General features: G+C 38.6%; 3 protein-coding genes and 1 non-coding gene across 7 annotated transcripts; 3 read left to right on the forward strand and 1 right to left on the reverse strand.

Moving 5' to 3' along the window:
* The first annotated feature begins 16,801 nt into the window (after positions 1 to 16,801).
* On the forward strand, positions 16,802 to 22,893 carry LOC121368310. Its single transcript, XM_041492989.1, has 3 exons — positions 16,802 to 17,622; positions 18,480 to 18,613; positions 22,493 to 22,893. Exons 1-3 carry the CDS (start codon positions 16,953 to 16,955, stop codon positions 22,730 to 22,732), a joined length of 1,044 nt encoding a protein of 347 aa, XP_041348923.1. The 5' UTR covers positions 16,802 to 16,952; the 3' UTR covers positions 22,733 to 22,893.
* A 4,522-nt stretch (positions 22,894 to 27,415) lies between these two features.
* On the reverse strand, positions 27,416 to 39,352 carry LOC121375540 (mannose-P-dolichol utilization defect 1 protein-like). The gene is made up of 5 exons (XM_041503045.1): positions 39,200 to 39,352; positions 36,563 to 36,628; positions 35,364 to 35,496; positions 33,075 to 33,279; positions 27,416 to 27,713 (listed from the first exon to the last, which is right to left on the reverse strand). Exons 1-5 carry the CDS (start codon positions 39,300 to 39,302, stop codon positions 27,480 to 27,482), a joined length of 741 nt encoding a protein of 246 aa, XP_041358979.1. The 5' UTR covers positions 39,303 to 39,352; the 3' UTR covers positions 27,416 to 27,479.
* Positions 39,353 to 39,376: 24 nt separating this feature from the next.
* LOC121375516 (D-beta-hydroxybutyrate dehydrogenase-like) lies at positions 39,377 to 59,136 on the forward strand. 4 transcript variants are annotated; one of them, XM_041503026.1, is made up of 9 exons: positions 39,377 to 39,551; positions 41,260 to 41,426; positions 42,512 to 42,636; positions 44,396 to 44,518; positions 46,730 to 46,833; positions 47,722 to 47,794; positions 54,248 to 54,309; positions 55,961 to 56,011; positions 57,966 to 59,136. In XM_041503026.1, the coding sequence occupies exons 2-9, from the start codon at positions 41,278 to 41,280 to the stop codon at positions 58,056 to 58,058; spliced, it is 780 nt and encodes a 259-aa protein (XP_041358960.1). In that variant the 5' UTR covers positions 39,377 to 39,551; positions 41,260 to 41,277; the 3' UTR covers positions 58,059 to 59,136. The 4 variants fall into 4 exon arrangements, with proteins under 4 accessions (XP_041358960.1, XP_041358943.1, XP_041358969.1 ...); XM_041503009.1 differs by having other exon boundaries at positions 41,272 to 41,426; XM_041503035.1 differs by having other exon boundaries at positions 41,272 to 41,426; positions 58,003 to 59,136.
* Positions 59,137 to 62,715: 3,579 nt separating this feature from the next.
* On the forward strand, positions 62,716 to 62,787 carry Trnaq-cug. The gene has a single exon. It is a non-coding gene; the product is annotated as a tRNA-Gln (tRNA).
* The last annotated feature ends 9,302 nt before the right edge of the window (positions 62,788 to 72,089 follow it).

A 72,089-nucleotide genomic window follows, 5' to 3' on the forward strand; every position in this document is an offset into this window, starting at 1 on the left:
CTCATCACAGCCAGTGCACCACGACTGATATATCAAAGGCTGTGGTATGTGCTATCCTGTCTGTGGGATGTTGCATAGAAAAGATCCCTGGCTACTAATGGAAAAATGTAGCGGGTTTTCTCTCTATGACTGTGTCAAAATGACCATATGTTTGACATCCAATAGCCGATGATTAATAAATCAATGTGCTCTAGTGGTGTCGTTAAACAAAACAAACTTCTTCTTTTTTTAGAATCAAAAACAGGACATGGACCAGAGGACACTCGAGCTAGTGTTTAAGGAGTTATCTCCCATACTCTGTTCAAAAGGATAAATCGATTTTGTTGAATGAACCGGTCTCGGTGATGTCGTGGTTAAGCCATCGGAAATAAAGTTGGTAGGTACTGGGTTCGGAGCTCGGTACCGGTGCCCACCTAAAGCGAGTTTTAACGACTCAATGGGTAGATGTAAGGCCACTAAACCCTCTTCTCTATCACTAACCACCAACAACTGACCCACTTTCCAATATAATTAAAATTAGCTCCACTATTACATGTGGATCTAACAGCAGCCAGTTGGAGCTCATGTCCACCAATCAAAACTTTACTTGCAGAATCATGCCAGTGATTTGAAAATAATTTGAAAACATTCCTAATTATCCTGAGGATATACGATATGTTTCATATGAATTACGAATGCCTTATTTAGACCAGTAGAACTAATTTTAATCAGATTGCTAACAACACTGCGTAGTCTCCAATGTCCAGGTAACATTTCGTCTGTAAATAATAATTTAAATATTGACCAATCACACTTCGGCTTTTATAACGTTATTTGGGAGCATACAAATTCTAAAAATATCGGGCGAGTCTATTTTAGTGGCCGCAGTACAGCGAACCATACCAATACGTACGGGATGGGTTATCAGTCTTCATTTTTACATTAAAAATTATTTATTTATTTATATAAAAAAAAAACTAAATCAGTCTTCAGTTTTACATTACAAATTATTTATTTTATAAAATAAAACATGCTTTAAGGCATTCGTAATTCACACGAAACATGTCGTATACCCTCAGGATAATTCGGAATGTTTTCAAATTATTTTTAAATCACTGGCATGATTCTGCAAGTAAGATTTTGCTGAATGAATCATTGAAAATTTGTGTTATGGTGCCAGCAACAATTAAGGAAGGATACAGCCCAGTGTTACAGCGCTCCCCTGATGCACTGTCATTCTAGGATCGATCCCCGTCAGTGGGTCCATTTGGCTATTTCTGGTCTGTGGGATGCTGCTTATAAAAGATCCCTTGCTCGGAAAGAGTAGCCCATTGTGTGGCGGCAGCGGGTTATCTGTGTCGTTTGTAATTCAAAAGTGATGCGTCGTTAAATAAAACATTTCTTCTTCCTTCCTTCCTTCCTTCCTTCTTTCCTTCAAAAGCATAACTGACTCAAAATAAACAACATATCTAAGTGACTTTACTGTGCTAAAACCTTAAGGCTGCATATTTTTTAGTGTGAGACTGGTCTCTAAGACTATATGTCCAAATTACCAAATGTTTGACATCCAATAGCCGATGATTAACAAACCAATGTGCTCTAGTGGTGTCGTTAAACAAAACATACTTTAACATTGTATACAAGTAAAGGGCATTAGAAAAGTTTCTTCATGTTGTGAATTTCATTAATGCACTGAGTGGAACGAGAAATAGCCCAATGGGCCCACCGACGGGTATCGATCCAACCGACCGCGGATCAAGCGAGAGCTTTACCACTGGACTACGTTCCGCCCCTTTACATATATGAAGACTATTCGTTATGGCATTTCTGGAAGCAGAAAAGACTGACGAAATTCGCATATTTGTTACTCCGCTTGCCATTGAAACATCTCACAAACGTTTGTTAGAATTGACAAAGTGGGTTTGGAGAAGAAGTCGCTTTAAATGTATTTCATTATATAACTATAGTAAACTTCACCCACTTAACGGAAACAAACGGACAAATTCACAAATTAGATAAACCATCTGATGACTTTTACATGTATGAAGACTATTCGTTATAGCATTAGAGAAGCTTGAAGTTTGTTTTTGTTTAAAGACACCACTGGAGCACAGTTATTAACTAATCATCGGCAATTGAATATCAAACATTTGGTAATTCTGACACGTAGTCATCAGAGGAAACCCAATTAATTGTTCCTAATGCAGCAAGGGATCTTTTATATGCACTTCTCACAGACAGGAAAGCACATACCACGGCCTCTGACCAGTTGTGGTGCACTGGTTGGAACGAGAAAAAACACAATCAGTTGAATGGATCTACTGAAGTGGTTCGATCTTGCGACGCTATCACCTCAAGCGAGCACTCAACCAACTGAGCTTAAAGTTTAATTGGCTCACTATTTCTGATACACCATTCATTGGCTGACTGCCTGACTGCCTGACTGCCTGATTGATTGATCGATTGATTGATTAATATTTAAATCACGTTAAAAATTTAAATTATTAGTTAGTATATACCCACTACACGGTGACTGGTGATTCATAGACTCCCCACGGTAGTGTGGGAGTATAGTAAATGGTTACCGTTACAGGAGCCTCTTAACAGTTTTTTTACTGTCCCTTTCTAAGTATCAGTTCAAATCAGAACCTCTCCAAGCGGCACACCCTTACACAGTACCGAGGGTGTCCGCTTTCGATAGGTTTCACTCGTTTAATATTTGGGGCGGGACGTAGCCCAGTGGTAAAGAGTTCGTTTGATGCGCGGTCGGTCTGGGATCGATCTTCGTCGGTGGGCCCATTAGACTATTTCTCGTTCCTGCCAGTGCACAACGACTGGTATATCAAAGGCCGTGGTATGCACTACCCTGTATGTGGGATGGTGCATATAAAAGATCCCTTGCTGCTAATCAAAAAGAGTAGCCCATGAAGTGGCGACAGCGGGTTTCCTCTCTCAATATCTGTGTGGTCCTTAACCATATGGCTGACGCCACATAACAGTAAATAAAATGTGCTGAGTGCGTCGTTAAATAAAGCATTTCCTTCCTTCATTTAATATTTGTTCGGTTTTGTTTTCAAAAAAAGTTTGTTTGTTTTGTTAACGACACAACTAGAGCAGATTGATTTATTAATCATCGGCTATTGGATGTCAAACAAATTAAACACTTTCGCATTTATCTTTGATACAGCAGTTAATACCACAAGTCCTGCTATTGGTGATAAATACGAAAGTGTTTGTCATCAAACTATTTAGTTTCATCTGTTTGCAATTTTATTTCATCTAGTGCCATCGTGTCAAGTAGCCTTAAACCTTAAACCTTAAGTCCAGTCATTAGTTATAAATGTGAAAGTGTTTCGTATACAAATATTTAGTTTCATCTGGGCAATAAATTTTGTAAATTTATTTCATCTAGTACGATTGTGTCAAGTAGCATTAAAGCTACTTTTTGTTTTACAACAAACGCTTTCGCATGTATCACCAATGGTACGACTTGTGGAATATACTGCTCTATTAAATATTTGTGCCTGAAACATGTACTAAAAAACAAAGTACTATAATTTTGTACGAAACTAGGGGTGTTGCAAAAACTTTCGGTTATATCGAAAATGATATATATATATATATATCCTGCAATCACCGTATTCATTGGCAAGATATGCTGACTAGATAAATCTCTGTATATATCCCTCTCTGTTTTCACTTTCGTCTTCTTCGTTTGTTCATGATTAACTTTATTGGTGTACCTATATCGGTTCATCATGACCATGCTGATCCTAGCTCTTCCAACTTCTGATACTAAGTGATAACAACTTGACGACGCAATCCTTTTATTGCAAATGTATAGTTTTATTATATAACATTTAGTGAAATATCTTAAAATATCAGTGAAGAAATAAAAGTGTTATCAGTCACTCAGTGACGATAACACATTTTAGAGTGAAACTCACTATTTCACAACCAAAATGTGTTATCGTCACTGTAGAAGGTGTTATCTTCACTGTAAGAAAGCCGGAACTATTTTTCTGCTGGCATTTTAAAAATAAAAGTAAACTGCCAAACGTTATATAATAAATAGAAAGTTTCATGTTTTTTGTTATATATGATTTATATCTCATCCCGTGAAGTTTGCAATCATATCACACTCGTCACGCAAGCGCGACTCGTGAGATATGATTGCAAACTTTACTCGATGAGATAAAAATCATATTTGACAAAAGAACATGAAATATCCTCTATATATTTTGTAGTAGTTTGGTTGGTATATTGTATATAGTATTTTTAACCACATACGTTAACATTGTTGCCTATGGGATTTTATTTGGTATAGTACAACCTTAAGGGAGCAGACCGTTGTCTCAACCCGTAAAATGGACACTAAGTTTGGTTAAAGTTACAGTGTCTGGTTACCATATAATAATATCATGCACAAATATGAAATACAAGTTCAACTGCACTTTTAAAAAATTCGTGTGTGTTCGCTATGAACGGAGAACGTCAAAAGTATACGCTCGATTCGATTGCTCGGCAAAGCACAAACAACAGCCTGTTGTCAATTTCAGTTAACACGTGCGTTTGCGGAATTGAAATTGTAGGGTTCGTCTCAAAAAATGAAATGAGAATTCTTGCGCTGTACAAAGAACGTTCGGTTGAGGATACGTACTATTCTTTAGTTAAAACCGGTTTTAATCTTGACAACGTACTATCGACAATGGTACCTTCCTATTTAAGAATTAATATTTTATAAAATGTTAGTAGAACTTTCAAAGTTTAGTTTGTATAACACATTGATCATGTATATATTTTTAATAAAATATACTATAGTAGAAAGTGACCGTTTTCACTTTTTAATTTTACGTGTGGTAAAATCGACAAATTCAAATAAATATTATTTTGTTTGGAAAGGGTAAAGTTAGTTTCTTTTGTTTAACGACATCAGTGTTAGAGCATATTGATTTAATAATCATCTGCTTTTGGATGTCAAACGTTTGGTAATTTTGACATATAATCTAAGAGAGGAAACGGGCGCATGTGCAGGGGGGAGGGTATTGGGGGTCGAAACCCTTCCCTGACCAAGATAAAAAAAATATATATATATTTTTTCTGGGGGAACATGGCCCCATATAAACTTCGCTCAACGCAGTCTATAACCCCCAACCCCGCTGAAATCCCTGCACACGCGCCTTGGAAACCCGGTACTTTTCAAAATTTCAAGGCAAATCCCCCACCGACCCCTGGAAAGGTATTGTACCATACCTCTATGGATATAAATATATTTTGGAGGTATGAGACGACCCCTCAATCAAGACAGTTAAATTTGTTCAAAATCACGTGAGCTCAGCGCCTGCGCAGATCGCGTACATTCCCATTTCTACTGGCGCCCCGCTAATTGAAAAAAAACAAGCTGCTATTGGGTTTGCAGTTGACCTAGATAATGTAGATAAGCGAGCATTGCGAAACTATAGCGATGTGGTGGGCCTTTTATGTACCAAACAGAACTGGATCATTTATTCTAAATGCTTAAATAATAAAAATATTCGAGACACTGCAGCTTTAAATTACAAACCTGTAACACATTTGGATATCATTACAAGAGAGTCTGAGATGTTGAAACAAAAATATCGTTAAAAATAGATGAAATTCGACTCCATAACTGTTTTTCTCAGACGCACGTGCGTTTTTAAAAATATAAAACAAAATGCATTTTGTGGTATTAAAAACACTAGGATAACCAGAAACACTTCGGTTGTACGGACATGGATTATCTAAACAATAAAATATAAGTAATGTTTTATTTCAGTGATCATAAACGGCTATAATAGTAAAAGAAAAATGCATTAGTGTTTAAAAACTAGGGTCTGTCAGTTTAAGGACAACAGATTCGCCTGAGGGAAATACTATTTAAAAATGAACATTTGAATAATAGTATAAAGCCCAGGGCCCCGTTCCACGAAGTGATCTTAGCACTACCATCGCGACCTTAATTTATTTTTCTACGATCGCCAGCCCGTTCCACGACGCGGCGTAGCTTACAATCGTCGTAAATTACTGTGAAAATTTACGAGGCAGTTGTAAGCCACTGGCGTAGATGTCAAATGGTAGTTAGATGATAATTTGATAATTTTCTAAGAAGGATATTAAAGGGACATTCCTGAGTTTGCTGCATTGTAAGATGTTTCCGACTAATAAAATATTTCTACGATTAAACTTACATAGTAAATATATTTTCTTGTTAAGAATATCAGTGTCTATATATTCAATGTGTTTCTGATCGTCTTAATAGTTGCAAGAAGCCCAAACTAGATTTTGTCTTCAAATATGTTCGTACGTACAAAAAAAAACAATATTTTAGGAAATAAAATGAAATTTAACCTAGTACAAATATTAGAACGATCACAAACACGTTTAATATACAGCCACTAATATTGTATGCAGACAAATATATTTGATATGTAATTACAATCGTTAAAAGGTCTCAGTTTGTCGATAACATCTTTAAAATTGCAGCAAACTCAGGAATGTCCCTTTAACTTATTGTGTAAAAATAGATATAATACATACCAAATACCTTTTATGAAACTCGGCGTTCCAAGAAAAACATTCTAGGCCCATACAACCTTAAAGAAGACCGGACACCAAAAGACATGTAGTGTGTAATGGATTAAGTCGGCGTCAAAGACCGCATTACTCGAACGCACGGCGCGCTGCGAGTCACCGGTCAGCAGCGCATCTTAGGTTTGGGGTAAAAACAGAAGTGGGCGGGATTATCCATAGATCTGAACGAAAGCGAGGCAAAACGTCATCGGTGAAAGTTATCAAGCAATACCGGTACACGTGTTGATTCTTTGGTTGTGCTTTTTAGTCGTCTTTTTTATTTTTTTGTCTCCAGGTTTATCGGAAATTTAATTTACAAGATAATTAGTGTTATTATATACTGTCGACGTAATTATATGATGGTTAACTGCGCAGTGTTTAACTGTACAGTAACAGCAATGTATCCCGAGAAACGGCCAAAATCGTGGTTTTGATTTCCAAAAAAACGAAAGTTGTTTTAAAACATGGACGCATTATTGTCGTCGAACACCAACTAAATACAGCAGGTTATGGTACATTTACTATGTGAAAATTAAAACAAGTATGTACTTAAGATATACATTAAATGAAGTTATTGCAATTTGTTCACATACGAATATTTAAACTTCACATTTATTTACCTATAATTACCAAATTAATTTTCACCGACAGCCCATAACGACTCCATACTAACGTCTCTTGATCTCGTTGGTCTGTTAAGCTCATAACAAAACAGTTTCAAAACGTGAATTATTACGTTAGTTAACAATGTTTATCGTCAGTTCAGTATATTGTCATTAAAATTAAAATGCTAACACTTTGGCAGGAACAACATTGTACTCTGGCCAGAAGGAATGATGGTTAATTAGTTTTAAAGCTAATGTCGATTATTAAAGCATAATAAAATTGTACTTTTCAATGCTTTCTGTATGTCATATTAAAAATACTCTACACCAAATGATTGTTTACCAACCCTGGGTTTCTGCCAGAGGGTGCGGAGGGTAAACTTACATGTATGTACTAAAACATCTCAGAAATTAATGTATATATGGTTTGGTGTCCGGTCTCCTTTAACGCGAAAATACGGGAGTAACTCTCATGTCTTATGCATTCGGCAATTTTCGCTTAATACATAAATTGACAAAGTTACCTCATGGATGTCCAATACCAATGAATACATCCAAGATGTTCCGAAAAGTCGGTAACCAATTTATTATTTAACTAATTCGCACTTCTTTGCAAAGAATATATTAATCATTAAAGGGGCACTTTCGACTACCGTAAGGTTGCTTTGTGGAACGGCTGTAAAGTTTACGGTGCCAGTTGTAAAATTCACCACTACAATTAACCTTAGCTACAATTGACCCCTCCGTACGGCGTGATTGACAACCGCGCTGGACCAATCATGTTTCGCGGTTCAAAAACCGCGGGCCCAAATTTGCTTGGACGCCATTAGGTTAGACAACATACTTTTTTTCGATGTGTAACGTTTTTGTATAGTTAGCATTAAAATTAGTTAAAATAATTGTCTCCTCCAACTGAATTATAATCATAGTAAACATATACTTCTGTTGACAAGTGTTAACAGCGATGACAACTATGCGGAGCCTACGATTGACGTAAAATCAATGTTTTCCTGCGAAACCGTCACATGGTATTGAAAGTGAAGTTTTGCCGAAATCCATCAAAATTCAACTGATATATAAATTCTACGAAGGTAAGATTTTAAGAATCACTTTTCCTCCAATGTAATGGAATTTACTGACTCATTTAATCAGTCTTCGATGTATATATTGTCGTTAAGAATCCGTCATTAAACTGCACACAGTCAGACGAATGGCCAAAATAAAAGTTTTGGCAAGACTTCCGATCGTTGCAGCATTCAGTTAATTTAGGCTTAAGTTAGGTTTAGGGTTAGTGATAGTATTAACAAGCATGCTGGAACGTTTGGAAGTCTTAGCTTTTTTTCCTTTTCATTTTGTTTGCATGTGTGTAGGCGTGAGTGTGTGTATGTGCTTTTGTGTGTGTGGGAGGGGGGAGTGAGGGAGTAACCTATATGGTTGTGAGCTTTAGGGGGATAAGGAAGTATTGTCTGGAAAGTTATAAATTAGGCAGAGTTTATGTAGGGACCCTGAAATGTTTTGAAGCAAAAAAATATATAATAATAATAATTGTGATTTTTTTGCAATCGGTACAGATCTGCCGGTTACGGTTTCTCGGTTTGATTCGATTTAAGCTAGTGCATCACGACTAGTATATCAAAGGCTGTGGTATGTGCTAGTCTGTCTGTTGCGTGGTGTATATATATATAAAAGATACCTGGCTACTAATGTAGCAGGTTTGCACTCTAGACTATACATGTCAAAAGTACAAAATGTTTGACATCCAATAGCTGATGATTAATAATTCTGTATGCTCTAGTGATGTCTTTAAACAAAACAAACTTTAACTTATCCATTAGTCCCCCTTCACCCCACCCCTCAATTAAAACAACCCACTTTTACCATAATATATATTAAAACAATTACTCACCTAACAACAGATCAATTACCAGTCTTGGGTAATTTATAATAAATACTGGTAAGACATTTTATTATTCCTTTATTGTTATTCTTAGAATTTTCAACTTAATGGTTTCTGCCAGAGGCTACTGAGGTTAAACTTATATACCCTAAAATCTTGGAAATTAATAGATATATTTTTTAATGTTTAGATAAATGATAGTAAAAGAACTGCTGTTTATAAATGGTCATGTGCTGGAAATGTAATGTCCTAACCCTAATTTCAAAACATTTCAAACCCATAACCACCTAGATGAGGCACTTACATCTGTTTTGTTTTTATTACCTACCCTAAATATGATTTTCTTTTGGAGACAGTAGTTTTTGTTTTTCATCATTATTTTATACCCCAAATTTTAGCAAAGCATAGGCATTTTTCTTCTTCCACATGTCATCTTAAATGTAGCTTTGTGCAACTTTCTAATAGAAATCAAATAACATCATCAAAGTTAAATACATTGTTCACTACTTTTTAAAATTTATTGCAATACTGTTTAATTTTATACTTTGTTTAGTCACATTGATTTTGTTTCCTGTTAAAAAAATGTTTTCCTAAAATTAAATTAAACTTTAAATTAATACAACGATATATAATTAAGTTGCAGACTAATGTATTTCTTCAAATGGATGTGAAATACTTAATATGTTTGTTTTTATATATTTCAGCAACTGGACCAACTGATGTGGAGTCATTGATTAGATGTTGAAAATGAGATTCTGAAGACAAACTATTAAACAAATGACATTGCATCTTGATATTGAGAACAGAATGATACAAATAATAGAACAGTTTCAACTGATATGTGAAAGAAAAACTGGGGCAGGGGATGAAATTGCTGCTGAAAATTAAACACTTTCAACAATTTCATTTAATACAATATTAAAAAAAAAAAAAAAAAAATTGTGTTTGACATATTGCTGCTAAGGAGTAATTCAGACTTCCAAGACTTGGGATTCAGTTTGACACCACCCATCAAATGGTAATCCTATATTTACCTGTACCAGATTGCATGGGGATTAATATGTAAAGACCCTCTCTTTGAGAAAAAAGAAAATGTTTGGAAGTATTCTCATAATAAATATTAAACAAATTGTGCGAACTGCAATCTGTGGTTTAGTTTCATGTTATATATATGTATATATATAATTTTGCCTCTTTTTTTATATATACATATATAAAAATTTAATTAAATTTTTATTTTGTATTATTATTATTGTTCTGTAGGCATGGGTTGTCTTATAATATTTATTACTATTTTTTTTATCTGCCTATGCCTCTAGAACAGATAAAGCTTTGTGAGTACATTTTGTGTGACAGTAGGATAACTAATGGGTGGGGTGTGTGAGATTTTTTTTTGGGGGGGGGGGGGCAGAAGCTTCAAGTTTGATTCCCAACAGTTGTTGCCACAACACGAGTTTATAATTTATTTAAACACTGTTATACTGGCTTAATTGGCAAATATTTTACAGACTGTCCAGCTATCCTACTTTTTCATACTTTTTGGTCTTTGTCCTATTTTTCCTTCAGAATACTTAGTTTTTCTACTTTTGTTCTACGTTTTCCTACTTTTGTCCTACATTTTCTATATTTTCATTCCTAATTGTGTCCAACTTTTTCAAAAGAGTGTGCTAGACAGCCTGATTTTATAAAGAGATGGGGCACCCAAACGTAAACAGCCCTAATATGTCTCGTCAGAACGGAGACGGCCCAATATGCCAGTATACATAACTGGAGGGCCAGTTGTGATTTTAATGGGTTTTTTTTTTTTTTTTTTTTTCGTGTATGGCTTTGGTTTCATAAATAGGGCAAGTGCCGTATATCGGTTGATTCAAGCAGTGCAGCTATGTAAGAATACACCCCCATAAACATTGCAATCCCACAATCTAAACCACTGCCTGCATACTTTTGGCACAGGCGACTGTATCCTGCTATAGTTTTGTAACCTTTCGTGCATAAAATTATGGTACACTGATGGCATTCCCACACGCTTTGTATTTTAATGTTACTGCTCACGTCCCTCCCTTTTTTTTCTTTTTTTTAAAACAAAACATTTAACGCAACCCGACCAAAAATAAAGACGGTTTTAAACGGGTCGAGGCCGGGTCGTCGCCGCGCATTCTATTCTCTTGTTCCTCGGCATATTGGGATTCCATTAATATAAAAGTCGAACAACAACAACAACAAAAATTAAGATTAAAAAGAAACAAACAAGTCATTTTAATTTATCAGTTCTGACAAGAAAAACTAGCATAGGATTTTTTAAATGTTCTTTTGGTTGCATTCGCGTTCACTTCCGGGTTCTTGTGCTTCGATAAAATTTACTGAAGTAAAAATGGTTTCGTCGATTTAAATCACGTTGTCATCGTAAATGTACCCTGTAGTGAAATACTTGAATGTCTCCTCTTGTCGGCTTTTTAATTAAACAACGATATTTGTAAATAAATTAAGGCAAAAACGTAATCGACAGATCGGTTGATTTTGCTATCGACCTATGCGAATTGGCAGCCATTATTACTGAATGTTTGTCTAACCTTGCATCACGTGTCACGGTGGGCGTGGTTAACTCGTCATACGGAGGGGTCAATTCTTTCGTGGAACGGGGCCCTGGGCCGTAGTTCTTATCACCTGTATACATTAACATTTGCTACAATTCTTTCGTGGAACGGGGCCCTGGGCCGTAGTTCTTATCACCTGTATACATTAACCTTTGCTACAATTCTTTCGTGGAACGGAGCCCTGGGTCGTAGTTCTTATCACCTGTGTAGTGTACATCATGTAGTCGTGTTCGTGTGGCGTGTTACCTTATCAGTTACAAACGGCTACCAACCATAAAACGTAGCCTAGATAATGTTAACCTTTAGGCCGTTTTTTTTTACACAACAATGGCGTGGTTTGAAATATTGATTTAGTGATTTAAAAAATGTTAAAGTTTGTTTGGTTTGTTTGTGGATTTTTTTAGAGGTCTGTGTGGGTGTGTGTGTGTGGGGGGGGGGGGGGGGGGTGTTCCCAGGACAGCGTGCTTGAACCTAATTGGATATAAGCACGAAAGTAACTATAAATCAAAACATTTGATAATTATTACATAATATATATACTAGTAGTCTTAGTGGAAACCCGTTACATTTTCCCATTGTCACAATGAGAACTTCAAGCACGCCTGTCGTGGGCACAAAGTCTGACTTCGCCAGAGAGGTCTGTCCATGTAACAGTGATATTTTTTTCCATTGACAGACATGGGCCGTTTATATACACTTTCCCACAGACAGGATAGCACATATCACTGTAGGAAGTATGACCCTATAACCCAAACACTCCTGACCTAGATCCCATGCGTTTCAAAGTTTGTTTGTTTGTTGTTTAACGACACCACTAGAGCACATTGATTAATTGGCCATCTGCCATTGGATGTTAAACATTTGGTAAGTTTGACATATAGTCTTCGAGAGAAAACCCGCTACATATTTACCATTAGTAGCAAGGGATCTTTTATATGCACCATCCCACAGACAGGAAAGCACATACCACGGTCTTTAATATACCAGTTGTGGTGCACTGGCTGGAACGAGAAATTGCCCAATGGGCCCACCAACGGGGATCGATCCCAAACCGACCGCGCATCAAGCGAGCGCTTTACCACTTGGTTACCCAATGCGTTTCAAACAAAAGTGTGTGTTCTTTAACAATACCACAGTACTACAGTAGAGTATAAATCAGCCTTCTCCACTCTACATGTATGTATTCACTGAGAATGCTTTGAGAATGCACATAAAGAGAACAAATTGCCAAGTAATCATTTGGTATCAGTCATGCCATGCATACCAGGCTATTCCCCAACCAAATGGTCATATGGCTGAGAAATTTTAGAAGGCACACTAGAGATGAAATAGTGATATGATACCATGAGAGCTGATGAACATACTGATGGGGAGCCAGAGCAGAGCCTGGAGAAGGAGAATACCAGAAATTGTGAACATGACAGACATACTTTAATTGCATGAAAATGCAAAGGAATATGAAAGGAAGTCAAAACTTTCCTAGACAATATTTGATGTATACACTTGAGCATAAGTTAAGCACAATGTAAATATAAAGGCAAATCTAAAAATATTACAAACACAGACTAGTATAAGATGAACTTCTGTGAGATAGATGACTTGTACATGTAATGCAAAAGAAATTATGGTAGGTACACAAAACTGATGTTTAAAATTTTTAACACTGGTGTTTAGTAAAGAGGGACATATTCATAATATTGATGCACATACATGTATACTCAACAAAATTAATTAAGGGCTAGTAAACTTTCTTATAATATAATTCTTTGTTACTGTCATATTATTTTAGCATGTTTTGGTCATATATATGGCTTATACATTGTTTCAGTAAACATTTACTGGTTATACACGCAAAAAACACTGGGATTTCACATACTTATGAAAAATATTGAAATGAGCATTAGGCAAGTATTTGTTACACATTTGTTCAGAATGTGTTTTGTCATTGTGTTCCCTCAAAATTGTTATTTAAGTCATTAAGTTTAAGAACATGCCACAATGCTGACAACTTTCAATGGAAGAAGTTGTATTTTCCCCCATATTTAAAGGAAAATGCTAAAATATCTATTGGACCTTAATTAATTTTGTTGAGTATAGTATAGGCAGATATACTGAACCATATTTGAATAATGCTGCCTCAATATATTAAATACAGTGCAATGTTTAATAGTAAAAGGTTCAAGCAGCCCACAATATGTGTAAATATAGAAAATAATGCATTTCAGGCATTGCTTAACTTTTGCCGATGAGTATATCATTATTCATACCACATATTGCATTGTTATTTAGTTTGTTACTATTAACATCTAGTATAGAATGAATATCATTAAATTTGGCCTTATATCTGTTAAAAATTTATATGGATGACAACTTTATCACTATATTTAATTTTTCAATAGTGTTTTGGGGACACAAAATGTGCAACGGTACCCCCATTCAAATGGCGATATTTTTTTAATCCACCAACTTTTTTGCTGCAGACAAGCAGATATTAAATTCATATATAATGAGGTATCTAAAAATACTTGTCTCCAAAAATCCCGGGGGGGGGGGGGGGGAAGGTTTCGGAATCTGGCCCATGGACTATTATGATGTATGTGAAGATGACAGTGAGATGAAGCCGACAGTGTACCAGATGATAACCAGTATGAAGACGGTAGTATGCATAGCACTGTGTACGCAATTTATATATTACACTCAGTGGTGTTCGTGTTATGGATTTGTCAACAATTCATTCATTCATTATTCATTTATTCATTCATTCATGTATTCATTTATTCATTATTAATTATTAATTCGTTCATAGTTTGGTATTGAAGAGGTGGTGACTTGTGAGTGTTAATAGCTCTATAATGACAACAATGCTTACTCGATGAACAATGCATTGATCAGTGGTATAGCACATACCTCATCTTGATTTATCATTTTAGACTAACAGTTACAATTTTAGGTTAACTTTTGTTTTAGTATTCTTCAAAATATGTCAACTAAACTTATCAACCATTAATATTTAATATTTAACATAAAAGGTGTCTTACCAACACAAATTATTTGATTTTCATGCCATTTTCGTCAGCCACTTTAACTGTTTGACAACCAATTATCTGACAGTATAGTCAAACCGTTTAGATGAACTTATTGATTTCATAAAAATTAGTTTTGATACCAATATCACCTTTCTAAGTGTCGTAATTCAAAAGATATAAAATTTTACTGATGGACTGCGGCCATTTTTTAAAATGGCCGCCATCTTGTTCGCACCAACTTTAGAAAATGTTATCTTATATTTTCATGAACTCTGCACCCCAAAGATTAATTTCCTCCATAGTGACACATATTATACTTCCGGTTCCGGTACACTTCACTTTTGGGGGCTTTTGCTGCAGGACTATATGAGTAATACATCGGTCTTCAGGCTGGTAGGTACTGGGTTCGGATCCCAGTCGAGGCATGGGATTTTTAATCCAGATACCGACTCCAAACCCTGAGAGAGTGATCCGCAAGGCTCAATGGGTAGGTGTAAACCACTTGCACCGACCAGTGATCCATAACTGGTTCAACAAAGGCCATGGTTTGTGCTATCCTGTCTGTGGGAAGCGCAAATAAAAGATCCCTTGCTGCTAATCGGAAAGAGTAGCCCATGTAGTGGCGACAGCGGGTTTCCTCTCAAAATCTGTGTGGTCCTTAACCATATGTCTGACGCCATATAACCGTAAATAAAATGTGTTGAGTCGTTAAATAAAATATTTCTTTCTTTTTTATATGAGTAATAATAAAGATATCTTGTAGGTAACATAATATATACCTGGACAAAATTTAAGCTCCCCATAAAAAGTTAATCGCTGTTGTAATTTTGCAATTATTTTTCAAACTGTCACAGGGGCGGATGTAAAATGTTACCCGGAAAGGGCAGCGACGCTCAAAAAGGGAACCGATAATATTCAAAAGTATTCCAAACGTGCAGGTCCTATTGTCTACATTATAATTATGGTTATATTTCACAGAACCAATTAAAGAAAAAGAAATGTTTTATTTAACTATGCACTCAACACATCTTATGTACGGTTATATGGCGTCAGACATATGGTTAAGGACCAAACAGATATTGAGAGGGGAAATACGCTGTCGCCAATTCATGGGCTACTCTTTTCGATTAGCAGCAAAGTTTCTTTTATATGCACCATCCCACAGACAGGGTAGTACATACATTTGATGTACCAGTCGTGGTGATCTGTATGGAGCGAGAACTAGCCCAATGGGCCCACTGACGGGGATCGATCCCAAACCGACCGCGTATCAAGCTTTAGATTAGCCAGTGGTTTTGAGGAGAAATATTTAGAGGTCAGCATGTTTGTAATTAATTTGAGTTTGATTATATTGGGCATATGTATTTTGGGCACGCCCTTTATCGCCTCATCGTTGATGCAATCTAAAGCCGTGGATATATACATCTGGAAAATGTTTTTAGGTGTCATCAGCTAAATAGCAGGGAACGCTCAACTTTTTTCCAGGTCATGTGGTTAGAAAGCCTGTGCCACGGCCCCAAGTCCAAGACATAGGGATATAGATAGGCGACAAGGCATACGACACGTGTGGACCTTGTACGATAAAATTGAAAATTAAAACGGTTCATTCCATTATTTGTTTTTATCTATTGTGTAGTATCGCTTTGACATTAATAATCGTATTGAAACGTTAAAACATTATTGACGTCACGTTAAAGAAATGATGTTTCTATGGTAACGTTCCCGGCATAAGTGTGTGTGTGTGTGTGTGGCTCCCCCCCCCCCCCCCCCCCCCCCCCCACACACACTTTTTGGCACCTTCCTACGCCTGTGCCATATATATGGGTATATGCGTAGAATAAGACGAGAGGAAACCCGCTGCTGCCACTTTATGGGCTACACTTTTCGATTAGCAGCAATGGGTATTTTATATGCGCCATCCCACAGACAGGATAGTAGCATTGGATGTGCCCCTTTTTTCTTGGTCCCCTCCCTAAATATATGTCCCGGATCCGCCCATGCGAGACATTGCCGAGCGGCATTTGCCATTCGACCTGAGCAAGATAAAAGCAATGTCTTAAAACTAATATATATCTAATGCCTAAAGGCTTTTATTACGTATTGCTTCGTTTTATGACAATGTCCGTTAATGAACAATGCAGCTGTATGCTAACACGTAGTCTACACCAGTACACTCGTATATAGTTAAAAACAAATCACTGATACGTCCACCATTTAAATAAGACTTTTAAAACATCGATGATTATTGGAATCTGTGGACATGAGGAATAGTTACCAGTTAATAATTACAGCGTTCACCTCCCTGTGGCTTCTCTCTATCACGCTGTACCTTTCAAATAACAAAAAATACGAAACGCGCGTGGTTCGGGTAGTGGAGAGGATTTCGCGGTTCTCTGATGAAGCTCTGCACCAAGAGAACAAACGTCTGGCACCAGTCGGCAAATCAGCAGCCATCTCAGTGGATCCGAAAATCAGACACAAGTCGACTATCGCTATCTTCAGAGACCAGACTTCGTGGAAAGTGGACACTGAAATCTGCTCGTCTAAAGAGAAGTTTCAAGGTGCGACTCTGAAAAGCGCAGCCGGTAACACCCTCCTGTACGTCAATGTCTTTGGTGATGTCATCTCCAGACGAGTGGCAAGCAAGCAGGGTTTCTTCGAAAAGGATTTAGAGGGGCCACTCTTTCAGTGCTTGAATGAGGACAAAGATCTGGTTTTCTTGGACATAGGAGCCAACATCGGCGTGTTCAGTATGGCGGCAGCCAAGAAGGGCCACAAAGTCATAGCCATAGAGGTGTTGCCAGGCAACGCAGCTAGACTCTGCCGAAGTGCCAAGGACGGGGGGTTCACTGGCAATGTCACCTTAATACACAACGGAGTTTCAAATCACAGAGCTTGGAATGATATCGCCTATAAAAAAGGAAGGGAAGGTAAGGTCTGCTGAATAATTTGCAAGCTTGACCGATTTTTAAAATATCTGTCTTGTTCTATCATTTTATAAATACATCCAGTCGAGCGTACGTTTTCTCTGATCCTGCCCCTTTCAGTAATGCTCCGGTTAAATGCATAGGTGCTGTCGGGTTTCTTCCTGTAGCATGTGTATTAGTGAATTAATTTGCCAAATATTTGTTATCAACGAACTCGAAAATGATCAATGTAATGGGATTTTGTTTTCTTCCCGGGTGTAAGGCAGCCGTGTTTTTGCTATAGAGTTACCTCTGGCTGAGAGAGCGACCATAACCGTCCAAATATCCTTCTAGCTCTCGAACGGCGGAGTAGGCCTACTCGGGCTACAAATGGCCGATGATTAAAGGAACAGGCCCTAGTTTTGAAACACTAAGGTATATAATGTTTTCCTAGACCCTAGTTTCAAACCGTAAAAATGGACATTAAGTTTAGTTAATTTACAAACCTGTAACAAATTTGGATACAACAGAGTGAAACAAAAGTCTGTGACGTTAAAATATTCTTTAAAAATAACGCGACTGCATAAGCGTTAGTTCTCATTAAAAATGTGAAAAATGTGGTATTTTGTGGTATTAGGAACACCAAGATGACCAGAAACACTTCGGTTGTACGGAAATGAATAATTTAAACAATAAAATATATGTAATGTTTGATTTCAGTGATCTTAAACGGCTCTAATAGAGAAAAATATGCCTTAGTGTTTAAAAACTAGGGTCTGTCCCTTTAATAAATCAATATGGTCTAGTGGTATCTTTAAACAAAACCAACTTTTATTTTCGTTATTCTCGTATGACTTTGACTACTAGCATTTAATTTCCAGGGAACGTCTACATCCGGGAGACTCGAACGCCAACTCGAAACAGCACGTATTCCATTTTACTGGACGACCTTCTGGAAGTACTAGACATGAAGCGTGTTGTCATGAAAATAGACGTCGAGAGACACGAGGCCAAGGTTGGTATCCTCAACAGGGGCGGGTCCACGACATATTTTACAAATGTAAAAATAAAATTGTTAGTGAAAATGATGTCGTCTCAATATATATGGTTTAACAGGGGCGTAGGCTGGAGAGGTTCGGGGGGATCGGACGACGAACCCCCCCCCCCCCCCCCCCCCCCATTGAAGCAAATGGTCCGTTTTCAGAAACTAAAACATACAGGTTTATACACATGGAGTTTCTGGTGGTGCAAAAACAAAATAGAAAAAAGGTCCACTTGTTCATATTCGACCCCCCCCCCCCCGATCCAGATCACGCTACGCCCCTGTTTAATGATGACATTAAAGTAAATAACAAATCATTTTTTTTTATGTCAGTTGGTACAAGGTGAGTATTATATTTATAAATTATTTAACAGATGATAATGGTTTATTTATTACACACCAACAATTTAAAAAAAATTTATAATAATTATGTCAACTTGCAAAATCCTATTCTTCCCTATAATTTGAATCTTAAGATGAATTGTAAAGGCAATTAACACCTTTATAATATTTTATTGGATTCGAGATTTTTGAAATACAAAGAAGAATTAAACTTCAAATACCGTGATGATGACTGGAAAATGATAAATACAATACCTTTTCGCTGCACAGATAGTACAGAATTAAAGGGACATACCCTAGTTTTTAAACACTAAGACATATTTTTTTACTATTATAGCCGTTTTTGATAACTGAATTCATACTCACTTAGATTTTATGGTTTAGATTATCAGTGTCTGTACATTCGAAGTGTTTTTGATCATCCTGGTGTTTTTAATATCACAAAATGCATTTATCATATGTTTGCGTCTGAGATGTAACAGTTATGGAGTCTAGTTTTAGTCTAGTTTTAGAGGGTATTTCACCATTTCAAAGTCACAGACTCATGTTTCACTCTATTGTAACTTTATCCAAATGTGTTTCAGGTTTGTAGATAGCAAAACTTAGTGTTGATTTTCACGGGTTGAAACTAGGGTCTGTCCCTTTAAGAGGGTTCAATACAAGATTATTCATAGAATATTGCCTACAAATAAGTATTTTACACAACATAGGATATATTGATTCACCTCTTTACTCGTTCTGTAAACATGAAATATTGACATTGGTACACCTATTTTGGGAATGTAACAACGTCAGACAAATTTGGGAAAAGTTAAAGCTTTGGATTCAACAAAAATGGTATAATAATGAACTTTACACAAGAAAATATAATTTTGGGTTGTTTTAAGACGAGTAACAATGATCCTATTAATGCTATTACATTAATAACTAAATAGTTCATACTTAAAAGTAATTTGAAGGGTTTTATCCCAGATATTACATGGATACAAAAGGAGCCGAGTCTATATTATAATATAGCAAGTTTGTGAAATTCGGGTCTTTATGTCACACTTTATTTAAAGCCGCACACCCTAGTTCCATCCAGCGAAAATAAATTATAATTTGGTTAATCTACAAACCTGTAACACACTTAGATCACGTTTTTATCAAATGGAGTGAAAAAGCAGGTTTTATATCGATAAATACCATGGGAATCCCCATGTCCCAATTGCTTGAAATAATTTTGAAAGTTAGTATTCTGATGTCACCGGTAGATGTCGCTCGAAGCACAACAATGCCTACGTCACGACAAATTTCACAGACTTGGGGTGCGTTCGTTTCACCTCTCCTGGACATGTTCCAACTGTTCTGTCCTGGTTGTATTCCCTCTCCAGATATCGTAAGACTTAGCAAAATTATTGGTTCCAGATATCGTAAGACTTAGCAAAATTATTGGTTTTAAGGGTTTGTAACGTTTTGTATTGAGACACTTACTTGTCTGAACTTTATTGTTACTGAAAATGTTCACGAACTGTGAAGAAAAATCTCACAAATGAACAACAACAAATCGGATGTCGATTGCGCGAACCGTGCACGAGAAAACAAACCGAACCAAAATGATAACGGTCACGTGTCTGTGACATTGAAATGGAAATATCCCCTCTAAAAATAGATTGGACCTCGCTTGCTTAACGGTTTTTTCTCGACAACACGTCTTGTGAAAAAATGCAAAAAATGCATTTCGTGGTTTTACAAACATCAGGATTACCAAAAAGCACTTCAGGTGAATGGAAATGTGTATTCTAAATAATAAAATGTAAGTAAAGTGCAATTTTATTTGTGAAAAATGGGGTTTAATAGCGAAAAACAACGCCGTAATGGTTAACAAATAAACGTAACTACGATGTGTCCCTTTAAGGATTAATTATATATGCAGCCAAACGTCGTTATCTCGATGTTGAAGTAACCGAACCAAATGGCTCGAGATAATGGTGGGTTGAGTTCTTTTTATAAAAATGATGTCATAAATGATAAAATCATTTCCCGACCTCCAGATTTCCTGGTCTGATGAGTTAACAGAGGTGGAGATAACGAAGTTCGACTGCATATATTATAATGTCCATATATTGTGGGGGTGGACTTTCTGTATTTTGAACACTGCTTTTAGGATTTTGTTTAAAGCCAGGACTAGTATTGATATTGTTATTATTATTTTTGGTATACATTTCACATTTATATTATGTATTTATAAACAATGGATCTGTTATGTAAATTTATTGTATTAACTGTATGATTATGAATTAAAAAAATAAATAATAATAATAATAATAAATAAAAATAAACATTTGGCGGAGGTGGTGGTGGTGGTGGGGACTAAAGGGAAAAGGACACATGGAACTCGTCAAAAGGGCCTCCCAATGGAAAAAAGACAGAAAAGTGGCACATCAATATTTTTAAAACGGGGGGTGGGGTGGATTCTGCTCAGACCAAAGGCCGTATAAATACGGTACCCATAGGAGTCTGACGACGGGTGGTGGATGCAAGGTGACCATGGCCTCGTCAGCTGATTATCCCACCCCCCCCCCACCCCGTGGAAAGACAAATTAACACCCAGCATGGCTCGAAATTCGTTTTGTCGCAAAGTTGGACGCAAAAATTGCTTGTCAGTTTTTAATACAAAAGCTATCATGTGAAAAACATTTCTATTAATATAAGTTAAAAGTTTGTTTTGTTTAACGACACAACTAGAGCACAATGATTTACTAATCATCGGCTATTGGAAGTCAAACATTTGGTAATTTTGGACATAATCAGAGAAAACTCGCTACATTTTCCCCATTAGTAGCAAGGTATCTTTTATATGCACCATCCCTTAGACAGGATAGCACATACCACGGCCTTTGGTATACCAGTCGTAGTGCACTGGCAGTAGCGAGAAATAGCCCAATGTGCCTATCGACGGGTTCGATCCCAGACCGACCGCGCATTTACCGGGCTACGTCCTGCCTTTCTATATTGATATAAATTCGCTAGCTGTATAATACAATAAAACGGAAAGCAAAAGTAAGTCGGGAACCTGGGGTAAGTTCAGTCAACCGCTTGTCCCTAACGTCCGCTAGACTGGTTTATGCGCTTCACAGTAACCCATATGGCCACGTCGGGGACCAGTCAAATAGTTCGCGAACGTTAGCGAAACGTTTGCTGGTTGAACTTAGGGATGATTACAAGAACGGCATCTTGCGTATTTTGAGCGTCCCCTGCCAGTTTCAAACCTTGGCCTGGGATTGAAATCTCAAGTGCCTATCAGGACAAATCAATATAATGTTCTCTCCGGATAGACAAAAAGAGCCAATTTTAACCTACAAAAACAGTTTTGTTTTTCTGACAGATCCCTGCATCTCCAGTTTGTTGCTCCCTCTTCCCCCTCCCCCTCCCCCCGGTATCTTCCGACGCCTATGAATTACCACACAATGTTGCAGGATATCCAAGTGTCTTTAATATTTAAAAAAATAGTTTTGTTGTTATTTTCAGGTACTCGAGGGTGCCAAGAAATTTTTCGAAAAAGTTGACGTCACGTGCATTATGATGGAATGGGAACGTCATCCCAGAAGCCCGGATGCATTTCAAATGATGGTGTTTATGGCCAAACACGGAATGCTGGGATATGACCCCCAAAACTTGGGCAGGTCGTTAGATGCGTCACGCTATACACAATGGCCGCGCAATGTTCTCTGGAGGAAGGTTAGGGACTATGGACCTTTCACTCCCTGAGACTGCCACAAACAAATCATTATGCCTTAATTGTTTGTCATGCTGCACATTATTGAATAATTTTTTCACCATTAGGCCACACTTTGTTTTTCTTCTTGAGGATTAGGGCCTACGGATTTATTTATTTTTTTAAAAGGCAATGTCGGAGGATGGAATTAAAATTAAAATAAAATTCACCCAATTCCCGTTGTTACTTCTTTTTTTAAAATTATTATTATTTTTTTTATTTTTTTTGTATTACGGATGTTTTCAGTAAGAAGTTCGGGATGGAGGAAAAAAAAAAAAAAAAAAAGATCCAAAAAGGTTCCCAGTCTTGATATACTGAAGCCAGGTATTGCATGCTGTGTGTGAGAGGAAACTACTAGTAGGCCTACATTGTTTTGTGACGTAGATTGGCCACACTGAATGCGTTTGGTCTGCATTCCGACCGAACTTGTCGACAGATGAAATGAAATATCAGCAAACTAGGGGTAGGGTATAAATTAAAATATTAACACCATTCAAAGCATACTTTGCACTATTTTTTTTAATGACAATTCATCAAGATTTAAATATACATATGAAATGTTAGGGGAGAGAACGATTCTTCGGCACTCCCGTTTCAGATGGGATTGAATTCCACTTTTCTATACACCACTCCACTTCAGGTTGCACCGCACCAAATAAAATACTTCTGGGTCGAAGCTGAAAGTGCATCGACAAAATCTTATGGAGTTGGAATTGAATGGGGCTTGTAAACGCTGATCTAGCTATTTTAAGGCTTGTATTATAGGACACACAAAATATCCCTCGTTACTTATCAGATAGAGGGTATTTCCCGTTCCAGCCAGTGCTCCACAACTGGTGTAACAAAGGCCGTGGTAAATAGCCTACTATCCTGTGTGGGATGGTGCATATAAAAGATCCATTGCTGCTAATCGAAAAAGAGTAGCCCATGAAGTGGCGACAGCGGGTTTCCTCTCTCAATATCTGTGTGGTCCTTAACCATATAACCGTAAATAAAATATGTTGAGTGCGTTGTTAAATAAACCATTTCCTTCCTTCTTCCTTTTCGGAGAGATAACCGATTTTGAGACATCAGCTGGAAAGCGTCTAAATGTTGATAAATATGAATGTGCTGTAGACTAAACCATGGTTCGAATCACCTCCAGCCCTCACCTTATTGATATTGATATGTAGGGGAAGGCTAGAGGAAACTATGTAATGCTTTGGCAATCGCCGACAATACACATTTGTTCCTAATTCTGATGCCACAGAGATTTAGTTTGATTATTCTCAGTCCAGGTATGAAATTAAAACTTACATGTTGTTAACCAGTACGAATAAGGGGAGCGCTGGAGGCGACTCGAGCTCCCATCTCCCACTTCAGATATGGTTCCCTGTATTTGACATTGTGGGGTGGGGTAGGGTGGACAGGCACGGCGGAAGCAAGTAGACCTTGGGGGGGGGGGGGGGGGGGGCCTAACTAAGATCGAGGACGTGAAGTAAAGTTGCTAGGGGGTTCGAGGATATGCTTCCCCGTAAAATGTTGAAAACTAGATGTCCTGAAAAGCAATTTCTGCTCTATGAAATGCAATTTCTGCCCTATGATTTAATATCAATATTTTTTATTCAGAATTATTGGTTGGTCTAGAGGACCCCTCCCCCGTTCCGCCGTGCATGGTGGGGAAAGTTCGATGGTCTGGTTGACGAAAATAAAATAAAATTTTGAATCCCAGCCTTCTGAATAGGGAAAAGTGTTAAAGGAGCGGGACCCTTAACCTCCCCACCCCCCCCCCCCCACCCTGCCCCGAGGCCCATAGTTCCGGTACACATACAACCGAAGGTGTTTGCTTGAACTTAATATAATTACGATGCATTAAACAAAACGTCAATTAAATTACAGTATATTATTTATTAATACAATTCATTATATCAAAACAATATGTGCACTAAAAAAACAACTTAATAATAATAAAATAATACCTGATTATGAGCTTAACTGGTAACAAACTCTGTAAAGTCGATCCGTAATAACGTTATGCTAAAAAACACACCTGGAATTACCCTTCTGTATACAACTGCAGATATTTTTACCTCAGTATTAATGTCACATATCTACATAAACCACAGACAGGGACAGGCTAATTTCGTCCTGGACAGAGGAGCCCGCCATGACAGGCGTGCCCTACAACAGCTTGCTCTGAATGTGCACGTAAAACTCTCTGACCTGACCATGCTAAGCGATGAGGGGGGGGGGGGGGGGGGGGGGGGGGTGGAGAGAGATATCGACCAGCCTTCCAAAAATGTGAGTTGGAGGGTGGGGGGGGGGGGGGATGCATTTTAGACATGAAAATATGCCACATCACTTTTATAGTAAACATTTTTCCCCTCTCCCATTTATCTCAAGGTAGGTCTCTAAGAGGATATATATTTTTTATTTTTTTTTTATTATTATTTTTTTTTTTTTGCGGGGGGGGGGGGGGTTAGAGAGGAGGGGAGCTCATAGTTTTAACTCCGTTTTTAATCCAGCAAAGCACATTGAAAAACAAAAGCAATGGAAAGAAATATTTTTTAACTTCATCTCAGCACATTTTAAACAAAGGCCTTTTGGCATCTATTGTGTAAAATATTTGTATTTTAACATGTGGTGAGAGAGGAAACCTGCTGTTGTCATTTAGGTTACTACCAATACTACAAAAACAGAAAGGGATTGTTTATGTCACCGTTCTATAGACAGGACAGGCCACTCCGATTACTCCTACCAAAAAGGAGCACAAGATCTTTAACCAACAGACTGGAGCACTGTTTGGAATGCAGACAAAACAAGGATCAATCATCACACCTCAGAGGAATGTGCTAGAAAATTATTAAGAATCTCAATCTCTCTCTCTCTCTCTCTCTCTCTCTCTCTCTCTCTCTCTCTCTCTCTCTCTCTCTCTCTCTCTCTCTCTCTCTCTCTCTCTCTGAGATGGGTCTAGGTCTCTAGGAATAGTCAATCATATTCCAGAGAAAGGCTGCAAATTATGGTCCAAGATATTAAGAAAACCTAAGCATAAATGATCATAAGAGAGTTAAAAACTATTAAGGTCTACACGAGTACTTGAGTACTTGGGCACGGGTCGAGTCTAGCAAGACTTGAGTCCGTCCACAGGACCCGAGTACCCGTGCAAGGAAGCACACTCATTTATTTATATATTTAACGTCATTTTGCCACATGCTTCCCACCTGTTACATTATAGGGCTATGAGACATGGAGGGGGGTGGGGGGGGGGGGGGGGAGTTGAATGTATGGAATGCAAGACAATGGCATGATTTGGCATCCATGTTCAGTGCTGGAATGAAGATGCATAATGCTATTTTACTTTATTCCTTAATCTCATCATCATCTAGTGTAAGTGTCGGGTACTCAGGTCCAGGTCGAGTTTGACCCGTGAGTACTCGATTCCAATATTTTGGACTCGTGCAAGCCCTAGTAACCATACTAAAATAAATGTAATTTTTCAACATTTTAGCCATAACTCTGTTAAATATAGATACACTCCATCTTTGACAGAGTTATGGACCTTGAATAAATTCCCATGAAAGTTAAACATGATTTGGCTATAGCTCTGAAAGTCATATTCGATTTGCAAACGTATATCATATTATGATAAAACTATAAAATAAAAAAATCAACTCGATATCTCAAAGCATTACAAAAAAAAAGAGTCTGAAAAACTATCTGTGGGACAGACAGCCAGACAGACATGACACCTAAATCCCCTCTGGTTGTATCAGTAACAGGCCTCGGTGGTGCAGTGGTTAATCCATCGGACTACAGGCTGGTAGGTACAGAGTTCGCAGCTCAGTACCGGCTTCAACCCAGAGCAAGTTCTTAAGGGCTCAATGGATAGGTGTAAGGCACCTACACCCTCTTCTAACTCACTAACCACTAACCAACTAATAACTAACCCATTGTCCTGGACAGATAGCCCAGAAAGCTGAGGTGTGTGCCCAGGACAGTGTGCTTGAACCATAACTGAATATAATCACGAAAATAAGTTGAAAAGAAATGAAAATGGGGACTAAAAAAACCCAACTAAATAACTGACAAATCACAAGCTTGACAAATGGAGCAACTGCTTAATGGTTTGTAGCCGATATCCAAGCATCAGGATTTCAAATTTTATAGGGAACACTTTTTGGGGGGTTCCGTAACCTGTGATCAGAGGAAGCCATGGGAAACTGTTTTTCAGTAACCATGGTTAATTGGTTAATTGTTGATTATATTACTTGATAATTAATGGGCAACACATTTTTTCCCTTCATAATACCGAAAACAGAAAGTGGGGGTGTGGGTGCGAAGATGTATGTTTTTTTGTCCTAAGCTTATATTTATAAATAAAGAAAAAATCTGACTGTGCCCACCCTACTACAGACTGTACCCCACTCCCCACTAAAGACTGTATCCCCTTGCATAGACAGTGTGCACCCCCACACACTCCAGATGCTGTTTTTACAGGTCTGGAAAATAATTTTTCTGTGAAATCCTGTGTCTTGAGAAATCACACGGCAGTGATGGATCTAGGCGCGACCCCCCTAAATTTTGCGATAGATTTTGTTTACTTAGACTACATTTTTTAGGTCACTGGGGCCCAACCCCATAATGGACTTTCTGGATCTGCCACCCGGCAGTACACACAAAACTCTGAATATCAAACGTCTGACACACATATAATTTCTGAAAAATACTCATTCCTTCCAAGACATTTTCTTATGTTTTAAGTTATGAAGTTTTTGATTTTGACTTTGGTTGTGCATTCCAGTAGTACGCCATCTGAGCTGCGATAAGTCCATTACAGCTCGAGGCCACGACATACGTAAAGATGACAAGACTGTCCCCCGTTTCCTGGATGGACGTGAACACCCTAGCAACGGCGCCTAGAAACAGCAGAAACACAGTAACAGCTGACAGCTGGCCCGTGCTGCCTTGGCTGTAATTCTGGTATGCCTGGATCAACTGCAAATAGAACAAGTGAAGAATATACACCAGAGCTGTCAACCTGTGGAAACTCTTAGGTGTGAGAAAATTAGAAGTTAAAGTCCATGGACTGCAGGCTTTTGGCCGGGTCCATGGCGAAGTTTTTTGTTGTTTAAGTCCAAAATGGAAATCTCTAAAAAAAACAATATCGAGCAAGTGCAAGCTTTAGTAATTAATATGGTTAATGTTAAACCATATAAGTTGGTCATTGGTAGCACCCACGAGTGATTGTTGGTATTGAACCGAGGGTAGGTTCAATATGCTGTATTATCATTAATAGGTAACAAATTCAGAGACCTGCATAATCAGCATATAATTCCATTCAGCTCTAAAATATAAACCACGATTATAAAATATTTTTATTTTTAGAAAAAAGTGTGAGATTATAATAACGTTGCGTGAGAGCATGATGTTTGTTACAAATGAGTGAGACTCACACCAAATGCGTGAGACTCGCACCAAATGCGTGAGAGCTGACAGGTATGTATACACAACTCCAAACTATTACTCATCAGCCTGTTTCACATCAAGGCCCAGAGTTAGAGCGCTCGCTTGATGCACAGCCGGTCTAGGATCAATCCCCGTCGGTGGGCCCATTGGGTCATTTCTCGTTCTAGCCAGAGCACCAAGACCGGTATATCAAAGGCTGTGGTATGTGCTAGCTATCCTGTCTGTGGGATGGTGCATATAAAAGATCCCTTGCTACTAATTGAAAAAATGTAGTGGGTTTCCTCTCTAAGACTATAGTGATGTCATTAAGAATAAGAATAGCAGGTGAAAATTAAATTATAGGCCACCATAGGTCATTTTTATGTTGGTCGAGTGACAAGAATACTGGTTAGGGTCCTTCCCAGATCATTTCAATACCATTTCTGTGCTATGAGATGCATCTTCAATCATGTTTCACGACTTAAAAAGAGTCATGAATAAATTTCCATTACAGTCTTAATAATTAAATGTTGATTTATTATCTTTGATTTGTTATACCAACAAGAGGCCCATGGGCCTAAACAATCACCTATCACACTAATGGAATGCACCGTAAGCCATTTTTCAGTGGGAAGGGTGACAGAATTACTAAATTCATGATTTTGTTGTAAATGGCCTAGCAGTGTTTTTGGGTATGGCACTATGGAATTGAATGCAACCACAGTCAACAAGGGAGTATGATGGGGGGGGGGGGGGGGGGGGGGGGGGCCTCCCCCAGAAAGAAAATGGGTTAAGTTTAGGGTTAGGGTTGAGAAAATCATACAGTAATGATAAGAGTCATTAATTTTGTCAAAATGTTAACTTAAAAAAAAAAAAAAATTACCCTCTGGCAGAAACCCTGCCTAGTAGTTGTGAAGACATTACAGTATAAATGCATGTTTTAAATACAACCAGTAAACTTCACGCCTCCTCAGGCACAAACAGACAGGACTTTAGATTGCACCAAAACTGAGGCAGTAAACGATATGCCAGTGTCCTTTTATTTATGCCATAATAAAAGTTACATGTACATGTATACTATATTTGAACAATTAAAACATCTATATTACTGATTTTTAATCATATTCACAATCTTTGAATAAAAAATAAGTTTGTTTTGTTTAACAATGCGACTAGAGCACATTGATTTATTAATCATCGACTATTGGATGTCAAACATATGGTCATTTAAACAGTCATAGAGAGGAAACCCACAACATTTCTCCATTTGTAGCAAGGGATCTTTTATATTCACCATCCCACAGACAGGACAGCACATACCACAGCCTTTGATATATCGGTCGTGGTGTACTGACTGGAACGAGAAATAGCCCAATAGGTTCACCGACGGGGATCGATTCTCTCTGAATGAAGCCACCCATTTGGCACTATAGTAATTTGTTATATCGGTCATGATGCGCTGGCTGGAACGAGAAATAGTCCAATGGGTTTACTGACGGGGATCGATTCTCTCTGAATTAAGCCACCCATTTGGCACTATAGTAATTTGTTATATCGGTCATAGATGCACTGGCTGGAACGAGAAATAGCCCAATGGGTTCACCGACAGGGATCGATTCTCTCTGAATGAAGCCACCCATTTGGCACTATAGTAATTTGTTATATCGGTCATCGATGCACTGGCTGGAACGAGAAATAGCCCAATGGGTTCATCGACGGGGATCGATTCTCTCTGAATGAAACCACCCATTTGGCACTATAGTAATTTGTTATATCGGTCATAGATACACTGACTGGAACGAGAAATAGCCCAATGGGTTCATCGACGGGGATCAATTCTCTCTGAATGAAACCACCCATTTGGCACTATAGTAATTTGTTATATCGGCCATCGATGCACTGGCTGGAACGAGAAATAGCCCAATGGGTTCACCGACAGGGATCGATTCTCTCTGAATGAAGCCACCCATTTGGCACTATAGTAATTTGTTATATCGGTCATCGATGCACTGGCTGGAACGAGAAATAGCCCAATGGGTTCATCGACGGGGATCGATTCTCTCTGAATGAAACCACCCATTTGGCACTATAGTAATTTGTTATATCGGTCATAGATACACTGACTGGAACGAGAAATAGCCCAATGGGTTCATCGACGGGGATCAATTCTCTCTGAATGAAACCACCCATTTGGCACTATAGTAATTTGTTATATCGGTCGAGATGCACTGGCTGGAACGAGAAATAGTCCAATGGGTTCATCGACGGGGATCGATTCTCTCTGAATGAAACCACCCATTTGGCACTATAGTAATTTGTTATATCGGTCGAGATGCACTGGCTGGAACGAGAAATAGTCCAATGGGTTCATCGACGGGGATCGATTCTCTCTGAATGAAACCACCCATTTGGCACTATAGTAATTTGTTATATCGGTCGAGATGCACTGGCTGGAACGAGAAATAGTCCAATGGGTTCATCGACGGGGATCGATTCTCTCTGAATGAAACCACCCATTTGGCACTATAGTAATTTGTTATATCGGTCGAGATGCACTGGCTGGAACGAGAAATAGTCCAATGGGTTCACCGACGGGGATCGATTCTCTCTGAATGAAGCCACCCATTTGGCACTATAGTAATTTGTTATACGATGGCTTTTTGTTGTAATAGCTGACCTTGGTCTTAATTCACAAAAGGGGCTTGACATAGCCCAGTGGTAAAGCACTCGCTCGATGTGCAGTCGGTCTAGGATCGATCCCCATCGGTGGGCCCAGTGGGCTATTTCTCATTCTAGCCAGTGCACCACGACTGGTATATCAAAGGCTGTGGTATGTACTACCCTGTCTGTGGGATGGTGCATATAAAAGATCCCTTGCTGCTAATCGATAAGAATAGGCCGTGAAGTGGCAACAGCAGGTTTCCTCTCTCAATATCTGTGTGGTCCGTAACCATATGTCTGACGCCATACAACCGTAAATAAAATGTGTTGAGTGCGTCGTTAAATAAAACATTTCCTTCCTTCTCTCTTTCTTTCATTCATTCACAAATTTAATTAGTGATGACTGATGATTTTTTTATTTTATCAGTGAGCCGTACATTTGCCTATCATAACCAATAAGGTTACATAGGTAAAGATCTGTTTTTATTTAACCTGTTCATACATGTAGGTTATGGTCAATTTTCTAAAGTTTAGATATGTTATTTTCCAGGGTCTCCACGAGTACTCAAGTACGGGTCGAGTCTAGCCAGACTCGAGTCCGTTCACAGGACTTGAGTACCCGTACAAGGTGGAATACAATGATCAGCTATAATACAATGGACAATGTAGGACAATAATTTCAGCAGTAGATAATCAACAATGTAAGTTACACAACAATTATATGATCGTGCGCTAGTTTCTCTTTTTAATCTGGCCGTTCATCCATCACAACACTGAACATAACAACCGGTTTCTAAATGCAATGCAATGGCATTATTTGGAATCCATGTTCAGTGCTGGAATTAAGATGCATAATGCAGTTTTACTTTACTCCTTAATCTAATCATCATCTATAGTGTTAGTGTCAGGTACTCGGGTCCAGGTCGAGTTTGACCCTCGAGTACTCGAGTCCAATATTTTGGACTCCTGGAGGTCCTATTACTTTCTTTGCTTTACCGGTATATTCTGATGTGTGAAAACAAAAAATGCAGAAAACTAAAATCAACAGCTTAGTTTTAAACAACCGAATATTAATATTACAACAAATAAAAATAATAATAACATTATTGTGTTTCAAATAGTAGAATAGAGAAAAGTAAAAGTATCAACTTGTAGCAGAATATAGAATGGTGAAATTAAAATAATGTGCACATAAAAACAACCTGTTTGTTTTGTTTAACAACACCACTAGAGCACATTGATTTATTAATCATTGGCTAATGGATGTCAAACATTTGGTAATTTTGACATATAGTCTTAGAGAGGAAACCAACTACATTATTTTCTTTAGTAGCAAGGGATCTTTTATATGCACCATCCCACACACAGGATAACACATACCATGGCCTTTGATATACCACTTAAGAAAATGTCCACGGTAAAAAAATATGCCATATAAAAAAAAACCTGAATATAAAGAAAGAAAGAAAGAAATGTTCTATTTAACGACTCACTCAACACATTTTATTTACAGTTATATGGCGTCAGACAGATTTTGAGAGGAAACCCACTGTCAGCACTACATGGGCTACTCTTTCCAATTAGCAGCAAGGGATCTTTTATTTGCACTTCCTACAGGCAGGATAGCACAAACCATGGCCTTTGTTGAACCTGTTATGGATCACTGGTCGGTGCAAGTGGTTTACACCTACCCATTGAGCCTTGCGGAGCACTCACTCAGGGTTTGGAGTCGGTATCTGGATTAAAAATCCCATGCCTCGACTGGTATTCAAACCCAGTACCTATCAGCCTGTAGACCGATGGCCTAACCACAACGCCACCGAGGCCGAAAACCCTGAATATAGTCCAAGACAAAACAGTGCCGTGGAGAACTAAAAACTCCACGGCATTGCTGATTGTCGTGGGCAACTGCAGGGGTTGTCGAAACGGCCACCAACAGGGGTTGTTCTCGGACTAACCATGCATCAAGCGAATGCTTTACCACTTTACCTGTACAACAATGCACAAGTACCAGACCTCGACAGAAAACAATCGAGGGAGTTATTATTGACTTCTCCCATAACTTAGACCATTGATACCATAAACATGTATAGGCTATGGGGAACTAATAATCACTCTCCTTCTTCAACTAGTCTCAGGGGAGTGAAAGTGATAGCTCCCCTGTGAGATTTGAGTATTTTGCTAAACTTTAATATTATGATTTTTAAAAAAACCCAAATTCAGTTATTTTGGAATTTTTAAACAACTTACTTTGCTGACAGCAACGACACCAACATTCAAGCCTTGCAACACTGCTAGCAGGGATAATGACGCCAGTGGTGACAGAAGGAACACCATGGTGATGACGTAACCAACCAGGTAAAGTAGACCTTGAGTCGTCTTTCCGTTATAATAAAAGATAAGGAACGCTATGGATGATGTCTGGAGACCAAGAAACATTGCTTCTCCATATGAACTAAAAAAAAAGAGAGAAAAAAAAAAGCACAAATTGAGTTAAATGCAGGTTCGCACATGAGTTGACCAAATGACAGTCCCAACAGGTTAAAGGTGAACCTTATAAGAAATATATTTTACTAAGGTCTCACTACACAGTTCACTTATGGCTGTATTTTGTCCATGTTATTTTGTAATATTGTGCATTGACGATTTGGGACATGGGTGATAGCGGAAGAGACAGCCGGAGTGAACTGGTTAATGAACCACCTGTTAAGACTGGTACTACAGCCAGATGCGGTCATATAGCAAAAAACTGAGAAGGAAATGTTCTCAATTTTGGAGTGAAAATAAATGCTTATATAATGTATGTTCCCAATGTTGTATGTTGTTAGTGCCAACGAGAATCCATTCTGTCGGCAATCTTCGTTTGAAGTTGGGCAATTTGACATGGACTTCAATGGCAGATGACATCCGTGTAGTGAGACCTAAAGACTTTATATTCCCAATACAGTGTAATTTAGTGTGTATAGGATGTATACCACTAAATCAAATCACACAGACGGCAATAGTAATATATGTGGCTTAAAAAATCTCAGGGTTTGTACACCTTTTTCCAAGTTGATTTTCCATGACATTTCCATGACCAAAATAACACAATTCCATGACCAAAATAACACAATTCCATGACCATATGATTATTGTTTAAATTTTAGTGATGAACTTGTACACCATGTACATGTGGAATTTTTTTATTAAAACAGTCATATCAGTGCTAAAATCAGTTTAGGACCAAAACACACCAACACCGAGTCTTGGTCTGGCAAAGAAACCATGTATTTTGACATCTGGATCTGTAAGTCTTATGTGTTTTTAATATATATTAACTGTGCTCATATCTTTAGATACAGTTTCTTCTGTAAACACCAACAATAATTATAAGCATCCTACTTTGATTGATATATATATATCTTTCCTGTTGTTTATTAAGAAAAATAAATTAAAATACGGCTAGCACAGGCTGCAGCTGCCAGTCTGGCATGTGAAAATATAGTGCATGTTCTATGTCATCTGTTACCAGATCTGTAGTTCGCGCTAGCACAGATGTATTGTGCTTTGTCATTTTCGATACAGTGCACATTTCATTTTCAACTGGTACTATACTCGCCATCCCAGACCCAGCTTCAGTGTGTTTTGGGCCTTACGTGGCAAAGAACAGTTAACTGTTTCTCAGTTCTATGCATTATGATTGCAATGTAATGTGTAAAAGCATTACAATACCAGTCGTACGACTAATTAACTGTATGCAGTACACGTGCTACGTAATGCTGTAATAGTAGGGAGACAAATACCAGTCAATTGACTAATTCTAACCGGAACCAGTTCAGAACTTGTGCTTCTAGACAGGAAAGGAAATGTTTTATTTAATGACGCACTCAACACATTTTATTTACGGTTATATGATGTCGGACATATGGTTAAGGACCACACAGATACTGAGGGTGGAAACCTGCTGTTGCCACTTCATGGGCTACTCTTTTCGATTAGCAGCAAGGGATATTTTATATGCACCATCCCATAGACAGGATAGCACATACCACGGCCTTTGATGTACCAGTCGTGGTGCACTGGATTTACTGATTTAAGAATGATACATTTTATTCAAATTTTATCTCTCTTTTTTTGAGGATAATGTGGATAATAACCCTGAAAACTCCTACCTGCAGCATATCAATCAACATATACACCACAAATATGAATACTACTAACCCTCACCCGTAGAGTGAATCCATCAAAAATGGGGGTTATGCTGCTCATTTCACAGATAACGGGTGGTGTCTATGACTACCCTAATGCAGCAAAAAAATGTTAGTACTTTTCTTTACAGGTACATGTTTCAAGCACAAGGCTACTTGACACAGTGGTACTAGATGATATAAAATTGTATACATTTTTTGCCTAGATAAAACCAAGACACTCATATTTATCACCAATTACAGTGCCCTATCAAAAGTTTGGTGCACCTCGAACTTTGACCCAGCCGGAAGTTATTTGGTTTAGTACTACCTGAAAAAACACTCAAAACCAGTCTACAACTGGATTCACCTGAATGGGAACTGTTTGGCAAACCCGTAAGACCATGAAGCTGAAATTGCTAGCAGTTCGCAGGTCACAGAGAGTAGACTGATACCCACAGCACTCTGTGATCTCAAGATCTTCACTATCTGAGGAATTTTCACTGAAACACAAACAGACAGTTGATTAATAAACTGATTCAATTCGCAGCGCTGGTTACCGACAGTAGACTGAACTACTGATAGTGTGAGAGGAAAAACCTGCTATAACAGGTTCGAAACTGACACGGAGCAATTGCCACTCATAATACACAATATACATGTACTTTCTGTTAATCAAGTTCACAAACAGCTTTTACTTTTCCATCTTATATAGTATTATACAACTGTAGAATTTATATCATGCAACACAATCCCTGCAATTGCAAACAGCATGCTGTGGAGTTTTTCATTCATTCTCCATGGCACCTTTTTTTGCTGTGGACTATATTAGAATTTTTCTAGCCTTGCTATTGCCAAGAGCCCACATAATTCTGAAATAAGGGATCTCTCATTTGACACAGACAAGTCAGCACATGCCACATACTACCAGCGCTAGTTTTGTCACTTGCCAAATTCACCAATTGCGCATTTTAAACACAACTGACAAATTTTATATTAATTTGGCGAAATAATTTCATGTTAAATTTGATATATTGTTGAAAACTAATGTTGGGTTTCTGCAATGTTTGAAGGTTAATACCCCGGAGTATAATTTGGTGAAATCTTCTGTATACCCATAGCTAGACCTGACTACATACCAGTCGAGGACCACTGGCTTATAGAAAGAGAAATAATTAACAGAATGTACCTTGTCGTTGGCAGTCTATGATCGTGCCCATAACAGGCATGTTTGAGATGTTTTCTGAAGGAAGGGAGCACGCACACATTTTCCATACCCATACAGAATGTACAGAAAGGGCTTGACCCCGGGTGGCCTATTGTGAATGCTCTTATGTACACCACAGATTCATTCATTCTATCAAGTTATTTTTGTGCTTATATCCAATTAAGGTTCAAGTACACTGTCCTGGGCACACATTGGTACCGGGCTGTGAACCCAGTACCTACCAGCCTTACAATGTCCAATGACTTACCACAACACCACCGAGGATGGTATAGCACGTACAGATGTAAATTGCCTTTAATATATTTAAGTTTTCTTACCCATATATACATAAATGTACATACCTATACATGCTCCAAGAATTATGGCATATCCTAGACACTTGCTTATTACTACCTTCAGACAGGGAACTGAAAGATATAAAATAAACATTATTATTAATTAAAAGAACACAATAAACAATAAAGTCACACAGCAGGCCATGGTTGGTTGTTCCAAGTTGATTAAATAATTAATTACCCCCTAGTTGAACACACCATGCAGCAGTTAAAACCTGAATTATTCATCAGTTCCTGAAAGCCTGGAATGTTCGTTTGGACTGCTAACTACTTTTGTACTAGGGATCAATGACTTAAAGGGACATACCCTAGTTTTTAAACACTAAGGCATTTGTTTTACTATTAGAGCTGTTTCTTGATAACTGAAATCATACTTTACTTAGATTTTATTGTTTAGAATATCCATTGCCATACATTTGAAGTGTTTTTGGTCATCCTGGTGTTTTTAATGTCACAAAATGCATTTCTCATATTTTTAAAAATGCATGTGTGTCTGAGAAGTAACAATTATGGTGTTAACGTTTAGTCTATTTTTAGAGGATATTTCACCATTTCAAAGTCACAGACTCATATTTCACTCAGTTGTAACTTTATCCACATGTGTTACAGGTTTGTAGATTAACGAAACTTAGTTACTTATGTTAATTTTCACGGGTTGAAACTAGGGTCTGTCCCTTTAAGAATGTGTTACCTACGACAATTTTTCACAATTTGCCATCAGTAAAATGCTCACCATCAGTAATTTTCAGTCTGCCAGCAGCAATTTTAAACTGGTGACTTTTGCAATGAATATTAAAATAAAAAATAGTCCCTTCAACCGACAATAATTTTTATCCGTCGACAAAAAACTGCCATGGGTGAAGCCCGGACTGACGGCAAATCATATTGCAACTATGGCAATTGCTGTCGGTGCCATCGTTATGTTCAAGCCCTGTTGTACATTATTCCAGTGTATAATTGTCCACACAGGCAGTCAATAAAATAGTCTGATGCATCAGCTGTCAATTGAATCAGCCAGTTTGAAAGAAAAGTTAATTGGGTGTTTTTTTTCACGACACCACTATAACTAGAGCACATTGATTTGTTAATTGATTTTTATTGGATGTCAAACATTTGGTAAATTTGACACATAACCTAAGAGAGGAAACCCACTACAGTTTTTACCTTTAGAATGCAACTCTGTCCCAGGTCAGACCACTGGCTATTCAGAGACCGGAACTGCAACAGACATGCTCGAAACTCTAGTGGTATATGAGCATGTAAATAAATATAGGTTTAGGTTTAGAATGAATCTTTTAGTTTTATATGCACTTTCCCACAGACAGGATAGCACATACCACAGTCTTTGATATACAAGTTTTGGTGTGCTGGTTGGAACTAGAAATAGCCCAATGGGCCCACCGCCAGCAATCGATCCCAGACTGATCGCGCATCAGGTGAGCACTTTACTTACCATAGAGCACAGTTTGAAAGAGGCTGGCAGTCTGATTGGTCAACAGATTGACAGCAATATTGAGTCACTTGGCAAATAGCGAGTCCATAGAAAAATTAAATGGACCAATACTCAAGAATGTGGAACAACTTGGACATTTTGTAATCAGCGGCTAGTGAAATACTATAAGTGTCTTAGGCAGGCGATAAAAAAAAAGTGAGTTTACCTGTCAGATATCGCGCAAATGTTATGTGGCAAATATGGTTACAAGCACTGGCCCATTTTATACATAGTTCTAAGTGAATCTGAATCAAACTCGGTTGACAACAGATGTATCAGACTATAAGTGAAATTACAGCTTAACAAAGGGTTAAGAAAAGGTGAAAACAAATTGGCTCAATTTACGAGGCTTTTTTTTTTTTTTTTAAATCTTGGGTGATTAACCATTTTTAACATATTAAACTACATCAATCGAACACACTGTTAACGTTAGCATTGTTCGCTGTCAATGAACATGGGGGGGGGGGTGGGTGTAGCCCTATAGTAAAGTGATCGCCTGCTACACAATCAGTCTGGAATCGATCCCTGTCGGTAGGTCCATTGGGCTATTTTCCATTCCAGCCAGTGCAACACGACTGGTATAATAAAGGCTGTGGTTAGTACCATCTGCCTATCAGGTGGTGCATATAAAAGATCCCTTGCTATTAATGGAAAAATATAGCGGTTTCCTCTCCAAGACTATATATGTCGAAATTACCAAATGTTTGACAGCCACTAACCGTTGGTTAATAAATCAATGTGCTCTAGAGGTGTCGTTAAACAAAACACTTCTTGTTTTACCCTTCAGGTGGCCTCAGACCACAATTAATTTCGCTATATGTTTCTATATAGCCTGGGCCGGAATTACCACAAACAAGTCTTCAATGTCAACAAGTTACACATGTTTACAAACTACATGCTATCCCCTGTCACTTCAGTCAAACAGTTGCCACTTCATAGCTGTCTGCCATGAAATAATCACAGTCAAACAGCAGACTACTTGCGCGGTCAAATTTCCGGATTTTGGACAACCAAATGGGAAGATAACTGTAACCTGAGGCCAAGTCCTTTTAACTTTTAAGTTGTATGTAACAAATGACTTGAGCACGTTAAATGTACGAAAAGACTAAAATTCAAACAAAACAGCCAATGCAATGACTTGCAAACATTACCGTGTAGTAAATTAAATTTAAGAAAGAATTCGTCAAAGCACGGTTGGGGAACAATCAACTGAATCCATCCAGCCAACACCGCTGGTACAAAACTCTTCTCCATTTTGATGAACCGGAAGTTGACATACAGTAGCCACGTGAATGGCACGTGACTTATGTACGTCGTTTGGTGGTCAGGCCAAGTTCAGTCAGCTAACGTTTCGCTAACGTTCGCGAACTATTTGATTGGTTCTCGATGTGAAGCGCATACAACTGTCAAGCGGACGGTTTTCTGTTCGGCCTTGCCAAACGCAGTCCTAATTTACTGTTAGGATATGTTCGTTTAGTCATCGAAAACATTCGATAAAATTCGGTATGCATAAGAAAAAAAAGTGTCTTTTGTTTAACGGCACCACTAGAGCACGTTCGCGACATTGCTTAATTAATCATCATGCCACACATTTGGTAATTCTGACTCGTAGGCTAGTCATCAGAGGAAACCCACTACATTTTTCCTAATTCAACAAGGGATCTTTTATATGCACTTTCCCACATGCAGGAAAGTACATACCACAGCCTTTGACCAGTTGTGGACCGGCGTCGTGGTTAGGCCATCGGTCTACAGGCTGGTAGGTACTGGGTTCGGATCCCAGTCGAGGCATGGGGTTTTTAATCTAGATACCGACTCCAAACCTTGAGTGAGTGCTCCGCAAGACTCAATGGGTAGGTGTAAACCACTTGCACCGACCAGTGATCCATAACTGGTTCAACAAAGGCCATGGTTTGTGCTATCCTGTGCAAATAAAAGATCCCTTGCTGCTAATCGGAAGAGTAACCCATGAAGTGGCGACAGCGGGTTTCCTCATAAAATCTGTGTGGTCCTTAACCATATGTCTGACGCCATATAACCGTAAATAAAATGTGTTTAGTGCGTCATTAAATAAAACTTTTTTTTTTCTTTTTTTTTCTTTGACCAGTTGTGGTGTGCTGGTTGGAATGAGAAAAAACAATCGGTTGAAACGATTAATCAAGGTGGTTCAATCCTGCGATGCAAGCACCTCAAGCGAGAACTCAACCGACTGAGCTAAATCCAACCCACTACAAATACATTTATTCCTCTTTTTATTTTCTTAACTGCAGGGACATATAGAGAATACTACATGAGTGGCCATTGGATATACTATTTATATTATAACGAGTTGTTTAAAAATGTATCCAACGAGTTATAAGATAAATGATATCTAACAGACAGAAATGTAGTATTCTATTTCTTACATATCTTCCGAAAAGAGTTTTAAAATAAATTAAATGCCTTTTCCGACTGAAACCTATGTATGGCCCTAGCACTTATAGTTAACTTACATGTGCATCTCGGACAAATTGATTTCAGGTTAACTTGTACATCACAGAGAGATCGATTCGACCGTACATATTTTTTCATTCAAGGATATGCATTGGTGACCTGGTCATAACCTAGAAGCAGCCAATCGTATATTTTTAAAATGTTATCGCATGTATGTGTGTTAACACAGTGTTATCAAAAATAACGAATGGTGTTCTTACCAACGAGTGTAAGAAACAGGCTTTCTGCCAGAAAATAATTGGAGGGTATGTAATAAACTCTGTCTCTTTCTCTTTCTCTCTCTCTCTCTCTCTCTCTCTCTCTCTCTCTCTCTCTCTCTCTCTCTCTCTCTCTCTGTGTGTCTCTCTCTCTCTCTCTGTGTGTCTCTCTCTCTCTGTGTGTGTGTGTGTGTCTCTCTCTCTCTCTCTCTCTCTCTCTCTCTCTCTCTCTCTCTCTCTCTCTCTCTCTCTCTCTCTCTCAATCTCTCTCTCTCTCTAGCACATATGGTGCTATTTTCTCTCATTCTTCCAATCATCAATTGTGAGCATACAAACAAAATGTTAATCTAGCAATTCCCATGTCATAAATTCTGATGGGTCTAGGTCCCTAGGAATAGTCAATCATATTCCAGAGAAAGGATGCAACATAATTTCTTTCTGCACTTTTTCAGATTAAAATGCAAGACCGCTAGGAATAACCATTCATATTGCAGTGAAAGGCTGCAACATCATTTCTTTAGGTTATTTTTTAGGATATAATGGAAGGGAAGACTGCCTTGGTGACAGGATCGACATCTGGTATTGGTCTAGGAATAGCCAATCATCTTGCAGAGAAAGGCTGCAACCTCATCCTGACTGGTCTTGGTGAACAGCACCTTATTGATTCAATCATAGCAGACTTCAAAAAGTGAGTTTTAAAATTTAAAAGAGTAATGCTATACATATACTTGTAATTTATTCAAAGTTAAAATATATCGATTTGGAGTTATGAAATGTTATGGGTGAGGAAAGGGATGTTTGTCAAGTGTTCTGTTTTATTTTTAAAATATATCTTTGTATAGTAATAAAAAAGGAATTAGTTACATTTGGACTGGGAGTTTTTTAGTCCAAAATTGGGAATAAAAAATGACAACCTTTTGTGAATGGTGGGGAATGATGCCAGTTATCGGAGTCTATAAACATAGGTAATAAAACCCTGTGATGTCAAACATTTGCTAATTCCAACACATACATAAACATGTATTTATATGAGGAAACCTCGGTGGATCCATTCAACTGATTGGTTTTTTTCTCATTCCAACCAGTGCACCACAACTGGTCATAGGCCATGGTATGTGTTTTCTTGTCTGTGGGAAAGCGGATATAAAAATCCCTTGCTGCATTAGGAAAAATGTAGCGGGTTTCCTGTTATGACTATGTGTCAGAATGACCAAATGTTTGACATCCATTAGCCAATGATTAATGTGCTCCAGTTGTGTTGTATCTGAGGAAACCTGCTATATTTTTCCATTATTAAAAAGGGATCTTTTACATATGCACTTCCCCAGTCAGAACAACATGTATTTATACAACGTCCCTTGATATACCAGTTGTGGAATACTAGTTGTGATGGAAAACATTCAGTCAGATAATATAAAGTGCATTAGAGACCCACCTATGGTTGTTGTTGGGGCTTTTGGGTTGGGGGTGGGGTTCTGGCTCCTTTTCTTTATCTCCTTTGACTTCCATCTCATTTTTCCCCTCCGATCTGGCAGCTCCTCTTATGTTTTAACTTCTTTTGCTGTCCACCTTGACATCCCAGTCCTTGTCTCTCCAACCAATCGTGACGAATGTATATATATATACATGTATATATATATATATATATATATATATATATATATATATATATATGTATGTATGTATGTACCGTATGTATGTATGTATGTATGTGGAGACGACCACTTTAGATCCGCCACTGATATGTTTCATTATTGTTTTCCTAATTTTCAGAAAATACAAAGGTCGTGTGGATTTTGTTCCAGCCAACCTCAGTGACACCAACTCGATAGCAGAATTGTGTACCCAAGTTTCAGCCATTTATCCCGAGGGAGTGGACATTCTAGTGAACAATGCAGGTAGATCCACATTCATTTTATTGCATTTAACTGAGGGGTGGGATGTAGCTCAGTGGTAAAGTGCTCGCTTAATGCGCGGTCTGCCTGGGATCCCCCATTCAACTATTTCTCATTCCAACCAGTGCACCACAATCAGTGTTCTCTAGTAGTGTCGTTAAACAAAACAAATGTTTAACTTTTCATTTAACTGAATGCTGCAATCTCACCTCCTCATGTTTTATGTGTGGGTTTTTTTTTTTAATGACACCACTAGAGCACATTGATTTATTAATCATCGGCTATTGGATGTCAAAAATTTGGTAATTCTGACCTATATAGTCTAAGAGAGGAAAGCTAACACATTTTTTTCCATTAGTAGCAAAGGATCTTTTATATGCACCATCCTATAAACAGGATAGCACATACCACGGCCTTTGATATACCAGTCATGATGCACTGTCTGTAAAATCGGCATCAATTGTAAACCGACTTCGCTTCAGGCGAGCGCTTTACCACTGGGCTACATCCCGCCCCTCTCCTCATATGAGATATTTACTAAACGCGGCAGGGTCCATCATTATTATGTTTTATATTTGTTTTACTACCTGGATTGTTAGATTATTATGTCTAGACTAACTCGCTGTCTACTTTAATAGCTATACACTCAAGATAGTACATATGTATCTTTAAATTTTGGGGGCAGGATTTAGCTCAGTCAGTAGAGTGCTCAACTAAGGTGCTTGGTCACAGGATCAAACCCCCTCGCTGGACCCATTCTCTAATTGGGGCTTTTCCCATTCCAACCAGTGCCTCCACCACTGGTTTATCAAAATCAAAATAAAATCGAAGAAAAACAACAGAAATTGAAATGAAATATTAATACATGTACTAATAATGAGTAGAACTGCAGAAAAGAGTGGTGATAAATTGCTCGCTTGATGTGCAGTCACTCTAGGATCGATCCCCATCGGTGGGTGTCATTGGGCCCATTGGGCTATTTCTCGTTCCAGCCAGTGCTCCACAACTGGTGTAACAAAGGCTGTGGTATATTTTATCCTGTCTGTGGGATGGTGCATATAAAAGATCCCTTGCTGCTAATAGAAAAGAATAGCCCATGAGGTGGCGACAGCGGGTTTCCTACCTCAATATCAGTGTGGTCTTTAACCATATGCCCAACGCCATATAACCTTAAATAAAATGTGTTGAGTGCGTCATTAAATAAAACATTTCCTTCCTTCCTTTGTGTACACTGAATACTTTTTTGGTTCGGGGGGTGGGGGGGGGGTGGGGGGGTAGCAGGTGAATTTTTACATCACCTACTAGGTCTAAAATAAACTCTTTACAGGCTGCGAATGTTGTTGTATGTATAAATGTGCAAGCCCAGTGTGTGATTTTGAGGTGAGTCCTGGAGCCCGAGGCTTGCAAAAATCATATAGGACTCTCCAGCTTGGCTAGCATCGAGCCCACATGGCTTGTAAAAATGATTTGTACAAATTACATTGATTCTTCGAAATGACAGTCAACATATATCTCAAAATCCTGGGAAACCAGTCTTGAATAGCGATCTTTTCCATGGTTTCATTCAAAACATTTATTGTATCTTCTGTTCTATTGTAGGCACATGGCAGGGCTCGCTGGGTTGGTGGCGGGGTCTCAAGATTTGCAAACAGGGAGTCCTTATGACACTTAACTTTTTAAAACCAAAATCGCACACTGAAGCCCAAATATGTTTTAATATTAATTGTAATGCCATTGTCATTGTTTTCTCCACTATTTTCAGGTATCCAGTATGTGTGTCCGATTGATAAATACCCACTGGACATGTGGAATGATATGATGACCATCACAGTGACGGCATCATTTATGCTTATTAAGCATTTTCTACCTAAAATGAAAGAGAGAGGTAAAAACAGTCACTTAGGGAGTCAAAGGTTTAAATAGTTAATGGTAAATGTTGTACTCTGTATAATTAGCAACTCAGTGCAGGTGCATGAAAATTGAAATTAGGTGGGAGGGGGGGGTGTCTAGATTGGCGATAAAAGTTTCTAGGTGGGTGCAAGTCATGATCCTCCAATCTTTTTAAATTAAAAAAAAATTTGCTTCAAGCAGGAGGGGTTTCAACCCCAAAAAACCTTCCCCTGCTCCCCCACCTGCAACTGTAAGACAGTTAATCACCAACGAAACCAAATCTCTATTTACTGGTCTAAGACACGTCATCCCGACTGCCACCTCCGACAAATGACGGCTGTATCGATCAGGACAGAAAATATTTAAGCTTTTAAGCCACATGGGGAGGGGGTATGTAGCCCAGTGTTAAAGCATCCGCCTTATATGCAGTCGGTTTGGGATCGATCTCCATTGGTGGGCCCACAACTGGTATATCAAAGGCCATGGCTTGTGCTATCCTGTCTGCATAATAAAGATCCCTTGTTACTAATGGAAAAATGTAGCAGGTTTCCTCTGTAAGACTATAATGTCAAAATTACCAAATGTTAGACATCCAATAGCCAATGATTAATAAGTCAATGTGCTCTAGTGGTGTCGTTAAACAAACTTTAACTTTTAAGCCACATTTTCTACCTAAAAGGAAAGAGAAGTAAAGCAGTCATTAAATAATTAATAATAAATGGTTAGTGACACCCCAGCACATTGTTTTAACTGGAGGCTATAAGACCATTAACCCTTTAAGCCTTAGGTCAACATGTTATGCATTCTGTTGCAATTGTTTGGTGAAAAGTGTTTCACATTGTTAAAAGTGTTTCTATAGTAATTGTGACACCTGGTCTATAGAATGAGAAGAAACGTATGCACAAACTCACTTGGCTTTTCTTATTGTCAGTTAGCACCAGTCGGTTGAGTGTTCACCTCAGGTGCTTGCGTCACAGAATCGTACCACCTTGGTGGATCCATTCAACTTATCGGGTTTTTTTCTCTCCGTCCAACCAGTTCACCACAACTGGTCAAAAGCCATGGAATGTGCTTTCCTGTCTGTAGTAAAGTGCATATAAAAAATTCCTTGCTACATTAGGAAAAATGTGAAACCCCATTAGGTAAAATGTAACGGGTTTCCTCTGGTGACTACATGTCAGAATTACCAAATGTTTGACATCCAATAGCCGATGATTAATTTATCAATATGCTCTATAGAGGTGTCATTAAATAAAACAAACCAAACCTTTTTTATTATCAAGTGGTCTTCTGGGTTTTTTTGCTATATAAGTTAAAAATGTTTAGCAATTTGGAAATCAGATACTGGATCATATGTCAGTACACATGTATAAGTAACAGGAGATTTTGATTAGAAAATAAAATGTGTAACCATCAGTGTCATGTCATTGACTGCAGTTTATTTTTAAAGTACTTGAGTAGTTTCAAATTGGTCAACGTTCTTGTTTTAGTATATAGTATGTACTTTATCATACTTGTACATAATAGTGGTGGATCTAAAGGGGCTCTAGTGGTGTTGGTGGATCTAAGGGGGCTCTAGTGGTGTCGTTAAACAAAACAAACTATATACTACAGTAGTATGCATTTTACTGCACATGTATAGGATAGCACCATTGTGGAACAGCTCAAGCTCAATTACTGAAAAAGACTTGTTTAATCTCAAGGCAGCATGGCGCTGATTAAGACAAGATGACGCTAGACTATTGAGGCATATGGTGCCGCACCCTGCTAAGATAACGCTAGACTATTGAGGCGTATGGTGCCGCACCCTGGTAAGATAATGCCAGACTATTGAGGCATATGGTGCCACACATTGGCAAGATGACACTAAACTATTGAGGCATATGGTGCCACACCCTGGCATGGTGACGCTAGACTGTTGAGGCATATGGTGCCACACCCTGGCAAGATGACACTAGACTATTGAGGCATATGGTGCCGCACCCTGGCAAGATGACACTAGACTATTGAGGCATATGGGGTTGCACCCTGACGAGATGACACTAGACTATTGAGGCATATGGTGCCACACCCTGACGAGATGATGCTAGACTGTTGAGGCATATGGTGCCGCACCCTGGTAAAACAAGCTAGGGAAAACACTAATTAATAAATCAATGTGTTCTAGTGGTGTTGCTAAACAAAACACACTTGAACTATGTTTCAGGCTGGGGTCGGATTGTGAACATGTCGTCTCAGATGGCCCATGTTAGTGCAGTGGGCAAGGCTCCCTACTCTACGGCTAAAGCTGCTCTCATCGGATTAACCAAGGTTAGTAAGGAGAGGAAAGGAATGTTTAATAACAACGTACCACTTTTTTAAACTCACTTATGTCATAGGCATTGGAAGAAATGGGGGGATGTGTGGAATTAACTAGTGGTGTCGTTAAACAAAACAAACTTTAAATTAGACAATTATTCTAATTCAGACATATTTGTAAGAATGAATCTAATATATATCTTCAATTTGGAAAACACAGCAAGGTTATCCTCATATCTGGCAAAGGTGGTTAGAAAATATGTAGCTAAACTCAAATTGCAGTTTGCTTGTTTAACGACACCACTAGAGCACATTGATTTTTTAATCATCGGCTGTTGAATGTCACTTGCAAACTTAAAAACACTTGGCAAATTTTATTTTACTTTAGTTACATAATTTCATGTAACAGTAATATTTTATTAAAAAATAACTGATTATGCACTTTGTTAAGTCTAAAAGATAATTTAGCAAGATGTTTTGGTCACCCAAAGCTAGTACCCACCTATCTCTCCCAAATATAAAGTTGGGTTTTTTTTAATGACACCACTGGAGCACATCAATTAATTAATCATCGGCTACTGGATGTCAAACATTTAGTAATTTTGACTTGTAGTCATCAGAGGAAACTCACTACATTTTTCCATTAGCAGCAAGGGATCTTTTATATGTATTTTCCCACAGACAGGAAAGCACATACCACGGCTTTTGACCAGTTGTCGTGCACTGGTTGGAACGACAAAATCCCAAAAAGCATAAATTAGTTGAATGGTTCCACCATGTGGTTCGATCCTGCAATGCACGCACCTCAGGCAAGCACTCAACCGACTGAGCTAAAACCCGCCCCTAATTGACCGTGACCCATTTAAACGTTGATCATCTCTGTACTGATCATATTTTCAGGGTGTGGCTGTAGAATGTGGTGAATATGGAGTCACAGTGAATGCCATCTGTCCAGGCTTTGTAGATGCACCCAGTAAGTACAGTTTCATTTTAATTAATTTTTTTTATCCCACTGCCCCTTGTCTTTCTTCCTGATAATGTGGATCAGGTTGGGGGTTTGGTTTTTTTTTATCCCACTACCCCCTTTTCTTTTCTTTTTCTTTCCTTTGAATTCCCTCTCATTTCTTCCAGATCTGGCAACTCATTCTATATTCAACTTCTTTCGCTGTCCTCCGTCTACATCCCAGTCCTTGTTTCTCCAACTATGACAGGTGCTTGTCTCTTGTGGCTAGCTGTGCCACACACCTGTCCTTTCCCATCAGCTGTTAGCTGTGGACTAGTAGTTACTTATGGCATTGTTAAATTGTTTTTTATTAAAGTCCAAACTTAAATCTCTAATGATATCACATGTGACCTGCATGCAGTTTGTATGGAGTTGCCATGACGTCTGTTAGTTTGTTTCATTTTGTTTTGTTTAATGACACCACTAGAGCACATTGATTTACTAATCATTGGCTATTGGATGTCAAACATTTATGAATATTGATATATAGTCTTAGAGAGGAAACCCACAACATTTTTCCATTAGTAGCAAGGGATCTTTTATATTCACCATCCCACAGACAGTGACGTTTATTAGAGGCTTGACTTTAGACTCTAAAATATTAAATTTTGTAATCACAGGCCATGGACAGTTTGGTTTTACAATGTATTAAAAATGGCTGCATCACTTGTACGCTGGTTTGAGAGCTTTGTAATGGGAAATGATGAATTTTGATGTGACTAATGATGAAATGTATGGTGTGGGTGTGTGTGTCTAATCATTGAACTGTTTTATTAAAAATAGAAATAACTGACTTTTATTTAATTAGCGAAATATTTCTTGCATGTGTGTTTAGAACATAGTACATGTATGCTTTGCCCAGGCCTGGTGCTTATAAAACATTTAGAGTCTACACTCGAGACTAATAGAGTCTGAGACACTGTAATGTCCTAACAACACCATACAAATTGTATGCATGTGACAACATTAGAGATTGAGTCTGGACTCTAAAAGTTTTATACCAGTGCACCACGACTGGTACATCAAAGGCCGTGGTATGTGCTATCCTGTCTGTGGGATGGTGCATATAAAAGATCCTTTGCTGCTAATCAAAAAGAGTAGCCCATGAAGTGGCGACAGTGGGTTTCCTCTCTCAATATCTGTGTGGTCCTTAACCATATGTCCGACGTCATATAACCTTAAATAAAATGTGTTGAGAATGTCGTTAAATAAAACATTTCCTTCCTTCCTTCCTAAAAGTTTTATAAGCACGGGTTGAGGTATGATTTTTCTGCAAAAGAATCAGGTATCTCATCCTATAGAAATGTACCAAGCAGTTCATTTTAATGTTTACATGTAACAGGGTTTGTGTCTGAACCACACACAACCTAGATGCAAGTCGGTCAGAGACGTTCATTTTACTATGCTTTAGTCATTCTAAACCTGAAAAAAAACAAGTGAATCTTTGTTTTGTTTAATGACATCCACTAGAGCACATTGATTTTTTAATCATCGGCTATTGGAAAGAAAGAAGTGTTTTATTTAACGACGCACTCAACACATTTTATTTACGGTTATATGGCGTCAGACATATGGTTCAGGACTACACAGATTTTTGAGAGGAAACCCGCTGTCGCCACTACATGGGCTACTCTTCCGATTGGCAGCAAGGGATCTTTTATTTGCGCTTCCCACAGGCAGGATAGCACAAACCATGGCCTTTGTTGAACCAGTTATGGATCACTGGTCGGTGCAAGTGGTTTACACCTACCCATTGAGCCTTGCGGAGCACTCACTCAGGGTTTGGAGTCGGTATCTGGATTAAAAATCCCATGCCTCGACTGGGATCCGAACCCAGTACCTACCAGCCTGTAGACCGATGGCCTGCCACGACGCCACCGAGGCCGGTCATCGGCTATTGGATGTCAGACATTTGATAATTTTGACATACAGTCTTAGAGATAAAACCCGCTAATTTTTTCCATTAGTAGCAAGGGATCTTTTTATATGCACCATCCCAGACCGGATAGCACATACCACAGCTGTTAATATACTAGTCATGATGCACTGGCTGGAATGAGAAAACCCACTAATTTTTTCCATTAGTAGCAAGGGATCTTTTATATGCACTATCCCAGACCGGATAGCACATACCACAGCTGTTGGTATACAAGTCATGGTGAACTGGCTGGATTGAGAAACAGCCCAATTTGTGATAAAGAAAAACATCACAACACTTGAATGTAAGTCAATATCATTCTAATTAAAATTAGCTCCACTATTACATGTGGATCTAACAGCAGCCAGTTGGAGCTCATTTCCACCAATCAAAACCTTACTTGCAGAATCATGCCAGTGATTTGAAAATAATTTGAAAACAATCCGAATTATCCTGAGGGTGTACGACATGTTTCATGTGAATTACGAATGCCTTATTTAGACCAGTAGAACTAATTTTAATCAGATTGCTAACAACACTGCGTAGACTCCAATGTCCAGGTAACATTTCGTCTGTAAATAATAATTTAAATATTGACCAATCACACTTCGCCTTTCATAACGTTATTTGGGAGCATACAAATTCTAAAAATATCGGGCAAGTCTATTTTAGTGGCCGCAGTACAGCGAACCATACCAATACATATGGGATAGGTTATCAGTCTTCAATTTTACATTACAAATTATTTATTTATTAAAAAAACAAACTAAATCAGTCTTCAGTTTTACATTACAAATTATTTATTTTATAAAATAAAAGATGTTTTAAGGCATTCGTAATTCACACGAAACTTGTCGTATACCCTCAGGATAATTCGGAATGTTTTCAAATTATTTTTAAATCACTGGCATGATTCTGCAAGTAAGGTTTTGATTGGTGGACATGAGCTCCAACTGGCTGTCTTTAGATCCACATGTAATAGTGGAGCTAATTTTAATTAGATTGAGTCAGTATTTAATTCTGATATACATCTAGTATAATTTTAATAGTTAACCATTTACTGACTTAGAAGTTGCTCCACCACTGAAGTGGGATGTAGTCCAGTGGTAAAGTGCTCATCTGATGTGCGGTCAGAATGGGATCAATCCCTTTCGGTGGATGTTGTTGGACCCATTGGGCCATTTCTTTTTCCAGCCAGTGCTCCACAACTGGTGTAACAAAGGCCGTGATATATACTGGTAGTATCCTGTCTGTGGGATGGTGCTGCTAATCGGAAATAGTAGCCCACTGCGACGTGGCCGCATGTTTTCATTTTCATTATCTGTGTGATCCGTAAACACATGTCTGATGCCATATAACTGAAACAAAAAGTGTGTTGTTAAATAAAACACTGGCCTCGGTGTCATGGTTAAGCCATCAGACATATAAGACTGATAGGTACTGGGTTCCCTGAGCGAGTTTTAACGACTCAGTGGGTAGGTGTAAGACCACTACACCCTCTTCTCTCTCACTAACCACTGACACTGACAGCCCAGTACCGGCTTCCACCCAGAGCGAGTTTGATGACTCAGTAGGTGTAAGACCAATACACCCTCTTCTTTCTCACTAACCACTGACACTGACAGCCCGGTACCGGCTTCCACCCAGAGCGAGTTTGATGACTCAGTAGGTGTAAGACCACTACACTCTCTTCTCTCTCACTAACCACTGACACTGACAGCCCGGTACCGGCTTCCACCCAGAGTGAGTTTGATGACTCAGTAGGTGTAAGACCACTACACCCTCTTCTCTCTCACTAACCACTGACACTGACAGCCCGGTACCGGCTTCCACCCAGAACGAGTTTGATGACTCAGTAGGTGTAAGACCACTACACCCTCTTCTCTCTCACTAACCACTGACACTGACAGCCCGGTACCGGCTTCCACGCAGAGCGAGTTTGATGACTCAGTAGGTGTAAGACCACTACACCCTCTTCTCTCTCACTAACCACTGACACTGACAGCCCCGTACCGGCTTCCACCCAGAGCGAGTTTTAACGACTCAATGGGTAGGTGTAAGACCACTACACCCTCTTCTCTCTCACTAACCACTGACACTGACAGCCCAGTACCGGCTTCCACCTAGAGTGAGTTTGATGACTCAGCAGGTGTAAGACCACTACACCCTCTTCTCTCTCACTAACCACTGACATTGACAGCCCAGTACCGGCTTCCACCCAGAGTGAGTTTTAACAACTCAGTAGGTGTAAGACCACTACACCCTCTTCTCTCTCACTAACCACTGACACTGACAGCCCAGTACCGGCTTCCACCCAGAGCGAGTTTTAACGACTCAATGGGTAGGTGTAAGACCACTACACCCTCTTCTCTCTCACTAACCACTGACACTGAGAGCCTGGTACCGGCTTCCACCCAGAGCGAGTTTGATGACTCAGTGGGTAGGTGTAAGACCACTACACTCTCTTCTCTCTCACTAACCACTGACACTGACAGTCCAGTACCGGCTTCCACCCAGAGCGAGTTTTAACGACTCAATGGGTAGGTGTAAGACCACTACACCCTCTTCTCTCTCACTAACCACTGACACTGACAGCCCAGTACTGGCTTCCACTCAGAGCGAGTTTGATGACTCAGTAGGTGTAAGACCACTACACCCTCTTCTCTCTCACTAACCACTGACACTGACAGCCTGGTACCGGCTTCCACCCAGAGCGAGTTTGATGACTCAGTAGGTGTAAGACCACTACACCCTCTTCTCTCTCACTAACCACTGACACTGACAGCCCAGTACCGGCTTCCACCCAGAGCGAGTTTTAACGACTCAATGGGTAGGTGTAAGACCACTACACCCTCTTCTCTCTCACTAACCACTGACACTGACAGCCTGGTACCGGCTTCCACCCAGAGTGAGTTTGATGACTCAGTAGGTGTAAGACCACTACACCCTCTTCTCTCTCACTAACCACTGACACTGACAGCCCAGTACTGGCTTCCACCCAGAGCGAGTTTGATGACTCAGTAGGTGTAAGACTACACCCTCTTCTCTCTCACTAACCACTGACACTGACAGCCCAGTACTGGCTTCCACCCAGAGCGAGTTTGATGACTCAGTAGGTGTAAGACCACTACACCCTCTTCTCTCTCACTAACCACTGACACTGACAGCCCGGTACCGGCTTCCACCCAGAGCGAGTTTGATGACTCAGTAGGTGTAAGACCACTACACCCTCTTCTCTCTCACTAACCACTGGCACTGACAGCCCAGTACCGGCTTCCACCAAGAGTGAGTTTTAACGACTCAGTGGGTAGGTGTAAGACCACTACACCCTCTTCTCTCTCACTAACCACTGGCACTGACAGCCCAGTACCGGCTTCCACCCAGAGTGAGTTTTAACGACTCAGTGGGTAGGTGTAAGACCACTACACCCTCTTCTCTCTCTCACTAACCACTGACACTGACAGCCCGGTACCGGCTTCCACCCAGAGTGAGTTTGATGACTCAGTAAGTGTAAGACCACTACACCCTCTTCTCTCTCACTAACCACTGACACTGACAGCCCGGTACCGGCTTCCACCCAGAGTGAGTTTTAACGACTCAGTGGGTAGGTGTAAGACCACTACACCCTCTTCTCTCTCTCACTAACCACTGACACTGACAGCCCGGTACCAGATTCCACCCAGAGCGAGTTTTAACGACTCAGTGGGTAGGTGTAAGACCACTACACCCTCTTCTCTCTCACTAACCACTGACACTGACAGCCCGGTACTGGCTTCCACCCAGAGTGAGTTTGATGACTCAGTGGGTAGGTGTAAGACCACTACACCCTCTTCTCTCTCACTAACCACTAACGATTAACCCACTGTACAGGACAGACAGTCCAGATAGCCGAGGTGTGTGCCTAGGGCAGCATGCTTGAACTGTAATTGGATATAAGCACAAAAATAAGTTCAAATGAAAATAAATAAATAAAACCTTCCTTTCTTCCTTCCTTCCTTCCTTCCTACCTTCCTTCCTTCCTACCTTCCTTCCTTCTTCAATTCAAGTTGACTGCGATCTGCATTGTATGAGTAAGTGATGTTGTTTTAGTACTCATATAATGATAACAGCAGCCGAGGGTTTGATTCTTTATTCCGGAGTCTATAGATGATTAAAACGATGAATGGGGGAAAACTTGCTAATAATTTAGCAGTAATAGATGTACTGTAAAGTGTTCAAATCTTGTATTTTCAGTTTGAGGTGCCATGCAACAAATGATAAAATAACATCAAGAACTTTAAGTTTACAAGTGCACCACGACTGGTATATCAAAGGCCGTGGTACGTGCTGTCATGTCTGTGGGATGGTGCATATAAAAGATTCCTAGCTATTAATGGAAAAATGTATCGAGTTTCCTTGCTAAGACTGTCAAAATGACCAAATGTTTGATATCCAATAGCTGATGGTTAAGAAATCAATGTGCTCTAGTGGTGTCGTTAAACAAAACTTTAACTTCTTTACCACAGTGGCAAGAAGACAGATTGATGCCATGGCTGCAGAGAAAGGCATCACCACAGATGAGGCAAAGGTAAGTCCGACGAGAGCTTTGTACCAAGAATTCTCACATTTAAAGGGGCTATCTGGAGTTTTCAGCCCTAGCATGACGTCCGTTTGTTCCACATCCCTCCCTCCAACTTAACAAAGACACATCCTGTTTTTTCCTCGTTTTATAAACACTGTGTTACCAAAATAAAAATAGTTTTATGGATAAATACATTTGTAATGACCTTTGGTTCAATTATTTTAAATTTCGTTTGGCCATTGGAAGAAATAATAAATTTGTACATACGTAATTATTTTAGATAAAAATCGATGTTGAGACAATATAAAACATGTCCAGAAATGCATTGGCTATAAAGATATTCATGTGCTAAGCAAGAAAATGTAATTAAGTTATAATTTTAATATTTTATTTGTGAAAATCGTTTAAAATGGCTACATATTTATGATAATCTGTCTGAGCCCATCCATTTTTTTTTTGGGGGGGAGGGGGGAGGGAACCCTTTACAAACATCCCTTTGAGCCCATCCAAATGTATGGGGCCCCTTTACAAACACCTTGATAGTTTATTATTTATTCATATGACTGGTCTCATTGTACTGATACTTGCATGTGTTTCTTATTTTTGAATAGCACACAACTGATCAAAATGTAGGTGGTGTAGGTTTTGTTTAAATAAGATTTTGTGCAGAATGAAGTACCATTCTGGACTTTCTTGACATGTTGTAATCGGGCAACCTGAAGTACCGGTCTTGACTTTCTTGATATGTTGTAACCTCCTGGCAACCTCAAGTACTGGTCTTGACTTTCTTGATATGTTGTAACCTCCTGGCAACCTCAAGTACTGGTCTTGACTTTCTTGATATGTTGTAACCTCCTGGCAACCTCAAGTACTGGTCTTGACTTTCTTGACATGTTGTAACCTCCTGGCAACCTGAAGTATTGGTCATAACTTTCTTGACATGTTGTAACCTCCTGGCAACCTGAAGTATCGGTCTTGACTTTCTTGACATGTTGTAAACTCCTGGCAACCTGAAGTCCTGGTCTTGACTTTCTTGACATGTTGTAAACTCCTGGCAACCTGAAGTCCTGGTCTTGACTTTCTTGACGTTGTAAACTCCTGGCAACCTGAAGTCCTGGTCTTGACTTTCTTGACATGTTGTAAACTCCTGGCAACCTGAAGTCCTGGTCTTGACTTTCTTGACATGTTGTAATCTGGTAACCTGAAGTCCTGGTCTTGACTTTCTTGACATGTTGTAACCTGGTAACCTGAAGTATCGGTCTCGGCTTTCTTGACATGCTGTAACCTCCTGGTAACCTGAACGGCCGGGTTGGAGTTTCTGGACATGACCAGGGTTTCTACTAGAGGGTAATACGGGTATGGCGCCATACCCAAATTGTTTTGCAGATTTGTTTTTTTTAACCTTTTGACGAAATTAATGACTCTTATTATTACTGTATGATTCTCTTAACACTAACCCATTTTCTTTCTGGGGGAGCCCCCCCCCCCCCCCTCCCATACACCCTGTGGACATTGTAAATATTCAATTCCATAGCAACATACCCAAAAATGTCTTTCTGGCAGACACCCTGATGAGGTAAACACCTGGTAACCTGAATGATCATTGTCCACTTATTTTGAAGCCTGGTCATTAAACATTGTCGTCATTGCCTTTCAGGGAATGTTTGAGGGTATGCACCTTACAAAGAAAGCGGTAAAAATATCGGAGGTAAGAAACTTGTCATATTGTCACTGTCGATTAGTTTATTCAGAGAGTGCTCCTTGAACTAGTAATGTACCGATTAATCAAGTTAATCCATTGGCATATCTAGGATGTTATATTGGGAATATACCAATACTGTCTATGAGTCTGTTGTTTCCCACTGGTACACGTGCTATAGGGCAATAGGCAAATATAAACGGTTGTGAGTTAAATACTCATATGGGAGACCAACCACGAGGAATCAACCACGACAGCCCCCAATAGGTAAGGAACCAGTATGAGCTACAATTCGGCAAACTATGTCAAAGTTACTCAAATAGCTCCTTCTTTTTTTCTTTTTTTGTGCCAAATTACCTCATGAAAACTGTGCAATCTTTATACCGGCCTCGGTGGTGCAGTCGTTAAGCCATCGGACTACAGCCTGGTAGGTACATGGTTCGCAGCCCGGTACCGACTCCAACCCAGAGCAAGTTCATAAGGGCTCAATGGGTAGGTGTAAGGCCACTATACCTGCTTCTCTCTCACTAACCAGTAACCAATTAACAACTAACCCACTGTCCTGGACAGACAGCCCAGATAGCTGAGGTGTGTGCCCAGGACAGCATGCTTGAACCTTAATTGGATATAAGCATGAACATAAGTTGAAATGAAATGCAATCTTTATAATTTGGTCTTAAAGGACATTCCGAATTCAATAGCACCACAAGTGCCCCTGCCCGCTACCTACCCTGGTCACATTGCTGGTGATCTCTGGCACTTGCCAGCACGGGCGGTCCCTCCTCCCACCCACCCCAAACCCTTTCCTGTCATGGACGGAGGAGCCGCATGGGTCAACACCTGCACCCATGACAGGCGTGTGCTACAACAGCTTGCTGTGAATGTGCACTTTAAACCCTATGACCTGACCTGATTACTGGTATCGTAAACGTACGAGATGGGGGCAGGGTACACAACTGCTGCCAGTCCTCGAGATATTCGGCAAAATTAGCTGGCCTGATTACTGGTATCGTAAACGTATGAGATGGGGGCAGGGTACACAACTGCTGCCAGTCCTTGAGATATTCGGGCAAAATGAGCTGGCCTCATTACTGGTATCGTAAACGTATGAGATGGGGGCAGGGTACACAACTGCTGCCAGTCCTTGAGATATTCGGGCAAAATTAGCTGGCCTGATTACTGGTATCGTAAACGTATGAGATGGGGGCAGGGTACACAACTGCTGCCAGTCCTTGAGATATTCGGGCAAAATGAGCTGGCCTGAAACCTTTTTACCATGTATTTCCATCATATTAGTTGTAATCCATGTAAAAATGCGTAGTCATTCATTTCCAATGCTGTATTGCTGTTTGGCAGTAATGCTAAGTTAAATATGAATAAATGTTGTTATCCAGCCTGCCCCACCCCCCTACAAAAATGGGATCCCGTACACCTATGAGCATGAATATTCTCCCTGTGTATTACGATTTACTACACGGGGCAGGACATAGTCTAGTGGTAAAGTGCTCGCTTGACGTGCGGTCGGTTTGGGATCAATACCCATCAGTGGGCCCATTGGGCTATTTCTTGTCCCAGCCAGTGCACCACGACTGGTGTATCAAAGGCTGTGGTATGTGCTATCCTGTCTATAGCATGGTGCATATAACAGATCTCTTGCCAGGGGTGTCCAAAGCAGTACGGTCATACCACTTTTTGGGCCAGGAACATTTTTATCTCTTCCTATGGTGCTCGCATAGTATAGATCTCATCATATACATTGCTTTCATGGCCGTGCCAACTTTTAATTACTCCTGCTTGCTACTAATGGAAAAATGTAGTGGGTTTCCTCTCTATACCGTATGTCAAAATTTACCACATGGTTGCCATCCAATGATTAATAATTATAAATCAATGTGCTCTAGTGGTGTTATTAAACAAACCAAACTTTCTTTTATTTTTTATTTACTACATGTTTGATGTTAAGATTGCCGAGCTGGTACTCTTCCTGTGTTCTCCTGCAGCCATCAGCATGACTGGTTCCGCTGTTGTTATGGATGGCGGCTACACCGCAAAATAGTGGCAGACACACCACCAGAATGTTCGGGTCTCCTCACTCTAAGCCAGGGGCTTGTGGTCCGTTGCAGAGCTAGCTGTGGGTGATTTTAGAAAATTTTGCCAAATCATCTTAATAATAAAAAAATCTATAGCTATTTTCCAACAAAATGTTAATTTTTACACCCATTTTTTCCCCCGCCAGATTCAAATAAAATTTGCCAATTGTTCCCAATTTGTGAAGTTTGTGAGTGCCAAAGCTAGCCCTGCATTGTCTGAGGTACAGCATCAAAATATTTATGGCAGAAACTCGGATCAAGAGCTTGTTGATTGGTACTAATATGCAACAGTTGATTTGTGTGCTAGTGAAGGTCTTTATCATTATTTATGCTCAATAAATGCATATAGCCAAATTAATGTTTCAATTGGCCAAAATGTACTTAAGCAGCTCGATTTTTAAATCAAGGTTTTTGGTGAATTAATAGTAAAATATTTTGTCAAATTCAACATTAATTTGCATTCCATTGAATTTCTTGTCAACCTAATGTTTCTCGAATGCATTTTTGTTTTTCAAAACAATGTAGTATGTAATCATTTCTTTTCAACTTATCCTGACCTCTAAGCAATGGCATTTCCCCTATTACAACAGACTGCTGAAACATGCCAACAGCTAATGAAATGGCGTAAACCCTTCCAGTGAGTATGGTATGGGAACTCTTTTTATGTGCCCATATCCAGAAATAGGTTCAGGCACACCCATCTCGGATCCGCCCTCCGACATCGCCAGGGACCGGTTCTGGGATGGGAGGTCTTCCAGTGAGTACTTTCTGTCCTGTTCCAGTCACGTGACAGCAACTTCCTTCTTTCTCCTCTGTAAAAAGAGAACACGATTCATGTTTTCTACCATTTTGTTTCGACCTCGAACAAAATTTTAAATAATTGGGTCAGAGATAATTCCAAATGTACTGGTGTCCATCATTATTAGAAAGAAATGTTTTATTTAACGACGCACTCAACACATTTTATTTACGGTTATATGGCGTCAGACATATGGTTACGGACCACACAGATTTTGAGAGGAAACCCGCTGTCGCCACTACATGGGCTACTCTTTCCGATTAGCAGCAAGGGATCTTTTATTTGCACTTCCCACGGGCAGGATAGCACAAACCATGGCCTTTATTGAACCAGTTATGGATCACTGGTCAGTGCAAGTGGTTTACACCTACCCATTGAGCCTTGCGGAGCACTCACTCAGGGTTTGGAATCGGTATCTGAATTAAAAATCCCATGCCTCGACTGGGATCCGAACCCAGTACCTACCAGCCTGTAGACCGATGGCTAACCACGACGCCACCGAGGCCGGTCCCCCATCATTATTATGTTTTATATTTGTTTTACTACCTGGATTGTTCCATTATTATGTCTAGACTAACTCGCTGTCTACTTTAATAGCTACACACTCAAAATAGTACATGTGTATCTTTAAATTTTGGGTGCGGGATTTAGCTCAGTCGGTAGAGTGCTCGCTTGAGGTGCTTGCATCGCAGGATCGAACCACCTCGGTGGATCCATTCAACTGATTGGGGTATTTCTCATTCCAACTGGACAAAGGTTGTGGTATGTGCTTCCCTGTCTGTGGGAAAGTACATATAAATTATCCCTTGCTGCATTAGGAAAAATATAGTGGGTTTCCTCTAATGACTACGAGTCAGAATTACCAAATGTTTGACATCCAATAGCCAATGATTAATTAATCAGTGTGCACTAGTGGTGTCGTTAAACAAGACAAACTAACTTTAAATTTAAATAGTCAGTATATGTATGTATACTGCCTGTATAGGTTGTTGTGCAGATTTTATAAATTTTATCATAAATGTTAACATTATGACCTTGGCGGAAGGGAATTTGTATAGCAGAAATAAAAAACAATTGCTGGCATAACTTGACTGAAACTATGAAGACAAACAATAATCAGAATAGGCAAAACATAAATTTGGTTAACAGCACTTATGGATCTATACATAGGAATTTGAAATGGATGGGTAGGTCAGTTACATTTAGTGTTACATGTATAAGTGTTACATGGATGGCATTTATAAGAATGACTAAAATTTAGCCAAATACATTGAAAGGGGTATAGAGTGTCTTGCAAATAAAATGGGGTGTGCACACCACCACCCTCCCGTTTCCACATATAACATCCCAAGCAGACTGCAGCATGTCGTAGGAACGACATGTGGTGGGGGGTAGACAATCTAGTGGAGGAGGGAACAGTCTAGTCGGCGGGGCACAAGCCAGATTTTATCTTTATATAGAGTAGGACAAATATTTTTTACATTTTCATCCATGGGTGCAGGGGTGGGGAGGGGGTGTGGGGGGTGGCACTTTTATATATTGTGTGTGTGGGGGGGGTGCAACCCACGGGCAACCCACAGTATGTATGTATGTATGATTTTATAAAAATTTAATACAGGGTAAAAAAAAAAAAGTTTGATTGGAGTGTCTTGACACTCCTCACCAACATGGCCGGGTTTGCTACAGGCCAGAATTATACAAGATCAATTTGGTCAGGGTTAAAACAGATTTTGTCTGTTCCAAGTATAAAGAGGTATATTTTAGCACAATAGTAGTAAAAACTGTTTAAAGGTTGTAAATATTCAGAAGGAAGAAAATGTTTTATTTAACAACGCACTCAACACATTTTGTTACGGTTATATACCAGTCGTGGTGCACTGGCTGGAACAAGAAATAGCCCAACGGGCCCACCGACAGTGCACCACGACTGGTATATCAAAGTCCGTCGTATGTGCTATCCTGTCTTTGGGATGGTACTACTAATGAAACAAAATTGCAGCAGGTTTCCTAAGACTATATGTTTCCTCAGATGACTACAAGTCAGAATTACCAAATGTTTGACATCCAATAGCCGATGATTAATAATTCAGTGTGCTCTAGTGGTGTCGTTAAACAAAACAAACTTCTTTTTTTAAATTATATTATTCTAAATCTAGCATAGCATTTCAGTGATTTTCAAGTGAAATGTTTCGAGGGCAGCATGTAACATTGTACTTAATTTGGGCGTCTTTATTTTGGATATACATGTACATATTTTGGGCACAGTGTTTATCAATTTTGGTAATTATATAATTTCATATAGTCATAATTATATTGTATTATTTGATTTATATTGAAGATATCATATATATATAAATGGAAGTATTTGATGTGCATTATGTTAATTTTTACCAAAATGTTTTCTGTTATTACTATATGCCGAAAATAAATAGGTAAAATTTACTGTGTGTTTTGTTGTTGTTGGTGGGTGGGGTTTTTTTTTAATATATACCGTTATATATATAGTGTACATGTAAAAAAACAACCAAATATATATATATGTGTGTATATATACATATATATATATATATATATATATATATATATATATATATATATATATATATATATATATTATATTTGCTTGGGCTCCCATCCCCGCTAGATATAGGGGGCCTACGTTCGGAAATCTGTTTCTATAATCTTCATACTCATGGGCATAGGAAGGTGCCAAAAACGGGGTGGGGCCACACACAAAAATATTTATATATATATACCACCGCTGCAGCTCCCCTCCCGCTTACCCTCTTGACCACTCGCTTACTACGCCAGTGATATTGTTATGCTAAAAACGAGATGTGTTACTTTTATTATTCTGAAATGGTGAATGAATGAATGTTTAACAACACCCTAGCATTTTTTTTTTCATATATAAAATGCATTGTGGGTGTGTGCAAGGGGAGAGTGTTGTAGGTCGCACACCACTAACAAAGGTAAGTTGAATGATGATGCGTATGTCATACAGACTCAAAATGTAACGAGGGGAAGTCGCGGAAATCGTTAGCCCCCTATAGTCCGTCCCATCCTACAAAAATGTTTTTTTTTTGCACTGGTGTGTGGGTCGGGGGGGGGGGGGGGCAGGAGGCATGGGGTCCCCACTTTTTAGCAGCAGAGCTCAATGCTTTTTATATATTTATACATATATGCGTGTTTTTATGTGTATGTACACGTGTGTGTACGCTATTTGAGTGTGTTTGCAAGCGTTTATGTGTACGTGTGTGGCTGTGTAGGCTATGCATTTGTTTGTGTGTGCCCCTCCCTCTACACACAGTGACACTTTTTGGCACCTTCCTATGTTCGTGTTTTTGGTAAATAATTTCACTTTGGTTCGACGTAAGAGGAAAAGCAAAAAGTGGAAATAAAAAAAATTAACAAAATTCTATTTTTGTGTGCAATTTAGAAATCAATCGGCTCAGAAATAAATAACTTCAACTTGTAGTAAATCACATAGTAAGTATACATAGTATTTGTTGTATCTGTGAAAATCTTCACAGGTAAATTTGAGAAGACTTTAAAGAGAGTGGCAACCTCGAGCCGGCGCCTACCTCTGTTTAAAGGGTGGGTTTTGTTTACACTGTGCCGCCACTTGTTTGTGGTTGACTTGTATCAGGGTCTGTATTTGTTGCACTCGCCACAATTTAGGCCTTTCCTTCCTAAGCATTTAGCACACGTGCCTACTCCGACCATATATCCCCACTTTTACACGTATGAAATGGCGGAAAGATAGGTGCGTGACTGGGATTCCGTTTCGTTATATGGATATGTTTTACCGATCGAAGTGTGGAGGTTCTATGGTGTAATGGTTAGCACTTTGGACTCTGAATCCAGCGATCCGAGTTCAAGTCTCGGTAGAACCTAAGATATTTTTTATTGGTATAATTATTATTTTTAAAATTTTATTTTGTTTCTTTTCCCCCAACATACTCATTTTTAGTAATAGATGGGTGTATAAATATACACTGTACTTAAAATATGTCTTTTAATCCCGTAAACTGATTTGTGATTAACATAGTAAAACCCAATCTAACGAGTACCTCGGTTCTACGACCATCCCATTATAAAGACCAATATGTTACCGTCCGGAATATTTGTTATTTATATTTATTTAATAGTGAAAATACTCCACTATTCATGGGAGGATCTAGGATGTTGTAAAAGAGGGAGGGGGTCACAAAATTCTAAAAACGGCAACTTAAATTTGTCGAAGGCAAATAAGCCGAGCTTAAAAAGAGAGCAGGATCTGTATAGGGATCCGGGGACATGTTCCCCAGAAATAAAGTTACAGTTTGTTTTGTTTAACGACATCACTAGAGCACATTGATTTATTAATCATCGTCTGTTGGATGTCAAACATTTTGGTACGGCAAAGGGGGAATCTCACTTCTTTTTTTTCTTCTTTTTTTTACTCCAGAAAATAGCATGCACATCTCAGGGTTTAATCTCCCAATATCTGTGTAGTCCTTAACCATATGTCCGACACCATATAACCGTAATTAAAATGTGATGAGTGCGTCGTTAAATAAAACATTTCTTTCTTTCCTTCTAATGACTAAGTGTCAGAAATACCAAATGTTTGACAACCAATAGCCGATGATTAATTAATCAATGTGCTCTAGTGGTGTCGTTCAACAAAAACCTTTTTTTAGTCACCTGAGTGTTGTAGCTGAGAAAGAGAGGAGTTGTTAATGGAAGGAAGAAAATGTTTTATTTAACGACACTCAACACATTTTATTTACGGCTATATGGTGTCAGATATCTTCATGGGCTACTCTTTTCGATTAGCAGCAAGGGATCTTTTATATGCACGATCCCATAGACAGGATAACACATACCACGGCCTTTGATGTACCAGTCGTGGTGCACTGGCTGGAGCGAGAAATAGCGCAATGGGCCGACTGACGGGGATCGATCCCAAACCGACCGCGCACCAAGCGAGCGCTGTACCACTGGGCTACGCCCCTCCCCTCATTTTAATGGACACATGCATGATGCCTATCTGATCAATGTATTTCTGCTGCCATTAGCTAAAGATTCCTGACGAAGCGAGTTCCAGGACATTATAGTTTTAATATTATCGAGTTATTTAATTACATAAACAATGTTACATTATAATGACGTCGATTAATTAGAAGGTGTTTTAACCAAAACATTTTTTTTTTTTAATCACAATTAAATATAACTAAATATGACATTACATCTGTGATTGAGCATCCTCAATTCTTGTACATTTTCAATTTGTTGTTACAAAGTTTCTTCCATTTTTAATAGTAAATACGATATGTATATATATATATATATATATATATATATATATATATATATATATATATACATACATACATACATACATACATACATACATACATACATACGTGTTTCATGCACGTAATCGGGATCGACCGCGTAGATTGTAGGCCCCATGCATATGGTTGAGTTAAAAGAGCTTCCTTTTATGGAAGCTTCGATAGCTCAGAGCGTATCGTGGTTAGTCTTGCAATTTGCGGGCGAATCGGTGCCACAGGTTCGAGTCCCAGCAACGGCATGGGACAATTTGTGAGGCCAGAAAGGATTTAATTATCCCCTGTGCCAGTGCGTTAATATCTATGTATGTAATAGTCAACCTCGACATACATACAATATATAGATATTCATACATCAATACATACTAGCCAGTGCCAGGTCTGCCCACTGTTTCATGCACGTAATCGGGATCGACCGCGTAGATTGTAGGCCCCATGCATATGGTTGAGTTAAAAGAGCTTCCTTTTATGGAAGCTTCGATAGCTCAGAGCGTATCGTGGTTAGTCTTGCAATTTGCGGGCGAATCGGTGCCACAGGTTCGAGTCCCAGCAACGGCATGGGACAATTTGTGAGGCCAGAAAGGATTTAATTATCCCCTGTGCCAGTGCGTTAATATCTATGTATGTAATAGTCAACCCTCGACATACATACAAATATAGATATTCATACATCAATACATACATACATACATACTATACATACATACATACATAATACATACATACATATATATATATATGTTATATATATAGGTATATATATATATATATAGATTATATATATATATATATATATATATCTATATATATATATATATATATAATATACGTATATATATACGTATATATATATATATCTATGTATACGTCTATATATATATATATCGATATATATATAGATATATATATATATATATATATATATAATATATATATATATATACCGTATGTATATAATGTTTATATATATATATATATATATATGGTATCGTATATATATATGTATATATATATCTATATATATATGATATGTATTGTATATATATGTATAATATATACATATATATATGTATATATATACATATATACGTATATATATACATATATATAACTATATATATATATATATATATATATATATATTTGTAATCCGGGGGGGGGGGGGGGGGGGGGGGGGGGGGGTCCTGTTGAAAAACAAATAGGATGCTTAAGAAGTACGGTAGAATTTCCGGATTTTAAGCCGGCTTCATTTCACGTGGGCCTAAGTACGGGAAATCCTTATGTATTTATAAGCTATATGAACAGGTGAAAAGGTAAGCTAATGAACATTAGCAGCAGTAGGGTGCGTACAGAGGAAAATGGGCGTATCGCAATGACGTCACAATGATTGACAGACGCCCATTTTCTTCTTTAGGCACCCAGGGCTACTGCTGCCAATATTCTCGGAACCGGCGTGACGTCAGACGGCCTAGTTACCGAGCATCTGGGTCTTTGTGGGAGAGACTAAATCGTAGACACTGAGAGTCGTCAGCTAGTGAGAGTCTACTGAATATTCATGAACAAACGGTTGATCGACATCGAGATTTTACGACATATCAGTAATGTCTTGGTGTATATATAAAAATCATTTCAACTGTAGATATTAATGTAACTGTAATTTAATAATATACAGTGTGGTTAATAAATTGTGTAATTGAATGGTACCAATCTAATTAAAATTAGCTCCACTATTACATGTGGATCTAAAGACAGCCAGGTGGAGCTCATGTCCACCAATCAAAACCTTACTTGCAGAATCCTGCCAGTGATTTAAAACTAACAACACTGCGTAGTCCCCAATGTCCAGGTAACATTTAGTCTGTAAATAATAATTTAAATATTGACCAATCACACTTCGCCTTTTATAACGTTACTTGGGAGCATACAAATTCTAAAAATATCGGGCGAGTCTATTTTAGTGGCCGCAGTACAGTGAACCATACCAATACGTACTGGGTGGGTTATCAGTCTTTAATTTTACATTAAAAATTATTTATTTATTTATAAAAAAACCCAACTAAATCAGTCTTCAGTTTTACATTACAAATTATTTATTTTATAAAATAAAACATGTTTTAAGGCATTCGTAATTCACACGAAACATGTCGTATACCCTCAGGATAATTCGGAATGTTTTCAAATTATTTTTAAATCACTGGCAGGATTCTGCAAGTAAGGTTTTGATTGGTGGACATGAGCTCCAACTGGCTGTCTTTAGATCCACATGTAATAGTGGCGCTAATTTTAATTAGATTGGAATGTTACGTAGCGTATATCAATGTCGTTGTTTGTTGTTTTCCTACTCTTCTTCTGTGGGATAATCCCGCCGATATTTTGATGAATTTTACACCAGTGGTTACGGTTATCTAAACGTCAAAATTGTAATGCACGTCTGTACAACTGAATTTCATAAACAAATAAACAAACAAACAACAACAACAAAAACAATCCAACAACTACAGAATATATAATTTAAACTAATTACTGTATAAATGAGTACAGGTCAAACCGATTAGAAAAATCTTGTCCACTACTTTTAATTATAATTATTTGTAATAACAATTGTCCTAAATAAAAAATAATAACAACAACAACACTACAGTAGTTACGGTAGTTTTTTGGAAAATTATAAATTTAAGATTTCAGTAGGTTGGATTATAAATACATTATCTCACTACCAAGTACACATGAAGTCATCCACTGATGTAGTTAAAAAAATTACACACTTCTTGGCTAATGTCTATTTCCTCAAAAGTAAAAATCTACTTTTGTAGACACACAATTAATCAATTATCTGAGTGATCAGAGTAGATTTCTATTTCTTTATTTTTTAAAGTATGATTTTTATTAAATAGATTTGAATAAAGTACCACTGAAGGTTCATTTACGTTTAATATACATATACATATACATACGTACATACATACATACATCACATACGTGTGATGTGTGTGTTGTGTGTGTGTGTGTGTGTGGTGTGTGTGTGTGTGTGTGTGTATCCGGCCTCGGTGGCGCAGTGGTTAAGCCATTGGACTACAGGCTGGTAGGTACAGGGTTCGCAGCCCGGTACTAGGCCACCTAAAATAATATTACATTGCAAATTAACAAAATTACATCATGCATACTACACCACACACAACACTACCAGAGATCTTACATTCTATTGGCCAAGAAAAGGTCACTGTAAAATAATGTTACAATGCATTTTACATCTGTCAATCCATTCAACTGATTGGGTTCTTTCTCGTTTCAACCAGTGCACCACAACTGGTCAAAGTCAATGGTATGTGCTTTCCTGTCTGTGGGAAAGTGCATATAAAAGATCCCTTGCTGCATTAAGAAAAATGTAACGGGGTTTTCTTTGATGACTATACGAGTCAGAATTACCAAATGTTTGACATCCAGTAGCCTATGATTAAGTAATCAATGTGCTCTAGTGGTGTTGTTAAACAAAACAAACTTCTTCTTTACATCTGTTATTATTATTAATTGATTATCTTAAACCCACAAGTTTTTTTTTATGACTGTGTTAATCATTTTACAAATATACAGTGGCACTTTATTTTTAACAGTTCCATCTCCTTAGGTACATTGCCTGTATTGGTTGGCATCTTGAATTAATTAAAATTAACTTGTATAGAAGAATTGAACTACTTTCATCGTATTCCATGACCCCTAATGATGCAAGGTTACATTATAGTACCGAATAATAAGGAAGTTATTGTCATTTTCTCAATTTGGACCACCATATTAAATGGCCCATTTATTTAAATCTGAATTTTGATAGTACCAGTGCCCTCCTTGGCTCCTAAAACCATAGGGTAGATGCAATAATTGTTGTTTATCTGTCAGTTTATAAGCAAGCTATAGCCATTTCCCTGATTTGGCCACCATTTTGTCTGCCATGTTGGATTTTTCTTCAAGGGTCCCCGGGTGGCACCCAGTAGATTATTGATGTGCACCAAATTGTGCACACTTTGAACCCAAATTGGCATTTGGCTATTCACATATATATATTTTTTAATTATAATAATAATAAAAAAAATAATACTAATTTCTTATAATATGGAAATCTACCCTGATCATTTAGATAATGGATTAATCCATCATATACTTATTTAGTTGTTAATGTCTATATAAGAAGGTGCTGAAATATATATTAGCTAACAAATAAGTAAATTAATATACCATATTAAGGGAAAAGTACCCTCAGTAGATGATCTTGTACCGTCGGTGGTTAAGGTACTCTAAAATCCAGCCTATTAAATTCTTAAGTGTCATTTTCCTACAACTATTCTTAGCATGGATAGGAAACATATAGTAAGGTTATTCACATACCCGGTATATTTTTACAAAAATAAAGGAAGGAAGGAAATGTTTTATTTAACGTTGCACTCAACACATTTTAGTTACGGTTATATGGCATCAGACATATCATTAAGGACCACACAGATATATAGAGAGACGAAACCTGCTGTCGCCACTTCATGGGCTACTCTTTTTATCTCATGATGTTGGCCTTTCTTACTGGTTGAATGCAGGCGAAAAGAAAATAGCAATAATAAAATATAGCCAACCTCAGACCTTGTCATCTAAGGGGGAGTTATATCTCTCTCTAGCGACCCATCACTCCCCTGATTTTAGTTCAAGGAGAATAATATATAGCTCTTTTGGCATGTGAATGTTAATAATATTTTAAATTGCCCCCTCCCCCATAATCTAAATTAGGGGAGCAATTAATAACTCCCCTCAGTTATTTTCATGTCACGGTGTACAACCTACTAAAATATAGTGTTACCTCATCAAACAAAGATACAAATGTTTTAATAATAGGCTTTAACATAGTATATTTATTAATAAAATACAAAAACTTACCTGAGTAAATAATACTATATATATATATATATATATATATATATATATATATATATATCTATATTATATACATGTATATATATATATATATATATGTATCTATATATTGGTGTTGTTTTATATCTAGTCTAAGTGGATATTGCAGATATTTTCTTGTTCAGTCTTGTGCTGTACTGGAAGTGTTATTGCAATTAAAATTTAAGTAATACATACAAAACTAATTTTTGATAATATACAACTGTAGAAAGGAGATGGAGGCATATACCATGACTGTTAGTAAACTGATCTATATCAATATGCCTTCTGCTAGGCTACACACATTTAACCGAAGTTGCTTTTAACCTGGGTTAAATGACCTCTTGTATAGATGCACTTATGTAGCATATTAAAGGAAAATGTATTAATGATATAGTTAAATGCTATATTATTCTCCATGTTAGTGTTTTCAGAAAGGAAAACAAATATCAGATATGGCAGATGACCATTTTATTGCAGGTAATTACTGAAGCATATTGTACACATGCACACACACGCACACACACACACACACACACACACACACACACACATATATATATATATTATATAACACAATTTTAAAGAAATAATTTCCCTTTTTTGAAAATTGTTTTAAATACATACAGTGATACACATGTACATACTGTACACTTGTTCCCTCTCTCTTTCTCCCCCCCCCCCCCTCCCCTCTGATCTCCTCTTCTCTCTCTCTCTCTCTCTCTCTCTCTCTCTCTCTCTCTCTCTATATATATATATATATATATATATACACATACATACATGTAACTATATATACATACATACATGTAAATTATATATATATACTACTCAAAAGAATTTAAGGGTCAGAAATTTATAACCAAATAAGTTTCAGAGTGTATTAAATTGATGATGTAAACTACACCAAAAATTTAATTTATTGTTCCATATTTACAAAAAAACACCAAACGTCACTGTATACAAGAAAGTCACATGACATGCTGTCAAAGTTGAAGGTTGTCAAACATGGATTTTACACATTAGAACATTCGTTTAATAGTGTGTGAATCCACCCCTGGCGCGAATACACTCGACACATCGTTGCCTCATGCTGTTGATCAGACGTCTGAAGAACTCTTGGGAATGGCCTGCCACTCTGCCATAAGAAGTTGACCCAGATCATGAAGGTTGGCCGGGGGGGCATGGTTATCCCGAACTCTCCTGCCTAATTCGTCCCAGACGTTCTCTATTGGGGCCAAGTCAGGCGAATATGCTGGCCAATCCATCCTGGCGATACCTTGTTGTCTGAGAAAGTCCGTTACCACCCTGGCGCGGTGGGGTCTGGCATTGTCATCCTGCAGAACTGCCCCGCCGCCAATCTGCTGAAGGCCTGGGAGAACCAACGGCCGGATAATCTCATTCAGATAGCGGATTCCATTCAGATTGCAATCCACCACATAGAGGGGTGTCCTGTGGTGGATAGAGATGCCGCCCCACACCATGACGCTGCCACCACCGAACCGGTGACGTTGTCTAACGTTAACGTCAGCGAAGCGCTCCCCAGGACGTCTGTAGACACAAACCCGACCGTTGTTGAACTGGAGACTAAACCTGGACTCATCAGTGAACATCACTCGACCCCACTGAACACGTTGCCACCGCAGATGAAGCGTGCACCCAGTGACGTCTGGCCGTTCTGTGACGTGGTAGGAGTGGTGGTCGAACAGCCTGGCGACGGCAGCGTAGATTATTGGCTCTCAGACGATTGCGTATGGTTTGATCAGACACTCGAGTTCCAGTCGCAGTCCGCAGATTGTCACGTAATCGGCGTGCAGTGGTTGTGCGTTGACGTAGAGCCCATATTGGTGATGTAGCGGTCCTCTCTATTTGTAGTGCTTCGGGGTCTTCCCGAACGTGGACGATTTCGAACAGAATTCGTTGCTTGGTACCGTTGCCACAGTCGGCCAACGACACTCTGACTGACACCAAGTCTCTCAGAGCAACATTTCTTTGCGTATTGCCATCCTGAAGCCAAGCAATAGCCCTTCCTCGATCTTCGATAGTCAGTTGAAATCGTACCATTGTCGAATTTGGAGTGTGCACCGTACACGAACGCAAGCTCCAATTATACGGAAATTCAGCATTGGGAACATGGAATACACGTGCAAAGCGTGCAAATGAAGCGCTTTGTGAAAAAGCAAGTTATGGGCACTTAGCAGACCTTTCGCTTTCGCCCTAATTTACGTGCAAATGTAAGCATGTTTTCGCCATTAGAACTAGTCGACAGTGTCAATGACAGTGGATTTTAATTCATTTATGGGTTGCTTAGACCCACTTTCGTCAAAATGGAACAATACCATGCGTGACATTATGGTTTAGCTAATATAATTGACATTCAGAAAATAATGTCGAAAATATCGTCTGACCCTTAAATTCTTTTGAGTAGTATATATATATTCTGACACAAAGGCACACATACATTATCTCTTTGAACCAAGTGAATACTAAACACAGTCCATTATTTTAGTTTTAGAGATACAAGTGCAGTGGCGTAGTCAGGGGGGCCCAATTCCGGGAAATACTTACCTTTTCGCTTATTAATAACATTAAAAAGGTTCCTGTGTCATATCCCACTACATAGGGGCCACCCCCCCCCCCCCCAATACAAAATCCTTGCCTACGCCACTGTACAAGTATACCTATATATGTATGTATGTATGTATGTATGTATGTGTGTGTGTATGTGTGTGTGTGTGTATGTATGTATGTATGTATGTATATATATATATATATATAGAGAGAGAGAGAATGAGAGAGAGAGAGAGAGAGAGAGAGAGAGAGAGTATAAGAAAATTTAACCTAAAAAAAAAGTTTAAGCAAGAACTTATATTATAATTATTATATATATGTAATTTAATGGTATATACTTATATTATAATTATTATATA

The sequence above is a fragment of the Gigantopelta aegis genome, chromosome 1 (genome assembly GCF_016097555.1).
Source record: "Gigantopelta aegis isolate Gae_Host chromosome 1, Gae_host_genome, whole genome shotgun sequence".
Lineage (NCBI taxonomy): Eukaryota > Metazoa > Mollusca > Gastropoda > Neomphalida > Peltospiridae > Gigantopelta > Gigantopelta aegis.

Bases quoted from the DNA above. Each gene is read 5' to 3' on its own strand.
- LOC121368310 (XM_041492989.1), top strand. From the start codon at position 16,953: ATGAGGAATAGTTACCAGTTAATAATTACAGCGTTCACCTCCCTGTGG. The intron at 17,623-18,479 runs GTAAGGTCTGCT...TTTAATTTCCAG, and splicing joins CTATAAAAAAGGAAGGGAAG to GGAACGTCTACATCCGGGAG. The intron at 18,614-22,492 runs GTTGGTATCCTC...TGTTATTTTCAG, and splicing joins TCGAGAGACACGAGGCCAAG to GTACTCGAGGGTGCCAAGAA.
- LOC121375540 (XM_041503045.1), bottom strand. From the start codon at position 39,302: ATGGAGAAGAGTTTTGTACCAGCGGTGTTGGCTGGATGGATTCAGTTG. The intron at 36,629-39,199 runs GTAATGTTTGCA...TATATCTTTCAG, and splicing joins TAAATTTAATTTACTACACG to TTCCCTGTCTGAAGGTAGTA. The intron at 27,714-33,074 runs GTAAGTTGTTTA...TTCTATTTGCAG, and splicing joins GTGTCGTTGCTGTCAGCAAA to TTGATCCAGGCATACCAGAA.
- LOC121375516 (XM_041503026.1), top strand. From the start codon at position 41,278: ATGGAAGGGAAGACTGCCTTGGTGACAGGATCGACATCTGGTATTGGT. The intron at 46,834-47,721 runs GTTAGTAAGGAG...TCATATTTTCAG, and splicing joins CTCTCATCGGATTAACCAAG to GGTGTGGCTGTAGAATGTGG. The intron at 56,012-57,965 runs GTAAGAAACTTG...TTTGATGTTAAG, and splicing joins AAGCGGTAAAAATATCGGAG to ATTGCCGAGCTGGTACTCTT.